Below are 72,089 nucleotides of genomic sequence, written 5' to 3'. Positions count from 1 at the left end.
GTAGTGTCAGTGTCGTCGTAACTGCCGTCTGCTCCACATCTGCTATGCAGCGAGCTACGTTAATTTAACTATTAACTGTATTTTTCTTACTTGTCACTTCTTCCGTGTGTTTTTGCTTTTAGGAAGCTTTAATTTTCGAGTACGAGTAATAGTGTTACATAGATTTCGTGTTTTTCTTTAATACAGTCACCTGTAGTGCCAGTAGTGCTAGCGTTTGTTTTGAATACAGTCCAGAGACAGGTAGTGCTTTTTTTCATTGTTTTTTTTTTAACAAGAAGTGTCTAGTAACCACACTTTAGTCAGCTATCAGCCGCCTTTAGTGAATTAGCAGTCTAGTTAAAAGTTGATTAACTCTCTACAGTAAATTGATTTCTTAGGATGGATAGGATGTGTGACTGCTGTGTACGGACGCAGGAGGAGCTGGCCACTGTTCGCGAACAGCTGAACGTGTTGATGGCCGCGGTCAGTCGTCTTCAGGCTGCTGCCTCGGAGTGTAGCGGCAGTGGGGAGTCTGGTGCATCACATGGTACACACCAGGTGTTACATGCTTCGCTCACGGTCTCTGATGTCGAGACATCTTCGCGGGTACCGGGCGCAGTTGGGTCACCCTCTCCCCAAGGGGAGTGGCGGGTTCAGCGGCGTTCGCGGCGCACGAGGCGGAGTATCAATGTGGAGGCTGGCCGTGTGGCATCACCCGATCTGCCTGTGAGTGGACATGTGGCCGCTCCTTCAGCAAGGTCCGAGCAGGCACACGGGGGGAGGGGTTTATTAGTGATTGGGAGCTCCAACGTTAGGCGGGTGATGGAGCCCCTTAGGGAGATAGCGGAAAGGTCGGGGAAGGAGGCCAGTGTTCACTCTGTCTGCTTGCCGGGCGGCCTCATCTGAGAAGTGGAGGAGGCCCTGCCGGCGGCGATGGAGAGTACTGGGTGCACCCGACTGCAAATTGTTCCTCATATCGGCACCAATGACTCCTGCCGTCTGGGTTCAGAGGTCATCCTCAGTTCATACAAGCGGTTGGCGGAGTTGGTGAAGGCGGAAAGCCTCGCTATTCGTAGTATCGTTCCTAGAACCGATCGCGGTCCTCTGGTTTGGAGCCGAGTGGAAGGTTTAAACCAGAGGCTCAGACGATTCTGCGGAGATCTGGGGTGCAAATTTCTCGACCTCCGCTATCGGGTGGAGAAATGTAGGGTCCCCGTGAATAGGTCAGGCGTGCACTACACGCAGGAAGCGGCTACAAGGGTACCGGAGTACGCGTGGAGTGCACATGTGGGTTTTTTAGGTTAGAGAATTCCCTCCCTAGGCCCGACAAGACGCCTCCTGAGACGCGACAAGGTAGTAGTAGGTAAACGCAACAGGGAATAACAATATTAATGTCCTAATAGTACACTGCAGGAGCGTCAATAGAAAGCTACCAGAACTGCTCTCATTAATAAACGGTGACAACGCCCACATAGTACTAGGGACATAAAGTTGGCTGAAACCAGATGTAAACAGAAATGAAATTCTAAACTCAGATTGTAATGTATACCGCAGAGACAGGCTGGACAGTGAAGGGGGAGGCGTGTTTATAGCGATAAAAAGTACAATAGTATCTAAGGAAATTGACGGAGATCCGAAATGTGAAATATTTGGGTGAAGGTCACGGTTAAAGCAGGCTCAAACATGGTAATTGGATGTCTCTATAGGCCCCCTGGCTCAGCAGCTGTTGTGGCAGAGCACCTGAAGAAAAATTTGGAAAATATTTGGAGTAGATTTCCCGACCATGTTATAGTTCTGGGTGGAGATTTTAATTTGCCAGATATAGACTGGGAGACTCAAACGTTTATAACGGGTCGCAGGGACAAAGAATCCAGTGAAATCTTTTTAAACGCATTATCTGAAAACTACCTTGAGAAGTTAAACAGAGAACCGACTCGTGGTGATAACATATTAGACCTTCTGGTGATAAACAGACCCGAACTATTTGAAACAGTTAACGCAGGACAGGAAATCAGCAATCATAAAGTGGTTACTGCATCGATGATTTCAGCCGTAAATAGAAATATTAAAAAAGGTAGGAAGAGTTTTCTGTTTAGCAAAAGTGACAAAAAGCAGATTTCAGCTCAATACAAAAGTTTTGTCTCAAGTACAGATAGTGTTGAGGATCAGTGGTCAAAGTTCAAAACCATCGTACAATATGCATTAGATGAGTATGTGCCAAGCAAGATCGTAAGAGATGGAAAAGAGCCAGCGTGGTACAACAACCGAGGTAGAAAACTGCTGCGGAAGCAAAGGGAACTTCACAGCAAACATAAACATAGCCAAAGCTTTGCAGAGAAACAAAAATTACGCGAAGCGAAATTTAGTGTGAGGAGGGCTATGCGAGAGGCGTTCAATGAATTCGAAAGTAAAGTTCTATGTACTGTCTTGGCAGAAAATCCTAAGAAATTTTTTTCTTATGTCAAAGCGGTAGGTGGATCAAAACAAAATGTCCAGACACTCAGTGACCAAAATGGTACTGAAACAGAGCATGACAGACTAAAGGCCGAAATACTAAATGTCTTTTTCCAAAGCTGTTTCACAGAGGAAGACTGCACTGTAGTTCCCTCTCTAGATTGTCGCACAGGTGATAAAATGGTAGATATCGAAATAGACGACAGAGGGATAGAGAAACAACTAAAATCGCTCAAAAGAGGAAAGGCCGCTGGACCTGATGGGATAACAGTTCGATTTTACACAGAGTACGCGAAGGAACTTGGCCCCCTTCTTGCAGCGGTGTACCGTAGGTCTCTAGAAGAGCGTAGCGCTCCAAAGGATTGGAAAAGGGCACAGGTCATCCCCGTTTTTAAGAAGGGACGTCGAACAGATGTGCAGAACTATAGACCTATATCTCTAACGTCGATCAGTTGTATAATTTTGGAACACGTATTATGTTCGAGTATAATGACTTTTCTGGAGACTAGAAATCTACTCTGTAGGAATCAGCATGGGTTTCGAAAAAGAAGATCGTGTGAAACCCAGCTCGCGCTATTCGTCCACGAGACTCAGAGGGCCATAGACACGGGTTCCCAGGTAGAAGCCGTGTTTCTTGACTTCCGCAAGGCGTTCGATACAGTTCCCCACAGTCGTTTAATGAACAAAGTAAGAGCATATGGACTATCAGACCAATTGTGTGATTGAATTGAAGAGTTCCTAGAGAACAGAACGCAGCATGTCATTCTCAATGGAGAGAAGTCTTCCGAAGTAAGAGTGATTTCAGGTGTGCCGCAGGGGAGTGTCGTAGGATCGTTGCTATTCACAATATACATAAATGACCTTGTGGATAACATCAGAGGTTCACTGAGGCTTTTTGCGGATGATGCTGTGGTATATCGAGAGGCTGTAACAATGGAAAATTGTACTGAAATGCAGGAGGATCTGCAACGAATTGACGCATGGTACAGGGAATGGCAATTGAATCTCAATGTAAACAAGTGTAATGTGCTGCGAATACATAGAAAGAAAGATCATTTATCATTTAGCTACAATATAGCACGTCAGCAACTGAAAGCAGTTAATTCCATAAATTATCTGGGAGTAGGCATTAGGAGTGATTTAAAATGGAATGATCATATAAAGTTGATCGTCGGTAAAGCAGATGCCAGACTGAGATTCATTGGAAGAATCCTAAGGAAATGCAATCCGAAAACAAATGAAGTAGGTTACAGTACACTTGTTCGCCCACTGCTTGAATATTGCTCTCCAGTGTGGGATCCGTACCAGATAGGGTTGATAGAAGAGATAGAGAAGATCCAACGGAGAGCAGCGCGCTTCGTTACAGGATCATTTAGTAATCGCGAAAGTGTTACGGAGATGATAGATAAACTCCAGTGGAAGACTTTGCAGGAGAGACGCTCAGTAGCTCGATACGGGCTTTTGTTGAAGTTTCGAGAACATACCTTCACCGAGGAGTCAAGCAGTGTATTGCTCCCTCCTACGTATATCTCGCGAAGAGACCATGAGGATAAAATCAAAGAGATTGGAGCGCACACAGAGGCATACCAACAATCTTTCTTTCCACGAACAATACGAGACTGGAATAGAAGGAATAACCGATAGAGGTACTCAGGGTACCCTCCACCACACACTGTCAGGTGGCTTGCGGAGTATGGATGTAGATGTAGACGTGGATACAGGATTTGGTCCTTGGGATGAAGGACACAATTAAAAGTGCCGGCGAAGAAACTGTTGTCATACCATCCTAAGAAAGGAGGTGCAATGTCTGCAGAGTAGAAAATGGCCCGGTCATGACATTTGGTGATGCCCAACAGTGCATAAGCATTAACGAATCAGGTGTCAAGTGCCATGACCACTAATACTTGAGCAGAGGAGAGGTATGTAATGTTGCTGACTTCGATGCCATCATGCACTAAAATCAGCACACCAGTGTCTGCATGATCATTAGGTATCATGTAGGCTGTGAAGCCACGAATGTCCGGCAGTGCATTCGTTTGCACTTCTGGCAGGTCATATTGTTTCTCTCAGGAGTTGGGTCTGGGCAGTAGAGCTAACCATGTTGATATTCATCATGGCTAAGCTGTAAGCCTGATGGCGTGGTGGTTGGACAGGGTTATCCATGGTGATAGTGGAGAGAAGTGGACATGATGAGTTATGTCACCCCTACCATCCATGGCCCTTCCGGCATTGTTCAGACCTCAAAGGGCCCAGAATTGACACCCTCGGCCCATTATGTGGGCACGAAAGTCTTTTCATGCTCCATAAGGTCATAGTGGTTGATAGAATGGGAGCGAGTCGCTTCACAGCCTGCTCTACAACATTTCTACTGATCACTGTTCACCACAGAGGAACAGCCGACACACGCCCCTCGTGCCATCCATTCTGTAGGGGTGGAGTTGGTATCTATGGTTTCAGCATTGTGGTGGGCATCCTGTGGGATCAGTTCTCCTTCCTCTGATGAGTGGGGAGCTGCAATGTTCTGAACCATCCTACAGTGTCGCTTTCGGCATTTTGGTGAACAGTTTCCATGGATGGTCTTATGTGTTGAACGATAGAACTGACTTAAGATGTGATAGTGTGTGTCATCAGAGTCCAATGCACACTTGGCGTACTCTGTTGAGGACTGGATATGTCTTAAATTGGGTCTACTTTAATGTCATGTGTTCTTGTACTGTGCCGCAGGGGTTAAGCACCACCACGAGTTTGAAAGGTAGTTTAAATACACGTATAGTCTGTAGGCCCTGCCCATCAGGGTCCCTCTACATAGCAGAAGCGGAATCCTTGTTTCATCTCTCGAAGAATCATGCCACATGTAGCGTGATTAATAAGTGTCACATAGGCTGTGCTACTTACAGTCAAAAGGTGGATGCCAACAACGTCAGTAGCACGGATCTTGGCCTCCTCCTTTAAAAATAGCTCGACTTCGAGTGCTTTTGGTTTAAAAAGTTGTTTGGAAACACGAATTTCAATGTTGATGCCCTGTATTGAGTCGCCGTGGTCTTGTTGCCCTACGGCGTCACATTATTGTCGGCCGAAGGAAGTAAACAAGGCAATCTTGCTCGCGCTGCAGGCGGAAACAATGCACGTCCACTTTGCTCGGCTGCTAAAGCCACACTGACCACATTGGCTATCCATGCATGCCTCCCCGACCAACCCAAACTTCCTTTGACACAGATGAAGACATCAGACTATGATATGAGGATGAAGATAGCCTGACATGTGGAACTTTGAGTTGGTCCGGGGGGCATGCAGACAGTCAATGTGGTTAAGGCAATTGTTCATGTTAAGCAGGACATACAGGTTCACGGATCTCGTCTGCCACAAATTTGGTTAGCATAGCATACCCTGTACAGCTGATGCTAAAAGAATTCGCAGTTCAAGGAAAATGTTTCAAAAATAAAAATATAAATAAAACTGTATGGTTGCTATAGTAACCATAACGTCACCTGCTCGAGTTTGTCTGCAGAGGGGGCATGCGGTGAGTTGGATGGAAATATAGGGTTTCGTAGGGATCGAATAAAGGATAGAGACACAGGTCGTAACACATCTGAAATGTAACGTCCACTGTTCAAAGTGCCGTCAATGCGGACAAGAGGTGACCGAGACGTGTAACCAGTGGCACCCCATACCATCACGCCGGGTGATACGCCAGTATGGCGATGACGAATACACGCTTCCAATGTGCGTTCACCACGATGTCGCCAAACACGGATGCGACCATCATGATGCTATAAACAGAACCTGGATTCATCCGAAAAAAATGACGTTTTGCCATTCGTGCAGCCAGGTTCGTCGTTGAGTACACCATCACAGGTGCTCCTGTCTGTGATGCAGCGTCAAGGGTAACCGCAGCCATGGTCTCCGAGCTGATAGTCCATGCTGCTGCAAACGTCGTCGAACTGTTCGTGCAGATGGTTGTCGTCTTGCAAACGTCCCCATCTGTTGACTCAGGTATCGAGACGCGGCTGCACGATCCGTTATAGCCATGCGGATAAGATGCCTGTCATCTCGGCTGCTAGTGATACGAGGCCATTGGGATCCAGCACGGCGTTCCGTATTACCCTCCTGAACCCACTAAATCCATATTTTGCTAACAGTCACTGGATCTCGACCAACGCGAGCAGCAATGTCGCGATGCGACAAACAGCAAATCGCGATAGGCTACAATCCGACCTTTGTGAAAGTCGGAAACGTGATGGCACACATTCCTCCTCCTTACACGAGGCATCACAACAACGTGTCACCAGGCAACGCCGGTCAACTGCTGTTTGTGTATGAGAAATGGGTTGGAAACTTTCCTCATGTCAGCAGGTTGTAGGTGTCGCCACCGGCGCCAACCTTGTGTGAATGCTCTGAAAAGCTAATCATTTGCATATGACAGCATCTTCTTCCTGTCGGTTAAATTTCGCGTCTGTAGCACGTCATCTTCTTGGTGTAGCAATTTTAATGGCCAGTAGTGTAGTAAAAGTATCGCATGAGGCACGACGTCATAATTTACTATTAAATGTATTCCTGACATTTTACAGACAGTATCAACATTACCACCGAATGTAAGTGCAAAATTGTATCACTGTACGACACACAGTTCAGGTAATATGGCACGATAAATAATGAGATGAGCGAAAAACTGCGGCATCATGTGTGATGCTTAAATTTATTACTTCCTTGCTTCTAGCTCTATTCGCAAACAGTACCCACGTATGTCACTGTATGTACCTACAAAATTATATCATTGTACGACATATAGTTCAGGAGCTATGACGTTACAAGCATTAAGCACACGGCCAGACGCTGCGTGATATGGACATCGGCGCATAGCTATAAATAAATACCTGACAAGGGAACCTCCCCATCGCACCCCCCTCAGATTTAGTTATAAGTTGACTCAGTGGATAGGCCTTGGAAAACTGAACACAGATCAATCGAGAAAACAGGAAGAAGTTGTGTGGAACTTCGAAAAAAATAAGCAAAATTTACAAACTGAGTAGTCCATGCGCAAGATATGTAACATCAATGTCGATCTGAGGTCAGGAGCGCCGTGGTTCCGTGATTACCGTGAGTAGCTCTGGAACAAGCGGTCCTAGTTTCAAGTCTTCCCTCGAGTGAGAAGTTTAAATTTTTTATTTTCGCTAAGGTATGATCTGTCCGTTCGTTCATTGACGTCTCTGTTCACTGTAATAAGTTTAGTGTCTGTGTTTTGCGACCGCACCGCAAAACCGTGTGATTAGTAAACGAAAGGACGTGCCTTTCCAATGGGAACCGAAAACATATTGCCCACGAAGTACATCTCACGTATTTAATGCACTCTCGTCCAAAGTAGCGAACAGTCAACTGCCAGCCAGGGAGCCTCGTTAGCAGCAATATTCTCTCTTCCGTGCGCTGTAGTCGACTAACGTCGTGTGTTTCGATGTTTGTTTAGGTGTAGCGTCCCCATACTACGGCGCAGTTACCTCGCATCGGACGGACGGACGGACAGATAATAATTTTCTGAAAATAAAAAATTAAAATTTTCAATCGAGGGAAGACTTGAACCTCAGACCTCTCGTGCCGCAGCTGCTCACGCTAACCACGGGACCAAGGCTCTCGTGAGCTCATTTGATCCTTGTTGTTTCTTATCTTTCGCATGGGCTACTCAGTTTGTATATTTTGCTTATTTTTTTCATAGTTCCACACAACTTCTTCCTGTTTTCTCGATTGATCTGTGTTCAGTTTTTCAAGGCCTATCCTCTGTGCCAACTTATAACTAAAGCTGAGGGGGGTGCGATGGGGATGTTCCCTTGTGAGTAACGCCGAAACCCTCCGCCAGTTTAGGATAAAAACTTGTCACACCATCATTGTAACAATATCATCATTTTGTAATACACTTAATCACAACTTCATATGTAACAAGAAGAGAGATTCATAGTTAGAAATTTACAAACGTTATCCTGGCTGTGAACGTGGGGTTCTGGTTTGTCAGTTCTTTAGAATTGTCGAATAAATTATTAATCTGAAAAGAATGTGTAATTTTATTCTGTACATACCTAAGAACCATTCAAAATGACTTTTACCTTTCAAAAGATCAAACTTAAAATAGTCTACATGATAATGGGATGTGTACTCCCAACTATGCATATGGTGTAGGTAACTTTTTACACTTGCAGTAAAAAAAGGAACACCAAGCAAAATTAAGATGAAAAATATTTTCATTTAAATATTGCGTGATTTAATATTGATAATTATGGAGGGGTATTTCAATGTATGCAACCCTCTTTGGCAGTTCTTAATCCAAGCGTTGGTAATAAATTATGCTCAGCACAAAATTCTACCGGATTACTTCGTCTCATTCTTTAACTCAGTCCCTGTTCTATTCGTTGTCCAAAAGTCACATTCCAGTGTCAAACAACAATTAAATTTTCATACCCCTTAGTACCTTATCATACATTCTTTCAACATGTCTGCTATTGCTGTTATGGCCGATTTCCACACACGGTACCGTGTTCCGACTGTGCTCTTGGGATGTCGCATCGCACGTATTTCCACAATGAACATACCGTGTGCGAGCTGTGTTGCTATCGACGGAGCAAATAGATGACGATGTTCTGGCTCTCGGGACTTTTTTAGTTTTGCTGAGAAGAAAGCAAGAGCAGGAAAGAAAGAAGCGTCGTTACTGGGCTAGAGGGAAACAGAAAACTTTGGGAGAAATGGCTATTTGCATTTTCTTTTTCTCGATTCTTTCACATTTTAATTTCTTTTGTATTAACAGTGCTGAATATCTCTCTCTCTCTCTCTCTCTCTCTCTCTCTCATGTTCGCAGTATCAAGATCGGAAAGTATCAGTGTATCGTGGCATCATTGTATTCGCTCTGTCTTCGAAGAATTCCATTTTCTTTTCTTCTCTTACACTTGGTTCGGTTGCCCCGACTCCAATGCCGTTTCCATGCGAGATCGAAGACCATTGGCTTCTATTTATCTGGCCAGCATGGCTTGATGTTGCAGAATTCGCAGAAGACAAAGTACTGCGATCTCCGTTTTCTTCCCCATTTACAAAATGATCTACGGAACTTTGAACATTGGGGAAAGTATCACGGTTTTGAAGAAAGGAATTTAAAAACTGCCTATCTTTTTCCATTCTCCATTACTTTATCTTCATTGCAGCCTGGCCAGATGTGGTTTTGCATATAGAACGAGCTCAGTACGACCTCAGTAATATCCACTTGCTTCTGCATTCATTGCTACAAACAAGCAGAATTATAGCTGCATATGAAAAATACTATCATTGTTACTTTCATAATGTACAACAAAAGGTAACATGAACGGGAAAACAAAACCTTTATTTACTGGATTTGTTAAGCTCCTCACCGGTGTCCGTCCATATATTGTCTTTGACAAGACTACTGTCGTAATCTTTATGTGACACATCGTAGAGTTACGGATGCTGTTGAACAAGTATTACAAACTCCTCGTCCATGTCTACAAAAAACACCGAGAGCCTAGTGTGAGGTGAGAAAGGACATGTGCATTCGAGAGAGAGAGTCGTAGAAGTTCGGATACCAAACGAACGGCAACAGGTGACGCACCATCACCTGACGTACTGTGTTTCCGCTGCACACTTGTCATGGAATTGCTCGCCCGATGGATGCCCTACAGCACGACGGCACAGCGAGGACACAGCAGACTGTGGAAATGAGGTACTTCAGGCCACTGCAAAGTGGATAGGACGAGTTCAATCGTGATCCCAGGCTTCATGACAGAGTCGGAGCACAGTCCGAACAGTCGAACACGGCACACTACATGGAAACTGGCTCTAAGGGTTTGAAGAGACTGAACATCTAAGGTCATCAGTCTCCTTTTAACCCAATTTGTTCTGTCTGGAGTTAATCCTCTGTGCCAGTGTCAGAAAGTGTTCTGAATATTTGCATAATGTGTAATTGAAGCTAGATGTGGGTACCAGCCTGGTATTCGCCTAGAGGGGTGTGGGAAATTGCAAAGAACCACTTCCAGGCTGGCTGGCTCGCAAGCACTAATCATTAATCCGCAAGGCGGATTCAATCTGGGTCAGTCTCGCCTCCACAAGTCCCAGAAGTGGTACATAAACAAGCGTAGCTATCTGGATGGGTAATTTCTTTATCTGTGGAGCTATTTGCCATACAGACGTGTGCTACTGTGGTGGGTATTGGCTTCACATCTATTTCGTTGAAGATAATGCGATGTGTTCACTACGCTGTTCATAGTACCTTACCTACATTCCTATTCACTATTAAACCAACTCCTGCATTACCTGGACAAAAATATGTTTCTTGCCACTGCACTTCAGTAATTTCAAGGATAACTTCGGCCTAACCATTTCCCTTTCTGAAATTCTCTAACGCAACCACCCAAGCAAGGAATCTAAGAATTCCACTCTCTGACCTGCAGAGTGCAAGTTTTGCATTTCCTGATGATGATGATGATGATCTTGCCTGGAGATCTGAACAGGGACTCCTATCTCCACAATATTTTACGCATGGGGATGCCATCATCAATAAGTCATATAGTAGAACTGCACACCCTCAGGAATAATAAAGGCTACAGTTTTCCCTAGCTTTCAGTATACTTCGCTGTCGGGGTTGCACTGACGGTACAGTTGTCTGCTGGCCACATCATCTCAGTAAGGTTTGTGGTTCATGGGGGTAAAGTAACAGAGATACGTTGAAAAGATGCAGGGCATTAAAACACAGGTGTAAAACAAAATATATAATAATTACAATTGCTAATTATAACAAAATATCATAATTGAAAACTGGACATGGGAGTTATTGTAATCAACTGAATTTATTATTACCATCAGAAAATCATTTGGATGTCCCCCATACGCCCTCCGGTTGAAGTGTAATGTGATGTCATGGATAGCCTGTCCATCGCCACCATGGTCACAAAGTTTAGAGCAGGCACTATGTTCCACTTGTCAAGTGCATCAGTACAACTGCCAAAGTTGGTCCTGATCTGATTAATAGCTAATCATGTCTTATGTGGCAGTAGTTACATAAGATATGTTGTGAATTTTCAGTTGGGTTCAAATCTACCTCCACTCATTTATTAATTTGAAATTAATAGTTACTGAGTTTTCAGTGCAACCTATTTCTTACATCACTGATGTTTGCATTTAATACTAGTTTTGGGTTTTGAGCTTGGTTGTTCTCTCATATCCAGCAGATGCCTGCATTGTTGGTTTGATATGGCTTAACATGTTGACTGCCATAAGGCCGTCAGCAGCCAAAGCAAAGGTTCACATCTAATGCTGGGTGCCCACTAGTGGCCACAACAGAGCCTCACTGTGAACCATACATCACTATGCATGTGGCAGTCAATGAGGAGTTTAGGGCTGGTATACATATGATTTTGCTACAGTCTAATTACATTGTGTGGTTCAGTTGAATGTCTACCATTTTTACACTACGACTCTTCAGCCAAATCACAGAACAATATTGCTCCATAGAGTAAATCAGTCTCAATGTAGAATACCGAAGCATAACAGTGTAGCATCCCCATGAGCTGCCCCATAGTTTTTCTATGATTTTTCTCCCTTTGTGGCCATGTTAGTGTTGTCAAAATGACAGATTTCTACCTAGTGTACCCCATAAGTATTTTGGATGTAGGAAGAGATTAGCCTTTAGTGCCCTGCTGACAACGAGGTGATTAGACACTGAGCACAAGTACGGGTTAGGGAAGAATAGGGACAGAAATCAACTGTGGCCTTTCAAAGCAACCATCCTGGCATTTGCCTGAAGCAATTTAGGGCAATAATAGAATACCTAAATCAGGATGGATGGACGCGGTTTTGAAGAGTCATCCTCCCGAATGAGAGTCCAGTGTGATAACTACTGCACCACCTCGCTTTATTTTTTTGGATGTCAATGATGCAGGAGCCCATTTCCCCAGTTCACACATTACATATATCTTATTCAAGATGTGTGTCTCCAGTTCCAGACGTATTTTGCTAGGATGTTCAAGTCATTTGTTAATGTTTCCCCTGTTTTGTCCATCGAACTGCTACTGGTAGCTATTGCCCATTCTTCAGCATAACCACATTTTCTGAATCTTCTTGGTGAGCATATTAGCAATGTACCATGGTGCTTGTAATGACAAAGGACTTAATCTCACTCACTTTTTTAATTAAGAATCCGATACACATGGTCTGAGTTTCATTGCTTGTTAACAGCAGGCTATTTATATTCGGTATACACGTAGATACACACACAATAACTTTGAGAACTGCCCACAATTGGATGTTTTTCTACTCACAAAAACTCTGTTTTGTTTAATATATACTGGGTGATCAAAAAGTCAGAAAATTTTGAAAACTTGATAAACCACGGAATAATGTAGATAGAGAGGTAAATTTGATACACATGCTTGGAATGACACGAGGTTTTATTAGAGAAAAAAAAAAAGTTCACAAAATGTCTGACAGATGGCGCTAGACAGCAAAACGTTAGTGACTGCGCATGTCAATCGTGTATAAAAGGAGCTGTAATGAGAGAGAGAATCAGATACCCAGCAGTCACAGCATGTTGACGTTACCTGAAAAGGCGCTTTTAGTGAAGCTGTATTATCAGAATCTCTTGCGCGCGTTGTTTGGTGATGATTGTGTCCTCAGCCGCCACTTTCGTCATGCTTGGCCTCCGAGGTCCCCAGACCTGTCCATGCGATTATTGGCTTTGGGATTACGTGAAGTCGCAAGTGTATCGTGATCGACTGACATCTCTAGGGATGCTGAAAGACAACATCCGACACCAATGCCTCACCATAACTCCGGACATGCTTTACAGTGCTGTTCACAACATTATTCCTCAACTACAGCTATTGTTGTGGAATGATGGTGGACATATTTAGCATTTCCTGTAAAGATCATCATCTTTGCTTTGTCTTACTTTATTATGCTAATTATTGCTATTCTGGTCAGATGAAGCGCCATCTGTCGGACATTTTTTGAACTTTTGTGTTTTTTTGGTTCTAATAAAACTCCATGTCATTCCAAGCATGTGCGTCAATTTGTACCTCTCTATTTACAGTATCCTGTGATTTATTCAGTTTTCAAATTTATACTGACTTTTTGATCACCCAGTATACACTTATCTTTCTTTGTGAACACAAAAATTGATTTATTTCAAACGTAAATACTATCTGGTAGCCACTGTATTAGAAGGCATACTTTTTTTGGAACAAAATTTATTGCATTATATCAAAAATTGCATTTATTTGAAAGAACTTTTCACTGTATTGTGTAATTCCTAACAAATTTACTGTAAAAATTATAAAGCATAGTTTTGTACAATTATTTATTGGTTATTAAGAAACTTAAATGATTGACACCATCAATAAAATGTAAGTAAAGTTAGTGTAAAAAATTATCTGAAGAAAGAAAAATTATTTGAAATGTAGTTCTACAATGGTTTAACACCACTGTGCACACTGATTACATTTTTTGGAGGCACCTCCAGATTGGATTCTGTTTTGTATGACAGTTTTGTTAACTTGTTTTAACAGCGATGGAATAATGTCAAAATCACAGGAGGAATAAAAGTATAAGAGGACAAATCAAATGACCTGTGACATCATTTAAATATTACACGAGATGAATTTAAATCTGAAAATTCTTTTTGCAGGCAGGAATAATCACTTAGATTACTGTGCCTAGAGCATCACTGGCAAATGAAACGTGGATGTTAAGGAGAAATAATATTCACTTACGTTGTGGGTTTAAAAATTATAGTTTCTAATTGTTCCTCTTATTTCCATCTCAAGGAGTGACAGAATATACTGCTAAAAGAGACAAGAGCCATGAGCAAGGTTTGTGAAGTAATTTTAAATCAGTAAATAGTGCAATTAAGTAAGAGGGAGGTTAGGGCTAAAACTGTCTTGCTAAAGGCCATTATCGAGTCTTTCCGGCTGCTCAGGGAATTACCCACAACATGAAGAAAAGTGATTGAGCAGATTGTTGATTAATTTCTCAATTGTTTCAAACAATATTTTGAGGTGTTTGTAAGCAGTACTGCTATTCAACAGTGTGTACTGCAACCAGATCAATGGATGCAATATGTTTTTTTAGTTACATCTGGTATCTAGCACCTGTATAAGTGACAAGGACTTGATTGACACAGCTACACTTTGGCCGTAATTCCACTTTCTCCAATGGTATACTTTTTATGCCCTTCTGGCTTATTCAAATGTATAAAAGTCTCTCTCTCTCTCTCTCCCACCCTCTTTGATTCAGTACCACATAATTTGTTCTTTTTCTTGTGTCTTTGTGCCATATTGGCACAGGATCATCATGGTTATTAACATATTTGGCATCATTAATTAAAGAGGTCACTGGATGTCCTTTCTGTTGTCACCCTGTTTACACTATGAGAGGGAATGTGTGTACCTCAACTGTCTGAGTAGAGTCATTTACGTGAAAGTGAGCAGAATTTTTCTAAATGTTTGCAAATCGTGTAACTGAGGTGGGATCAGCCTGGTATTCACCTAACAGGATGTGGAAAACAGTCTAAAAACCACATATGGGCCAGCCAGCACACCAACCATCTTTAATCCACCAGGTGGATCTGATCCTGGGCTGCCGCTGCTCCCCAATTCCAGAAATGGCGTTTTAGCATACATGTATCTGGGCTAGTTACCACCTTATTTGTTCCTTGATCTAATCTTCAACATTCTTATATATCTCCAAACTACAAAAGCTATTCTCTTATCGTCTCAACTGCTTATTGTCCATTTTTCACTTCCATACAAGGCTGCGTGCCAAATACCTTCACATAAAGATTTTGCAACACTTACATTTATATTAGATGTAAACAAGTTCCTCATTTCAAAAATGCTTTACTTGGTGTTGCCTGTTTTCATCCTCTCTACTTCAGCCATTATGAGTTATTTAGGTGCCCAAATAGCAAAACTCATCATTTCTTTATCTCTTTTTCATTAATATGAACACTGCTTGAATTCTCAACAAATTGGCATGTGCTAGCATGCCTGATACGAGTTAATGTATGCAATTTCTGATACTGTTCAAGGGGCCACTTATCCTCTGTTTTCAATAGTCTCCAAGTCAAAACTGCATAGTTATCTTCAGGATTGCAGTTTCAGCTCTGCAGACAATGTAATAATTGTTTCAGCTGCCATAAATAAAAAAACTGTCAGTATTAATAATCTTCATTATTTACACAAGCTTACTCCACATCTTTTTCAAAACCATGCAGGTTGCAATAGAAGTTCTAATCAGCATACATAATCAGAATTTACCAAAAGCATGTGTGTTTATCTTCCCTGATTGATGGCACAAAACATAGTCCAAAGTAAACATGAATTTTACATTTTAACCTCTTAATAGATGTTACTAATAATCATTCAAAATGAGATTAAAAATAAAACAGATTTATGGAACTTTAATGCAATATTTCTAATTCTTTGATATGATCAGTAACTACAAAATTATAATTTAGCTTTCTTGCTTGGAATGCACCAACTCCCAGGAGACCACAAGTGGTCACAGCAGTCTCACACCTGACACTGTAGCCTGGCCATGAAACATCCGTCACTATGTACGCAGCAGTCAACATGTTGACAGATCAATGAACTTTATTTTGACAATAGTAGTGAGAATGAGGACATTTTAAATTTCAATAAGACAATTGACATTTTTACTATGTGTAATTTATCTCAACACAACAAGCTTTCCAATGACCTATAAATTATCAAATGGTAATAACTACTTTTTTTATGAAAATTTTGAAGCTAAGTATTTTTTCATATTAAGTATCAATTTATATTTTTAATAGTCTGCTTGGTTTATCAGTTTTTCTTACATAATATTTGGGCATTCTCGAAGGAAATCCAGTATTAGCCACACTTCAAGATATCTTTACATATGAATGTGTCGCAAACATGGCTATAATTAGTTTGTCCGAAATGTTTTACTTTTTTAATCTGTGTGAATATATAACTGACAAAATTATCCAAGTATAAGTGTCTAAGATAGTATTCCAATGTTTATTCATCTACAAGTGTTATTTGTTGATAATACTGCACAGGAAAACTTCTAGTATAGTAGATGACACATTGTAAACAATATTGCACTACCTGATACGTGGCCTAATTCAGTACTTTAGTAGCCTACACTGTATAAAACTTTATACTAAGCATTGCATCACTTGATTCAATGCCATTCCATTACTCTTTTCACTTTTGAGCCATTCTGTTGAACTGTTCTCAACGTCCTTTGCTGTCTGACAGGCTTATAATGCCATCATTAAGTTTTTATTTCTTCTCCCTTAACTTTTTGTTCCCTTTCCATATTTCTCCTTGGTTTGCTTTACTGCTTGCTCAATGTACAGATTGAAGGAAATAGGCTACAACCCTGTCGCTCCCATCTCAACCACAGCTTCCCTTTTGTGTCTTCACTAACTGCCATCTGGTTGTGTAAAAGTGGTGGATAGCCTTTCACTCCCTGTATATTATACCTCTCACCTTGATAGTTTCGAAAAGTATTCCAGTCAACAGTTTCAAAACTTTCTCCGAAACTGGAAATGCTATGAACGTCAGTTTGCCTTTCTTCCACCCATATTATAGGATATGGGTTTCAGGTTCCTTGTGTGTTCCTATTTCTCTCCAGAATTCAAGCTGTTCATCCCCTGAGGTTGGCTTCTACCAGTTTTTTTATCTTCTGGAAATAATTCATATCAATATTTTGCAACCATTATTTGTTAAACTAATAGTTTGCTAGTATTCACTCACCAGCACCTGTCTTTTCTGGAATTTAAATTACGTTCTTCCTATGACGGCCTTTCACCTGCCTCATTCCTTGCACACCAGGCAGAATCATTTCGTCTTCAAATTTTAACAATTCAGAGGGAGTAGTGTGGAAGGGTGCATAGAGGAAGATTCAGCATTAGCTAGGATATATACACGAGTTCTCAAACTTCTCACATTCCTATCTTGTGCCTAAGAGAAGAAAACGGCTTATGACCAAGATGCACTGTTGCTATCATGATTTGTGTGTCAACAGTGCACTTTGTTCATACAGCTATCACCTACACTTATGTTCAATATTGGAGGTCTTGCTGCTGCTGCTTCTTCTTGTTCGTCACTATGCTATTGTAAGTTCTAAAGGTTGCCGAGTGGATGTTTAAGCAAAATGCTGTCAGGCAGATGTATTTGATTTTTGCTGTTAGGAGACTAGTGAGACACAGCAGTAGACGAAAGTTAAAAAAATGAAAGGAATATACTGTTTACTTGAGTCTCTGGGCAGCACTTTTGGTGCTCTGAAGTTTGTTGTTACTACCTGCTGTGCAAATAAATAAAAATAAGACAAAGCCTTCTGTGGATGATTAATAATATTAAAGGAGTTGTCAGTCATTGTTCCTAAAAGACAGTGATACACCTGTCATCTAAATTGAGTCCCCAAATAAACAGATGTCCTGTCATTGGTTATAGGCTGCATAGCTAAGGCATCTGGTGTCATTAAATCACTCGAAGTACACTTTACGTATCAGGGATCTTATTGTTATTCTATCACTAATGAAACTAACATATGCTAAAGCATAAATGGTTTTAGTTCCTTTACTAATCACTGCACTAAAGATTTAACCCTGGTCATTCCTGCATCAGATCTTGCTGCACTGTCAGTTTTCTTCAGCCGGCCAGTCATGGTTGGTTGTCTGGTTGGTTGGAGGAGACCAAACAGCAAGGTCATCGGTCCCATCGGATTAGGGAAGGACAGGAAGGATGAAGGAAGTCTGCTATGCCCTCTCAAAGGAACCATCTTGACGTTTGCCTGAAGTGATTTAGGGAATTCACAGAAAATCTAAATCAGAATGGCTTCACTCGGGTTTGAACCATCATCCTGCCAGTCATGACCAGCACCAATGTACAGTAGCTGCTATACACAACAAGATACAGATTTTTTTTTCTACTTAAAATTTTTAGATGTTTGTCTAATTTTAATTATTTGATATAATGATACACTCAGATTGTTAAGTGCAACTTTTTTATGAATGTAGTTAATTTTTAATTCAATGATTTTTAAAAATGCTTCCTTTTCATTAAACATACTTACAAAATTATGAAGTTCCCAAATCCGCATAGGAAAGGTAGTTCTTCCAGATGCACTGGAACACTTTGGTACAACTCTAGTATCATATCTCTTTAACAGAACCCAGTTTCATCGTTCATATTTGTTTCTTAGATAGTGACCTGATCAAATTAATCTTGTAGACCCAAAGGTCCATTAACATTTGAAAATTCAATACTTCATGGAATAATCTAGGTGGAGAGATAAAAATTGACACATGCTTGGAATGACATGGGGTTCTCTTGAAGGGAAAAAATGCACAAAATGAGTCACAGATGGTGCTTCATATGATACAAAAGCAATAATTAGCATAACTATTTTTAATAATGATAATGTTCTTTGTAACAAATGCTCAACATGTCTGCTATGATTCATCAACAATACCTGTAGCCAAGGAACAAGATTGTCAACAGAACAGTACAGCACATTAGTAGGTACAGTGATAAACTGCCATCTGATGTCTTATAGCATTCCTTATGAAGTCTGATGATTGCGGTAGACTTGCGACTTGGGTAACCCCACAACCAATAGCCACACAGAATGACATCTGGTGACCTGGGAGGCCATACATGACTGAAGTGGTGGCTCAGCATGAGATCCTCGCCAAATATTGTGTGCAACAGATCCTGCAGATGGGTAGCAATATACGGTGGAGTGCCATCCTGCATAGAAGTCATACCTTCCACCTTCCAGCAGGTGTTTATCAGCCAGGCTATGGATGATGTGATTCTGTAACATAACAGCATACCTTGCACCCATCACACTGATAGTTTGGAAAGCAGCAATACCATTTCCACGAAGAAAATAAGTCCAATCACAATTGATGTAAATCTAAATTCTGCAGTTGTGCCCATTGAAGGCCATTGGAGTGTGAAATGGGCTTTGTCAGCCCATAACAGGTTAGACAATGAATCATCATCTTCCCCCATTTTTTTGGGGTACACACACTGCAAATGCTCTGCGCATCACAAAATCAGTGGGTAACAGTTCATGAAGGTGCTGGATTTTGTACAGATGGCTTTGGAGGGTGCACTTCAGTGCTCTCCATATAGTGCATGGAATGCCAGCACACTGTCCGATTTCATGAGCGCTAACTTACCATATGGAGAAGAACTCAATAAAGTCTCCATTTCTCCCTGAACTGTTTGAGCAGCAGTAGCAGATTTGTCTGGTCACCCACTACCCATGGCTTCAAACTTTGTAATCATTTTCTTCACAGCGGCACCTGTCTCGGGACCTTTACCTGTTCAAATGGCCTTCTTACGGCTATAGGATTCTGAAGCAGCAGTAGTAGAATTCTCCAGTGTGATAGTAAAGCTTTACTAATAGTGACGTTTTGGTAAGGTCAGCATGCCATGATTTGTGGTGCATCTGACTCATCTCTCACTATAGCTCATTTATATATAATTCTCATTTGGCACACTGACGTGTTGCTGTCATGTGATAGCTGATGGCCAGTTTTTGAACTTTTTTGGTTGATAACACTCATCATATCAGGCATGTGGGTCAATTTTTCCTACCTACCTACATTGTTCTGTGTATTATCTGCATTTTCAAATGTTAACGGACATTTGGGTCATCCTGTATAATACACTTCAGAGAAAAACTAATATACGAAAAGTGACTGATACAATGAAGCACTGTAACAACAGTAGAGAATTGTTTCTCCACTCTCATCATTAATCTCTGACAGTATTGTACGTGTCAGAGTCAATTACTACATGGGCGTCACTGAACACTACCAAGACTCCAACTTCCCTGCAGTGAGAAAACAACCAGGAAAAAAGGCAGTTTGCACGTGGGGGCCAGTGTGAAGGTGAGGGGGTGAGAGAGAGAGAGAGAGAGAGAGAGAGAGAGAGAGAGAGAGATATGCAGTATTGTTAAAGACAGTATTTAAAAAACTATTTACAATTGTGCCAAATGAAGACCAAGAGGTGGTAACTCCAACTTCTTATTTTTTAATAGTACTGAAATGACATTCCATAACTGGCATTTTGTAAACAGCAAACATTTAGGTAACAGCACAAGTTTCTGCTTTAAGCAAAGGTGTCCATCTGCTGACAGTGGAAGTTATGTAGTTGAGAGTTACACCAATGTGCCTGCTATTATTCTGAGTTTTCCCAATTCCCTGTCTATTCTCAATCTTCTGAAGGTTGCAGTAATACAATTTTATGTGTGCGATTTGTGTACACTGATTCACCAGAACTCTAGTGGAAAGACAGCACTGGGGAACCAATTATTTGGAGTGACCATAGATCCAGCAATGAATATTTTCTATCACATTTAGAATTACCCAGTACTGGCAAGCTTTTTTATTTTCAGATTTCCTTATTACATAACACCCAAAATTAGTAGTATCTTGAATTTGAAGTAAATAAATTCCACATTACTGTCAAATAAAAGTTAGAAATGTATAACCTAAAAATGAAATTACGCCAGTTATCCTCTCTTAAATATTTGTAGCCTACAGCGTGTATCAGGCCTACAGTCATTAATTAAAATTAAAAGCCCCAAAAAGTAACATTAAAGTAGGTATCTGTTTTAAAATTTTGCAAAAATACAGTTTCAAGATAAGAATGTTATAAATCTGAGAAACAACATAGTTATTGAATGCTGAAATTGCATTTTGACTTCCAGTCACCTCAAGACTGAGAAGGTTCATGTAGGTTAGAATATTAAAATAATAGTTCTTTTCACGTGCAACAAACTTTGATGTGATGATAAAAACAGCACTGAATTTGGCCAAAGCAAAATGATTTTTTTTTTCTTGTCCCTAATAATGACATATGGTAAGTGATGATTGTGGGGCAAAAGATTAATTAGAAGACTCTGATGGTAACTATACAGTAGCAGATACAGCAAAACAAACACCAAAAAAATGAAAATAAATTACAGAAGGAAAGCACAGAGAGAGAGAGAGAAAAACCTTATTGTGGAGAAACTTATAAAACAAGAAGAGGGAAAGTGGTTGCAGAAAAATTGTTCAGTAAAATTGCAACAGCAGAAACAAATGTTTTTCTAACATTTCGGAGAAAGCACAAAAATACGCATTCAATCTTTTATGGCAGTAGGGCCTTTCTCTATTCAAAATACATTGTTATGTGACCTATTAAAATGGGCAACACCATATTGTCATCACTCAACATCAACAAACATAAACATTTATACCACTTTTGTTAAACATGTCGAAACAAGAATTCCCTCTGCAAAACACTGTCTTGTACAGTGATACCTATGAGAGGGATTGAAAGATAGCCATGACAACGAAACTAGTTTTAAGTGAAAATAACAGCATTGAACTAATCAGAAGTTTGTGAACAGAGGCCATTTTTATCTTGCCACGATTTAATTTGCCTCAATAGAAAACTGCAGCAAGACAACATACTGTCCTAATGATTGGTACAATATTATTACTAGGTCAAGGAAAACTTCCTGTCACATCACTGTAATAACAAACAATAATTTCTTGTCTGCAAAAGGTTTGTTAAAGTCAGTAACCAAAAGGAAGTCTCACATTGGAAAAATCCTGCATGATGGCTAAAGGGGCAATGGATTCAGTAACATTCAGTGTCTTATTTGACAAAGCCCATTTAACAGACATGGAATTTTTCAAGTTGGACTTCACACCAGGATCTAAAAGGACACCCACTTACTGTGACATACCTCAAGGAATGTTGTACACAGGACCACAGGCTGTTACAGAAGCGAAGGACAAGGAAGAGCTTTTGTCCTTCGTCATACCTGTTGCTCAACATTACTTTCACTGTCTTTCCTCTTCTGACTACGCTGAAGATATTTGGTCACTGATTGGAGATGACAACGCTGATGATGATTACGAAAGATCATGTAAAATTATGTGATAACGGTGTTGTTGACTGTCCTGTATATTTTTTTAGTCAATAAAACCCTTTACCTGTTTATATCAAGTCTATAATTAGATGAAATTTATTAAAATTGTTTATTATTTGAAAGAACTTATTTTTATAGCCATCAGCTGTACACAAACTTTATTCATCACTGGTTTTGGCACCCATCACTGGAAGTTTAAACAACATAAAAGCCACAGTATTTACAAAGCTGTACAGCAAATGGATCAAAAATGCATACTTCTCATACAAGACTCATTTGCATACCAAAAACAATGTCTCACAGTGGTTTGTAGAAACGTACATCATTTAGCATATGTCAAATCAGACAGATAGGTTAATCAGGGGAGGCCATTCCAGCAACAATGCACGCTATTAGCTGGTGGCCCCTGACGTCACAGTGAGGCCGAATAGTGCAGTGCATTAGTATGATTATACAGCAAATGAGCTACACTACAGGTGCTCTGGTGTTTTATTCATTCATTTCACTTTCAGTTTGGTTCCATACACAGGTGGACAAATTAGAACAAGTAGCATGGCAGACGAATTACACATTATGACTGAATAAGTGGTAATTAAGCTGAAAATAACATTCATATGATGACAAAGCATGTATAGTGTGTTCCAGATTCCTATTGCTGTTTACCAGATGAAGATGCAATCCATAGCTGCTTCCTCCTCCTGGCACATTTCTTCATGGTTTACAACTTTGCTTACTGATTCAGATGCCTAATCCTTATAAATGTTCTTGTTCTTACATAAAGTGCAATAACTGTCATGAACCTTGGGAAACTTTTGTTTCAATATAAAGCACAGAGACCATATTACCAATATATGATAAATCGGCAGTTGTTTTAAAGGCCTCTTCCTCTTCTTTGTTCCGTCGTTTACAGGTCTGCAGCGCTCTCCCCTGGTCTGCAGCTCTCTCTCCATTACCATATACTGGTAATATTTCAGCGCAAATAAGCAGAATACTAAGAAAATATAAAGTGAAAGTAATCTTTCGCCCTCCTGCAAAAATTTCGGCATTGTTGGCATCTGTCAAAGACGACCTAGAGCTGCGCAAGGCAGGTGTTTACAGAATTCTGTGTGAATGTGGCAAATCTTACATAGGGCAGATGATGTGTACTGTGAATGATCTCATCGTAGAACATCAGCGGCATACTCGCCTTCTTCAACCTTGTAAGTCTGCCATCGCCGAACACTGTATTTACACTGGTCATGCCATGAATTACAACGAGACAAAAATTGTCGCCCATGTATCTAACTTTTGGAGTTCTGTTATTAATGAAGCCGTGGAAATCGGGCTGTCTGACAATGAGAGTCTTATTAATCATGACGACGGTTTCCAACTGAATTCGGCACGGAATCCAATCGTCGAAAAACTTCGTGTCCTCTGTAGCTGGCGTAGTTCTGTGATGGAACCGCAGGAAGACAATCGAATTGATATTGATGCGGTGAGTTTTCACCAGGGAGGGCACGCGGCACAGCAGAATCAGATGCACTCAAGTAGCGCATGCGCAACACCAAGTGAATCCACCACACATGGGCCGGAGGGCCCTTATATACCTGTGAAAATACCATGATAATCTGAGCAGTAGTTTTGGAGATTAGCACATTCAAACAGACAGACAACAATATTACAGTTTTGTTATTTGTGTAGGTAATAGGAATTTATTTAGTGACATACCAGAGGGTGAAAAATTAAAATTAATTGCAAAAGAAACCACCTCAAGCATTTTATATATTAATATTGGCTTCAATAGCCAAAAGAAAGGAGGTTGAGAGAGAATTACAGAAACTTGCAAGTCAGGGCAACACTGATTAAAGTAGTAGCATTTTAGTAATCCATTGGTTGTGCCAATGCAGATGGTGGCATACTCTTGGTTTTGAATTCTAGACAATTCAATCTATTTCTGTATCAAGAAATTCTTCATTTAGAAAATATTTATGAATATCATCACAAATTTCAATGTGTGAAACCAGGTCAAGACTGGATTTAACTGCTGGCTTTTACCAAGACCTATAGCTCCCAATTCTAGAAAATACAATACTTTTTATATGGGGTTGGTTGGCTGGTTGTTGGAGTTAAAGGGACCAAACTGTGACGTCATCAGTCCCTTCATCCTACGTGTATCGAACCACAAATAATCTCCTGAAGAAGGAGAAAAAAAGGCAAATCTTCGGAAGCCCAATTGTAAGCGAGATACAGTAAAACAGAGAGAAGATCAAGTGAAGTAGGAGGGGGTAGAGAAAGAGTGTAAGGTGAGCGAGCCACGCTGCCTGGAATGCAGTTGGAGGTCCCCAGAGCATGGTATGCTGTGGAAGATGCACCCTCTGCATCCCACCAGCACCACCTAACTGTCCATTACCCCAAGAAAATGGGCATCATAGACAAGACTGTAAAACTTAAGGAAAGATAAAACACTAAAAATGACAAACATAAAATAACAAGGAGAATAAAAGGGTGGGAAGGGTAGGAGCTAGGCCAGACCACTGAGCAAGGGTCACCATGGGACGCCTAGGTCAGAGCAGGTGAGAGGTGCCTTCCAACCCCTCAGGCAGTCAATGAGGCCAAAGGGCCCCACCTCAAACAGACGTGTAGAAACCATCTTTGCAGATGAAATGTAAAACCAGGTCAGCCGCTTTGGTATTGTCTGTTAGCACCAGAGATACTGTATCAAGAAGGTTAAAAAAATCACATCCAAGCAGCCAAACTTGGGCAGTCCAGTAGTACCTGGGCCATAGGCAGTCACAACATCGGCAGTAAGATGGGTCCTCATGTCGGAGACTGAGGCTGTTGGGTCAGCCACATTTGGTCAATGTGCAACTGACAAAGGAAATTAGATTCCTTGCAAAAAGTGCGAAGGGAAGACTGCCATGTGGTTGGGATCTCCTTTATTGCCCTCAGTTTGTTAGGGGCAAACCATTCTGAGCTCCAGAAATACAACAATTGATGGTGTAGAGTCGACCAAATGTCCAGTTCTGGGAACCCCATTTCCAAAATTGGCATCCTGGTAGCTAACTTTGCCAAATGGTCAGCATGTTCATTCCCTGATATCCCCAAATATTTAGTACTCCAAACAGATGACTGGCTGTCCAGCTTGAAGGCGGTCAGAAAGAAGATCCTGGGTAGTTTTAACTAATGAGTGGTCTAGAGCCTGAAGACTACTCAGATGGTTGCTTCAGTTTAGAAGCATCTTGCCAGTACAAGAACCAGCAAGGCTAAGGGCCCTTCTGATGGCCACCAATTCAGCAGTGAAGACACTGCATCCATTTGGCAAGAACAAGAAGTGTAGTTCACTGCACCTTGCATGAAAAAAAAGTTCATCCATCAACTGCTGAGCAATCTATGTATACCACTTCTGAACCTAGAACTCCATCTTACAGAGTGGCCTTCGGACCACATGAGCGGTGTCTACTTTCCCCTGCAGCTGGGTATCCAGGCACCCACAACTACTTTGGTGCTGGCCAATCCACGCAAAACGTATCCCACAGTACAAAGGAAGTGAAATTTTATGTCATCCAATTTGCCTTTAAAAAATTGTTTTACATAAATGAAACATAGCTACAGCCCCTTCTGTAGTTAGTTTTTCGGTGAAACTTTTAGTTTTCACGTAAAAAAAATAAAAACCATTGTTTTGGGATTGCGTATGTTCTCTGCTGTGCAGTCTCTCTCATTCAATTTTGAGGAAACTATTTTGTATTAAAAATATTATTTTTCCACATATTATAGTCACACATTGAAGCTTGATAATGAACTTTTTCCCTTTTCGCTATGGCTGGTAATTATTGTGATACTTCGAAGTAAAGGACAACATCACACATATTTTGACAAGTTTGCATTGAAAAAAGTAGTCACTGGCTAGATTACGTTTGGTGGGTTTTAGGACATAAGTTGCTGGGTATGAAATGTAGCTACCATATTGAAATTGTTTTTAATGGTGCAAGGGGTGTCATGTCTGTTTCCATCCTCAAGAAAATACGTGAGATATAATGGAGATTCTCCACAACAAGGTTGGCAGGTACATACTAAATGCCCGGCCATTGCTGCCTGCTATGGCCTGTTGTGCAGAGTGTGAAGTTGCCTTGTGTTTTTGTGCTTTGTATGCTGCCATGGCAAAACACCATGGCATTAACTGAATCTTTCAGTGATAAATCAAGACAGATCCGTGGTCAGGATACACATACACACTACTGGAGCTTACACAATCGCTCTCTGATAAGAGGCGACAAAGAGCAGAGATACTGTAGTCTAACAGCAATCGAGGCCCCAGGTCTGGGTCTCTGTTGTGGGAGGTGGACCTCCCTACTAAGAAAAAGGACATGACAGTTTGGATGCTTAGGGGAGATGCAAATATGTATAGCATAACACCTGATTTGTAGTGGAGGGACCCCAGCCTCTGCGAGTAGGGCTACCTAAAAGGCCCCTGTTGCAAGCTGGACCCCACAGTGGTGTAACAGGTCCAGTAACCACAATGGTGAGGATGAAGCTGAACAATATGCCAGACTTTCATAATCAAAATGGGACAGGATCAGGGCTTTGTAAAGCTGCTGAAGGGTAGTGCAGTCTTCACCACAGCTTTTGTTACTGAGGCAGCGAAGATGGGGAAGACATGCCAGCCAGACTTTGTACACCATAAAGCGATAAGTCTGCACCACACTGGGTAGTTGGTTGTCAAGGTAAAGTTATGGATGTGGACGAACGGTTCGACAGTGACAGAAGTGCGTGATGCAAGTGTCGGCAGCAGAAAACAGAAAGCCATAGGTGAAGGCGCATGACTGGACTGCTTCCTGCAGTCTGTTCAGCACACCTCACTAGAGGAGCCACAGTAAAAGCAAAAATTGTGGGCATACAAGGAGGGTGATACTGAAGACTCCACAGCTGCTGCTACACCATTTATGGCCACTAAAAAGAGAGGGACACTCAATACAGAACCCTGCAGGACCCCATTCTCTTAGATATGGAGGGTACTGTGGGAAGCACCAAATTAAACACAAAAAGTGCAGTGCAACAAAAAGTTCTGGACAAAAAACTAAAGTGAGCCTTGAGGCTCCACTCACTTATGGCAGTGAGGATGTGTCACCATTTGATGTAATGTGACTTCTGTAGGTTGACGAAGACACAAATAAGGTGCAGATGTTGGCCAAAAGCTGTCTGGATGGCAGACTCCAGGCAAACTAAATTGGTTGGTTGGTTTGTGGGGTTGAAGGGACCAGACTGCAAAGGTCATTGGCCCCTTTTTCCACAAAATGAAAGCAGCTGTCAGAGGGACAAAAGAGATTCTTTTAACGAATCTGAAAGCAATATTTTATCTGTAGATTCTAAAAATAACCCCATAAAATTTTGGTCGTACGTAAAATCTATGAACGATACAAATAATTCAATACCTTCTCTTGCTGACAGTACGGGTAATGTAACTGATGATGATAAAACATAAGGCTGAAATTCTAAACCTAGCTTTCAAAAACTCGTTTACGGTACAGGACTGCAGCACCATTCCCCCTTTCAATTATCGAACAAATGAAAGGATGGCTGACACAGTGTTTAGTGTATCTGGGTGTAAAACAATTAAGATCCTCAAGTGCCAGGAAGGCATCTGGCCCAGACGGTATCCCCGTAAGATTATATGTTGACTATGCTACAAATATAGCACCATTCTTATCCATCATCTATCAGAGATCATTGGAACAGTGGAAAGTTCCACTGGGGTGGAAGGAGGTCCAGGTCATAGCAATCTATAAAAAGGGTAGAAAATCAGATGCAGATAATTACCGGCCAACTTCACTGACATAGATTTGTTGTAGAATCATGGAACATATTTTGTGTTCAGACATAATGACCTTTCTAGACTCTGAGAAGCTCATCTGCAGAAAGCAGCACAGTTTTAGGAAACAGCGGTCATGCGAGACACAGCTGGCCCTCTTTGTGCATGATATACAAAAGGCTCTAGATACTGGCTCCCAGATTGATGCCATATTTCTCAACTTTTGAAAGGCATTAGACTCAGTTCCGCACTGTCACTTGCTCCAAAAAGTGCGCGCTTACTGTCTATCTGATGACATTTGCAGTTAGATAGAAAGTTTTCTAACAGACAGGGAGCAGTATGTCGTCCTGAACAGGGTGACTTCAACAGAAACAAGTGTAACTTCAGGTGTGCCCCACGGCAGCGTAATAGGTCCGCTGCTTTTTACGATTTACATAAACGATCTGGTTGATGATATTGACAGCGGCATTAGGCTGCTTGCCGATGATGCTGTAGTCTACAGGAAAGTAGTATCACACGAAAGTTGTGAACAAATCAATGAGGATTTGCAGAAAATAAATGTGTGGTGTAATGACTGGCAGTTATCTCTGAATATTAGTAAGTGTAACCTACTGCGTATAACAAGGCAAAAATCCCCATTAATGTACGAGTACAAAATAAATGCCCAGTCTTTGGAAGTGGTAACATTCATCAAGTATCTGGGTGTGACTATTCGAAATGATCTCAAATTGAATGATCAGATTAAGGCAAACTCTAGATTGTGGTTTATTGGTAGAATCCGGAAGCGCTGCCGTCCTTAAACAAATGAAATAGCTTACAATAGTTAGTTCGTCCAGTCTTAGAGTATTGTTCGTCTGTATGGGACCCTTCCCAGTTGGGTCTGATTCAAGAGACTGGGAAGGTCCAAAGAAGAGCGGCAAGATTCGTGACTGGTACATTTAGCCATCGTGAGAGCGTTACAAATCTCATAGAAAGTTTGAAGTGGGATACACTTGCACAGTTAAAAGTGGACAGTCCAACGAGATCTGGACCACTGACAATGCTGATCCGCAGCGACAGAGAGGTGCGGTCTCGCGGTGCAATAAATGACCGTGCGTCAGCCAGGTGTGGCCAATGTGTAGACGGCAGAGAACAACTGAGTCCTTGCGAGAGGCTCGCATGGAGGAGCACCACACATCTGTAGTCTCCTTGATGACACAAAGCTTGTTGGGTGGAGGCAGGGTGCGCCATTTATCACCTCAGGTAGCAAGGACTTTCTGCCGCAATACTGACTGGAGATCACATTGCTAAAGGCCTATCTCCAGGGCCAGTTCACTGATAGCCTGTTTGGCCAGCCTGTCAACACGTTCATTACTTGGGATGCCGACATGATCCGGGGTCGACACAAAAACCACGGAGCGCCGCAATGGGCAAGAGTGTGGATGGACTCCTGGACAGCTGTCACCAGACGAGAGTGAGGGAAACACTGGTCGACAGCTCGTAAACTGCTCAGGGAGTCACTACAGATGACGAAGGATTCACCCGAGCAGGAGCGGATATACTCTAGGGTGCAAGAGATGGCTACAAGCTCTGAAGTGGAAATACTGCAGCTATCCAGCAATGAGCATTGTTCACATTGAACCCCAAGACTAGAAGCATAACCATCTCTACCAGCAACCACCAAACTTTCAGTGTAGACTACCGAGAGCCGTGAAACGAGGCAAGGATGGAAAGAGAGCATCGGCGGAGGGCCTCAAGAGGGACTGAGGCTTTCGGGCCTCATGCCACATCCAGCTGAAGGCACGGGCAGGGCGCATACCACAGGGGTATACGTATATGGGCCCGGAAAAGAGGTGGGAGAGGGAAAAACTCAAGCCCAGAGAGAAGAGACCAGATGCGAACCGCAATCATACAACCTCAATGCGGCTGCCATTTCGGAAGATGGACGACCGAGTTTGGGAACAGGAGATGGTAATTTGGATGCCCAGGCAAGCGACAAACATGTGCAGCATAAGCGGCCAGTAGTCGGTGGCACCGGATCCGCAATGGAGCGACACCAGCCTCCTCAAGTAGGCTGTTTACAGGGCTGGTGCAGAAAGCTCCAGTTGCGTGTTGGATCCCGCAGTGAAGTATGGGGTCAAGCAACTGCAACAAGGAAGGCGATGCCGAACCATAACCCAGGCTCCCATAATCGAGACGGGACTGAATCAACGCCTGATAAGTCTTAGAAGGGTAGACTGATCGGCACCCCAGCTGGTGTGACTCAAGCAACGAAGAGCGTTAAGATGCTGCCAGCATTTTTGTTCAAGCTGCCGAATATGAGGGAGCCAAGTCAACCACGTATCAAAAAGCAATCCCTAACACCAATGCGCCTCCACCACAGCAAGAGGTGCACCATCAAGGTAAAGCTGTGGCTCAGGGTGAACAGTGCGATACCAGCAGAAATGCATGGCGCAAGTCTTGGCGGCCGAAAACAGGAAGCCGCGCATTACGGCCCAAGACTGCACCTTGCGGATAGTGCCCTGCAGCTGTCATTCAGCAACTGCAATTCCAGTGGAGCTGTAGTACAGGCAAAAGCTGTCAGCATACAAAGAAGCTGATTCGGGATGGCACGCATGGAATGGAGACTCCGACGTTCCAACCGCTCTTTCAGGGAGCGGAAGGCCAGCGGGTAATTCATAGAAGCGGAACTCTGAGCGTAATGCGCTGCTAAGAGTTCTGCAATCGTGTCAGATGCAGTACACACTGCTCCATTCAGGGAAAGCCCAGGTACGCTGACGGGGGTCTGATAGCCATAGTGTTGCCTAATCTTGGTCCAAACCTGCGATGGAGGGGTATGGATGCCAATGTTGGAGACATACCTTTCCCAGCACTCCTGCTTCCATCGGCTTATAAGGCATTGGGCTCGGGCACGGAGCTGCTTAAAGGCAATGAGGTGTTCCAGTGATGGGTGCTGCTTATGACATTGGAGGGCCTGCCTGTGATCTCTAATCGCCTCAGCGATCTCTGGTGACCACCAAGGCACAGTCCTCCACCGAGGGGACCTGGAAGAACAGGGAATTGCAGATTCCGCTGCAGAAATGATGCCGGTGGTTATCGCGTGAACCACCACATCAATGGCGTCATGAGAAAGAGGCTGAATAGTGGCAATGGAGGTGAACAAGTCCCAGTCAGCCTTATTTAAGGCCCATCTGGGGAGGCGCCCAAAAGAGCGACACTGTGGCAGTGACAAAGATCGGAAAGTGGTCACTACTGCACAAGTCGTGATGCACACTCCATTGGACAGATGGTAGAAGGCCAGGGCTGCAGACCGAAAGGTCGATGGCTGAGTATGTGACAAGCACTCACTAAAATGTGTGGAGGCACCAGTATTTAAGAGGGAATTGTCGAGCTGTGCCAACACTTGCTCAACGACAGTGCCTTGGCCTGTTGCCACCAATCCACCCCACGAAAGGTTATGGGCGTTTAAGTTGTCCAGTAACAGAAAAGGTGGTGGCAGTTGGGTTATCCGCGCCGCCAATACATGCTGTGGGACATCAGCATCCAGTGGAAGGTAGGTACTGCAGACAGTAACAGCCTGAGGTATCCACATCCTAACAGCGACAGCCTCTAAAGGTGTTAGAAAGAGGTACACACATGCTGTAAAGAGAGTTTAGGACGAAGATGCAGATTCCACCAGATATCCTCATACAAGCTGCCTGATTCTCATAACAACCCCGATAGCCATGGAGGGCTGGGGTTTGCATCACCAGACACCAAGTTTCCTGGAGAGCAATGCAGAAGAAAGGGTGAAGGCTGGTAAGTTGTTGGAACTCAGCAAGGTGGTGGAAAAAACCGCAGCAATTCCATTGGAGTATATATGATCGTGAGGCTGGGAAGGCACTGAACATTAAATGAGGTGAGTTATGCCTCAGGGTCACCTGCTGCCACCGACGAGTTGATATCCATTGTGTCTGAGGGTCCGGCGAGATCCAGGTCCTCAGCAGACACAAAGATTATAGGTAGTGGTGGGGTGGATGCCACCCCAAGTTCCTTGCTCTTAGGGGTCTTCTTCTTGGACTTTTCTCGCTGCTCCTTTGGTGTCTCTGGCTGGGAGGGCTTCACTGATTCAGTCTCCTGGACTGAGAAGGATCGTGAAGCCCTACCACCAGCTGCTTTGGGGTACTTCAGCCACTGGTGGACGTCAACTTGACCACTAGTGGAAACTTGGGAAGGGAGGGACCCCCCAGGGATCCCTTCCGAGTGAGAGGAGCCGAAGAAGTTGGGCGCTTATCCGGCTTAGAACTGGGGATGGACATCCCTTATGGTTGGGGGGAGGGGGGGGGGGATTGCTCCCAAAGTAGGTGGTGCAGGAGCAACAGGGAGGGAATTGCCTCCTACCATCAAGGGGGCAGGTGTAGTCTTCCGGCTCTGACAGGTGACTGGGGTAGGTGGAGCAGATGGGGCTATAACAGTTGTAGCAGTGGTGTAAGAGGTGGTCATACAAACAGGATGGAGGCGTTCAAACTTCTGCTTAGCTTCAGTGTAAGTCAGTCGGTCCAGGGTCTTATATTCCATGATTTTCCTCCCTTTCTGTAAAATCCTGCAATCCGGGGAGCAAGGTGAATGATGCTCTCTGCAGTTGACACAGATGGGAGGTGGGGCACAAGAAGTATTGGGATGTGATGGGCATCCACAATCTTAACATGTGAGGCTGGAAGTACAGAAGTAAGACATATGGCCGAACTTCCAGCACTTAAAGCACCGCATCGGGGGAGGGATATAGGGCTTGACATCACAGCGGCAGACCATCACCTCGACCTTCTCAGGCAATGTATCACCCTCAAAAGACAAGATGAAGGCAACCAGAGCATTCCTCGGACCCCGATGAACGCGCTGGACAAAATGAACACCTCACCGCTCTACATTGGCACGCAGCTCGTTATCAGACTGCAAAAGAAGGTCCCTGTGGAATATAATATGCTGGACCATATTTAAGGTCTTATGGGGTGTGATGGTAACAGAAACATCACCCAACTTGTCACAAGCGAGTAATGCCCATGACTGGGCAGAGGATGCTGTTTTTATCAAAACTGACCTAGAGCACATTTTGTACAAGCCCTCCACCTCCCCAAACTTGTCCTCTAAATGCTCCACAAAGAACTGAGGCTTCATCGTCATTAAAGACTCCCCATCAGCTCTCGCACGTACTAGGTAGCGGGGCGAATAAGCTTCGCTGCCATCATTAGCTTTTCGTTCCTCCCATGGTGTGGCCAGGGAGGGGAACAATTTGGGGTCATACTTCAGACCACTGAATTGAGCCCTGGAACGCTTAGAGACTGCTGGTGGTTGGCCAGCAGCAAGAGATGATGTACCATGCTTCATTGCGTGTCAACCACCCTGATGCCATCCACTCTTACCAAGGGCCCTTCCCACGGGCACCACACAGCCTCAGCAAGGGCCACCTGGCAGGATGGCCATTGCCGGGAGTCCCAATGCCGCAGGGTGACACGCATCTACTCCTTGGCATACGTGGGGATTTAAGGGTGCAGGCATCAGCAGAGCAATCACTGTGTTGTCAGTGGGCTACAACCAACAGGGTACATGGTGGCCCCACCACAACGGACTGGCTACCATGCTCGATATCAGGTGAAAAGAAGTCCATGACATTGTTGGCGCAGAAAGCAACATCCAGGAATGTATCCTCGCCAGAGAGATGAAGAATGAGCGGGACTGCACAACAAGAAAGTGGGTTAAAGATCTGAATGCATGATGGACACAATGCACAATTTACGGCACCCTTCCCCAGTTGGCTCGCTCTCTGGAAAAATTTTGAAATATGGAGGTCAAAACCTACAGGGGACCATCACATAAAGGCAGAAACATGTGAGACACCTTTCAGTCGCCTCTTACAACAGGCAAGAATACATCGGGCCTATTCTTTCCCCCAGAGCCGCATGGGGAGCAAACCAAATTATTAGCAGTCGAACAGCCCCACAAAAACTGCCCTTGGCTGGAGCAAGAAGGCCCCGAGACTCAAGGAGCCAAGACAGCCACTGGCTCACCATGTGTTCGAGCAACTTACAGAGAACATTGGTAAGACTAATTGGGCAATAGCTGTCCATCACTAAGGGGTGCATACCTGGATTCAATGCCGGGCCGATTATGCTCCTCTCTCACCACTGAGAGAAAGCTCACCCTTACTAGAGATATGGCTAAAGATGGTAAGGAGATGGCAGTGGCAATCCACTGATAGATTTTGAGCATTTGGTCTAATCACCATAACCTGCAAAGGAGGTATATGTGGTGCAATTGTTGAAATGTACGATTCCCAGCATTCTTGCTGCCGTTGTTTTATTAAGTGGTGGACCACGGTACACAGCCGTTTAAAGACAATGAGATGCTCAAGCGATGACCACTGCTTATGTCACTGGAAAGCATGCCTACGATACCGAATAGCTTCGGCGATTTCAGAGGTCCACCAGGGTACTACAGTCTGACAAGAGGATCCCAAAGCATAAGAGATCACTAAGTCAGCTGCCGATATAATGGCTGCTGCTGCTGCTGTATTCTGGACAGCTTCATCAATGCCTCCATGTAGCAGTGAGCTCAGAATGACAACAGAGGTGAAAGCATTGTGGAGAGCTCATCTAGGTGGGTACCCGGGGTAGTGACACTGAGGAAGACTGGGAAGTGGTCGCTGCCACATAGATAAGTTTTGATGTCTTTACCATGGTCAGTGATCATGGTCCCACACCATAAGGAGTTATGGGCATCGATGTTGCCCAAGATTAGGAAATGTAGGGGGAGCTGAGAAACCAATGCAGACAATGCATTTTAATGCACTCCACCATCGGGAAGGAGAAACATTACAGAAGGTAAAATCCTGAAATGACATTACCTGAATAGTCACAGCCTAGAAAGTTGTGTCAAGAGGCCCAAGTTTGTTATATACCCAGTTCAGACGTATGTGCAAACTCCACCTGACACACTGTCATAACCAGTACAATTCTTAAAATATCCCCGGTGACCACAAAGGGCGATTCAGAAAGCAGGCAAGGAGCGCAAGTCATGTCATAGCTCAGCAAGGTGATGGAAAAAAACCACTACAATTCCATGGGAGAATTGTTCTGTCATTATACTGTGATGGCATGAAGGGACCAAGGAAGCAGGTTATGTCATAGGGTCACCTGCTGCCACTTGTTGAAAGAGTACGGTATCAAGACATGCAGGTTCTGAGATATGTAATGTGGTGCGAATGGGAGCCTCGAGGGCCACTGGGTTGGTTGGTTTTGGGGTTTGCTGGGGGCTAAACATCGAGGCCATCAGTCCCCTGTTCCAAACAGACATACTTGTAAAAGGCCTATACATTAAAAGCGTAACCTCTGCACCCAGAGGGAGGGAACACCAAGGACACTTAAAAGGAGAAGAGCAAACAGTTGACTAGAATAAAACAGACTACAGTGGTTGATGGATCAGGTAGAAGATCAACCACTCAACTGAAAACAAAGAACCTCCAGCTCGAAAGTGTTGATAGAGGTACCAACACAACTTGTTACCATAAAAGACACTATTTTGGTATCCACGTCACAATTAAAAGTCGCTGGAGTGGGTGTAGCCTAAGAAATCTTGTGAGAGCGCCCACACTAGAGTGAGTGATAAAACCCAGCTGCACGGATAAAATGTAAAACTGAGTCAGCTATAGAGACATCATCACCTAGAATTATAGGAAGTGCAGCTGGTAAACTAAAGGACTGCCGAAGGGGGCTAAAATGGGGCAGTCCATCAGAAGATGGACCACTGTCAGCCCTGCATCACAGCGACACTTGGTCGGGTTCTCATAGCGAAGGAGATAGCTGTGGGTCAACTGCTTATGTCCAATTCGGAGATGGCAGAGAACAACTGAGTCCCGATGTGTGCTCCTCAAGGATGAGTTCCATACGGCCGTGGACGACTTTACCAGGCAGAGTTTATTTGGCGTGTTCAAGACAGATCATTCAGAGCTCCAGACATCGCGGACCTTGCGATGTAGGGCTGACCGGAGGTCTCTTTCCATGAGACCAAGCTCCAGGGGTGGCGAATTGATGGCCTGCTTGGCCAACCGATCAACACGTTCATTTCCTGGAATGCCGATGGAGGGCCACCAGGATCCCTGCTGCAGCCACAGAAGCTGAACATGTGGGATCCATAGGCATGGGGGTCACTAGAATTTCCTTTGTCTTTGAATACTTCTTTTCGTCTTTGTTTTCTTTAAGTGGTTTGGATGACTGTGAGGACTTCCTTGAATTAGTTCCAGGTACTGAAGAAAATCATGACGCCCTATGACAAGCAGCCTATGGCTCCTTCAGCCACTGGCTGGTATCCGGTTTCTTTAGTTTTATTTTGCTTTAGGGCACAAAAACAACTGGGGTTCAGACATACCCAAGTCAAAACTATAGAACACAAAAACAGAGGAGTTAAAAAACGACTATATTTCAGTCCCAATTGACAGAAGAGAAGACAGTAAAAAACAGGGATGTGGCAAAAGGGCTACAAAAGACAGCGTACAGAAACGGAGGTTCAAGACTAAAAATTAAATGGCCTTTGCCCTATTGCTTTGGCAGATGAAAAGTAAAACGTGTTGACAGCCTGTGTGTCATTTGCTAAAACGGCCGATAATTCAGATGGCAAACCCAAGTGGGAATGTAAGCGGTTAGAAAAGGGGCATTCTGTCAGGAAGTGGTGGACAGTTAAAACTTGGGTGCAATGTGTACAAAGTGGTGGGGTAGCCCTACTTTTCAAATGACAATGGCTAAAAAGGCAGTACCCAGTACGCAACCTAGTTAAAATGACCTCTTCCCAGCTTGAGGACCAAAAGGAGGTCATCCAAGCCCCTGGAAGAGGCTTAATAAGCCAGAGCTTATGCCCGTGAAGGAAGGACCAGTGGCGATGCCAAAGGGACACCACCACCTGACAGACCCCAGAGATCATCGCGGGGAATATAGGAACGAGTAGGCTGAGGTATGAGGATTGCACCCTTGGCAGCAGCCTTGTTTCCTGGCAAACCGATATGACCAGGAGCCCACAAACATCACAGTGGCTCCACTAAGAGTGAGCAAGTGACAATTTTCCTGGACCCATTGCACTAAGGGATGGGCTGTGTACAGCACACGCAAGACTCTGAAGGGAGCTGATTCAGTCCGAGCAGAGGACACAATCGAAAAGGCTGTTTTGCCGAAGTACTCCGTGGTCTGATACAGGGTAAAGAGCTCGGCTGTAAATACTGAGCAATGTGGCAGAAGCCAATATTGAAAGACACGGGCGCCAATGATGAAGGCACACCCGACACCGTGGTCAGTCCAAGAGCCATCAGTGTACACAAAGGTACTATCGCAAAGTTCCATTCGCAGGTCGTGAAACTGAAGGCAATACAGCGAGGCTGGAGTAGTGTCCTCAGAAAGCGAATGAAGGCCAAGGTTAACACGGGCCACATCACAAAGCCAACGTGGTGAAGGGTTCACACCTACCGGAAAAGTGGCAGGTAGTGTGAAATTAAGCCACTGTAGCATGTGCCGAAAGCGGATTTCAGAGGGTAACAGAATAGAGGGATGCACCCCGTACTGGCGATCAATGTATTCATCCAAGAAGGATGCATAGGATGGTTATACTGTAGGATTTGGAAATGTGTATGGAGGAAGTGCTGTCACTCTTCACAAGCTGTTACAGTGCTATAATTGCTTGTGGTCTAGTGGTAAGCTTCATGCAACACAGAAATAAAGTCTCGCGTTCTAGCCCAATCCATTCCCTTTATTTTTAGATTGCATTACATTTGACTGCGTAAGTTAACAGTTTGATGGAACCCTACAGGTAATTCGGTTCACTTTCTAACTCACCTGTAAGAACAAAAACTTCCAGAAACCACTGCACAAAAACAGCTTGTGGCAGTGTCAACATCAGTTTACGGTTGAGAGTTTCCTTGCTCTATAGTGGCCTCTGGCTACTGGCCGCACACAACTCACTGCTGGACATCAGGCACCTTCCGACAAGCTGACCAACCACTGCGTGACACTGAGTGTACTTATCATCTGCCATTTTCTCATTTGAAGTTATAGTATTCATCTTGTAGTTACATACTGGAGTTTGTATGGTTAAAATTTACAAACATAAGTGATTTAGGATTAACACAAGCTCTAAACTTTTGCACTGAGTGTGGGGAGAGTACGTTTGTGCAAATACATCACAAAGGATTTTCTCGTTTCTTGAAAGATTGTTCTGGCATGAATGGTTTTTCACATTCAAGAAGACACTATACCTAACATATGTGATGAATTTGTGACCATTTAACAGTCATGTGACATTGGCATTCAATAGGCAAGGTTTGAGTTGTGTGACATTTGCATTCAACAGGCAAGGTCCGGAAGTTAGGAGTGGGAGTACTGCATGCTCCAATTCAAGGCCAACAAATATCAAAGAGATGAAGGTTACTACACTTTTGCTTGAATGTCATCAGTTCACTCGTCATGTATTCCTCTGCAATACTGTAACTAGCATTGAGCCATGATGCCTTTATATCAATCTCTTCAGAATGAGTTAATGGACAAGCCCCACCAAAGACATAATCGATCAAAGGGCTGTGAGAACATAATATTTTGCATTTGATGGCCCAAACAGGGTACTGCTTGCTATGAACTCCTCCCCACGAGTATGCCTATTGCAGCTGGTATTTGTTGCCAATAACTTTAAATACTTTGCGGTCATAGGTAAGAAAAAGGACTGACAAAACTACTGCACTACTGCTAAACGATAACACACTCCACTGATTTAACAAACAGAACTAGCAAGAAATTTGTTTCGAGAGTCACCCCCATGCACTTATTCTTCTTATGGTATGTCCTCAAATTTTAATCTTCCTTGCTGCTTAACAAAAAACAATCAAGAAAATTCCTTTCAGGATGAAAATGCACTTCCAAACTGGTTTGATGACGTCTTTAACTTGGCTCCTTTAGGTTTCCACAAACATGCAAGCTGAACTATCTCAGCACGGTCAGCCTGTTTTAGATAATGTGAGAGAATATATTGTTGGTGTTTACAGTTATGTTCAACAAAATAATGGAAAACATTATGAAAATCTGCACTGTACTAATGCCAATGAAATACACCACACCACAATAACCTTATGATGAAAGTCTATTTTCATAAAATATAAGGCATCTGTAACTACAACGTGCCTACATCAGCATGAATTGGTAAGATTTTACTCAGTTTGGACTTTGAAACTGTCTACGTGTACTTGGTGTCCTGGGTCACTCTGAAGTGCGACAAAGATGTAGAATTTCATAAACAAAATAAGTAAGATTCTCTTTCTGATTTTTGATCTGGCTGCCTGTATCTCTGTCACAAAATGGCTAAAAATGTAGCTTTCAGTGAAACTAAAGCCAAAGCAGCCTTCCTGTTACAGGTGACCATGACGCCACAGAGCTAGCAAAGCATTATGGTAGTTCCTTCTCCCTTATTGCTCCAGTTGTGGCTAGGACAGCTAAGATGTAATGTTAAAGACAAGATAGTTGCAATTTTCACTTGCAACGACTTTCCTGCACTCTTAACCACAAATTGCTAACCTTACTTCACACCTTGAGAGTTGGCATGAGCCCCCTCTCATATTTCTATCTTACTCTGAGTAATTCGATTTTCCTCTCTAATTGCATGCGATGAAAAGTTGCTATTCCTTCACACGCGGACTTCCCATGCAGCGTCTCTCGTCACCCGGGTGGTCCGGTGACAGGCGGGTGCTGCTGATCTTGAAAGGGTGTGAGGGAGTCGAGTGGATGCTTTCCAGACACCGATATTGTCATAAGAGCGGGGCCGACACGCCCAGAGGGGCCTGAAGAGCGGCTGGGCTAGAGATTCCGTTACTTCGCAGAAACTTTGTGAAAACACTTTCTGGCGGGCTACCAGCGAGGCGTGGGAATGACTTGTGTTCCCAGGCAGTCTTGGTGGGCAAATTCCGGCGTTTTCTGCAAAATCATAACTGTGATTGACTTGCCCAGGGAATAGCTTCGTGACGCAGCAAAATCGGCGCAGAAATTGGTGCCAAGTATTTCCATTGGCGGAATAGTACTGCGTCGGCAATAGAGGGGAATTTTCCGCCGGTTTTCGAGTTGCTGATTGGAATGTTTGACCATGACCACTGTCATGGGGGCGGGAATGTTCTGTGTTCGGCTTGTACAGGTGCTCTTCAGAGAGTTGGCTCTCGCCTTTTGGTCAGAGTAGGTTACAAGACTGAGCTCTCGGTGCTCTGGACAGCCTGCCTTCCGTTGGCTGTCTAATATACTTTCATTAAATTGTAACTGTTTGACGAAGTTGCTGAAGTTTCGACTTCAACGTAACTTTCCGAGTATTTAGCGTTCTGCGTACAAGCGGCCTATGTTGTCCATCTTGAGCAGTTTTGGTTAAAGTTGACTGTAGCGGAGTTACTGTGTGACTTTTCTTGTTAGAATCACTCACTGTATCGTCAGTGATTGTGTGGCGAGCCTTCTCCATCTCCCTCAGAGGCGTATTTGTGTTGCTTGGAAGTCTTTAGTCTGGAACAACCAGACCAGGAGAATTTGTTTCAGGCTATACTCACAACACTACCATCACCACGATGGGACGTCGAAGCAATCAGCCATCGCCTCTGGTATGCCAGATCGTGTCCTTGCAGTTAAGAAGACAGCATGGTAATGTACGTCCGCAACACCGGCAAATCAGGGAATTTTGCTAGGTGATAATCAGAGCTCAGCAGAGCGCGCCTGTTCATCTTTTCTAACTTTGTTCTGTCTTGGGTGTTCACTGTGAGTTATCACTAATGTAGCAGAAATTAATGCTGGTTTGGCTGGGTGTTTCTCTTAAGATTTGAGTAGCAAGGAATTGGCTCCACATACCACTTGGTCATAAATGTCACAATCTAGTTTATGGACAACTTCAACTTCACAGCATTTATTTGAGTATCCAATTTGATGTGTTGTAAATGTTTCATGTGTTTTATTTATTATTTTGAGTTTAGTCATAATAAATCAAATGGTTATTTTGGACAGAACTTCATTCTGTTAATCAGTAGAGCAACCCTTTCATTTCTCACTACGTTAATGAAACTTTCCTTTATCTAATTAATTTCTATCCAATTAAATTATTGCAGGAGCCAAACTCTTTTCTACTCCACTTGCAGGGTCGATTACAGTCAATTCGCATTTCTTCTTAATCCATGTGCAACAGCAAAAGTCGGAGTTAGAAAAGGGGAGGCTTAGAGCATCATTTCCATATGAAGATTCGAGAAGAATTTAGTGTTAAATACACTGCTAGCTCCGGCACCCCACAACCTTACGTGAAAATCACCCAGATTATTCAATGGAAATGGTACAAATATATCATGTGAATTTAGCAGGATAATTCTGTGCTATCCAACAAGTAACTTATCAGTCACATAGTTGTCAAACATATCCTATGTTGTTGCCAAGATTCAGTTGTGCTACTAGCAGTAAAAATACCAGCTGAAGTGTTCCTGGAATAGACTGGGAATTGACCACAGCCGGTGTCTCAAAGACTAAGCTAACGAGGGCCAGAATATCCATAGGAAATGCCAGTGAGTCTTATTCAAATTTCTGTAACTAGGCTTGGGGAATAGAGCATAGATGTAGTGGCAGACCTAGCTGGTGATTCATTGTTATCGCGTCGAGATCAGGTGTTCCGCCCGTGGCCTGTCTCTTCCCAAACTGATATTTCAGTGCTGTAACTTTAAACCTTCATGAGGTTTTCCCTGTCACAGTAACGAAATATGTATTGGGAAGACGTAGACCCCCTGGCAGATCACTCTTCCTCAACGAGACAGAGTATAGTTACTAATAACACTCAGATGCACTTACTGCAAACTAAACATCATAAATTAGTACCTGTAACAATTATTTGTGTTTCACTGTATTAAGCCTACTGAAAACTAAAAGTGTCATTCACTCGACGCAATTCATATTTTTGCATAATTTCTAGTGGTTATACTGTAAACGTTATGAGTAGGCAAGCAAATCTTTATTATAATTATAGACTCAGGATATGTTTCTTGATATCGCTGTCATTGGCACTATCTCCAACAGATAACCACGCTAATAAAGAGATCGCAATACAGAACCAATTGCAGAATGTGGAAATCTACAGAAAGACTTTGTAAGCTGCGAAAAACATAAAGTTCCAAATCGGGAAAGGCTACTATGCAGGAAATAGTATGCAATGACACAAAACGTGGACTCAAAAATCCATTGAAAATGAAACCTGTGAATGTATGCATCCCATGTCTGATTCCAGCTTCTTTTAACATGTAAAGAGAACCAGTTATCGGAATTCGGAGCAAGAAATGCAAAATGCTGACGTGATGTCTAAATAACTCATCTTCAAGCAAAACAGCCATTCAATCTGTAGACAGTGAAAGAACGACCTGTACCACGAGCACAATATATCTGGTGCTAATGTATTGTCAATGAAAGCGAAATGCGCCTATGCTGAAGAGCTTCTCAATGTGTAGTACACTTAAGACAGAGCTAACCTGAAACAACAACGGATTCTCCAAGATGAGTGTGGTGTGGAGATTCTATGCAGCTTCTGTGCAGTGTTATTAATTCTGCCCCTGATGTTTTCATATGAGCAATACCTCTGGTCTACCACAATATTCATACAAGAACTATCGAGTTATAATGGTACAGCGTAGATGGGCAGGTGGTTGTAGAATTTGCCGAGCCTATGTATGTACCACTGATTTATAACGCGAAACAACCACTATGTTGGATTATAGCCCAGACTTAATTTCTACCCGTGCATGAATTGCTCAACAGTATAGTGGGTGTTCACACCTCTGCACCCCACACACAACACAGGCCCATTATATTCCAATCAATCATAGCAAAATGATCTATAGTTGTACTTTTCTGTCAATGACAATTTCTTTCGCAGCAGACTGTCACCATGGTGCGGAGGAGAGAAACAAGTGTTACGGTCAACCACATAATCGTTCAACCCACTCCCTCCTCCCATTCGCCACACCCACTGTGGACATCTCAAAACTTGTGACAAAATATGGAAAGCAAAGAGTTTACAGTGGAAGACATTCAATGTCAGAGGTACCAGAATGATTTACACTTATAACTTTTGACTCTGTTGTTTCCAGACATGTCCCTTAGTACAAATTCATAAAATTAGTTTTCTCCAACATCCCTGAAAATTTGTACCATCATAGAATTACACTGTAGGTATAAATCTGCATTTATAGTCACAATTTATGTGACATCCGCAGTGGGTATGGTGGATGGTGGGAGGGAGTGGATGTGAATGATGGTGTGGTGGTCAGCAACACTTGGTTCTCACGTCCACAATGGGGTGACATATTGCTGCAAAAGAAATTATGTTATTGGCAGAAAGATGCAAGCACAGAGCATTCTGCTGTGATTAACTGGCATCTAATGGGTCTGTGTTATATGTGGGGTGCAGAGGTGTCGATGGTATTCACCCACTGCTGAACAATTCTTTCACAGGCAGAAATTAAATCTGGGCTACAATCCAGCTTAACGGTGGTTTGGCATTACAAATTTGTAGCATATGGACAGTAGTGTGTCCCAAGACATAAGGAAGATTTTTTTGCACAATAAAATATGCATACCCTTCATTTTTTTATCCGTTTGACCTTAATAAGAATCATAATAAATATTATTGTAATTAAATTTTGATAACACATGCTCGACTCTATGCCAAACATGAGACATGAAAATTTGTACCGATTCAGTCCGAAAGGATTTCAGAACTTAATGTTTATTTGGTAAATAAAACACAAATATGTCCAAATCATGTCTATACACTGTTTAACCCTTTCGCGGCTATGGGCGTACATGTATGCATGGTAGGTAGAAAGGCCAGATTGCTATGGATGCAGATGTACATCCAGCAGGTGAAAGTCCAGATGGCTAACAGCATTTATATATGTCCGAGCTTGGGAGCAGGTAAACGTACACAATATAACCGCTACTCACTGTTGTCTGGGTTTCTGACAAAAGTGTCATCATCTGGTTTTCTTTGTAATTTAGGAAAGTGCTTTAGTTTTTAACTCCTCTGGGCCCTTTCTGCTTACGAGTCTAACATTTGGCCAGTCCTCTTTTCGCTTCTGGTGAGACAACAGCATTCGCGTGTGTAGCCTTTGCCATGTTGGGATACAATTTATCGGACAAGGAAATCATGAATATTCTTATGAATAGTAGCAACGAAGATTGTAGTGATGCTTCGGAGCTTTCTTCCAATGAAGAGTTGGATGCATCTGGACGTATTGCTGAATCCTAGACATCATGAACAGAAGATTCTTCTTCTGAAGACAGAAAAGAAGATGAAGTAAATGAATCTACGTCAGGAAAAAGAAAGTTTAAGTGGACGGGGGCTCATCCAGTGACAAAACGACAGTGTTTTGTGAACACATTTAGGGGGTTAAAAGCAGACTCTGAAGAATCAGGAAGTCATTTAGATTTTTTTTTTTTACTTAATGTCCATGGAATTCGTTTCTGCTATCTGTACACAGATCAATAATAAATATAAATTTATTACTGAAAAAAGATGACAAGTACACAGGAGATTAGCGTGCTGGAAGCATATAGAGCCAGCAGAATTTTATTGCTTCCTATCTTGTTCTCTGCTTATGCCTAGAAGTCAAACATTAGAGGTGAATGAATACTGGCAGACAGATTATTTGCTTCAAACATCAATATTTTCTAACACAATGGCCAGGGGCCAGTACAAGTTGATCCTGCGTTTATTGCACTTCAGTGACAATTCCACCGCATCTCTAAGATATACTTCTAAAAATATGTCTCATTGTAGAGCACACAAAAAATAAATTCCTCAAGGCAGTAGTACCCTTTGAAAACCTAGTGATTGATGAAAGTCTGCTACTTTTCAAAGGAAGGCTCCAATTTAAGCAGTACATACCCAACAAAAATAGCCATTTTGGCATTAAAATTTTCGTCCTTTGTGATGTACAAACCAACTATATTTTGGATTATATTGTCTACATTGATGCCGCCACAGAAATAGAATCTAGAAATGCTGAATGGGGAAAATCAGACGATGATGATTTGAGTTTGTTATTGCCATACCTCAATGTAGGTCATACCATTTATTCTGACAATTGGTATTTGAGCCCCAATTATTCCTGTGGCTCCATGATAAATGTACAAACGCCTTTGGAACAGTATGCAAAAACAGGACACACCTACCACCATTGTCAGAGTTTGTGGCGACAAAGAAAAAAGAACATAAAATGGGCCAAAACAAATTGAAACCTACCTGTTTTGTCAGCTATAATAAGTCAATGGGTGCAGTTGATAAGACAGATGTGCTGTTATCTTCTTTACAATGCATCCAAAAGACAATGAAGTGGTACCAGAAAGTATTCTTTCATTTTACTGACTTGTATGTGCTTAATGCTAAAACTATTTCTGAAATACAAAAGCAACAGAAGATACCACTAGCGAAATACCACTTCGAAATAATTCGTTGGTTGCTTGATAAATTTCATAGTCCAACGTGTAAAAGTGCGATCCCACGAACAATCAAAGAAGAAAGCCCTTTCCGACTGCAGAATAAAGAGGGACATTATCCAGGGTTCTTCGTAGCAACAGAGAGAAAGGAGATTTCCTAGAGACGCTGGGTAGTATGTACTACTCATTCACAATGAAAAATGACACACATAAGATGCAAAAAATGTGATGTGGCTCTCTGCATGGCACCATGTTTCGAAAAATATTACACACTAAAGAAATATTAGTTCCAAGTAAAGAAATGTAAAAAATAAAAAAGTAAATAAAGTGGTTTCAGCGGCAGTCCAAAGCCTGCTTCAAAAATGAGGATGGGAAACCACTAAAATAAACCATATCAAACATGACAAGCGGAAAAAGAAAACAGTGAGCAAGAAGGAGGCAGACATTTACTATCCGATTTCTTACTGTGGAGAACTAACTTTAGGCTTTAATTACAAACGAAGCTATGGGCCTATCGCAAAATGAGTTATCCAGATATATTCTTTGTTTATCTCCGAGACAATTTGGTTTTAAATTTCTGTAATTATTTTTTAATTAAGATAGTAAGAAGAATTGTGTGAGATTTGGGCATTTCCGCTACACACTACTCACTTTAAAACTATATATCTTGAAACACATTCGTTCGACGTTAATGAAATTTTAATATGTTATAGACATACATATCAATGCTGCAAGCCTCAAGTTACAGGAATTACTGTTAAAAAAGCTCCTATCATTTTTCTAAACCAACTGTTTTTCGGTCCAAAATGAACAATGAACATATAACTGAAAGTGTTGGTTAGTCTCGAAGCTCTCTTTCGTGGTTATCAGAAACTATAACCACTGTGACCATACAGGGTATACTGTTTTTAGGAAGAACATAACTGAACAATGGTTCTGTGCACGCTGGAACGCTCAGGAAGCCTGCAGTGGCCGTAGCCTACAGCAAGCACAGGGCTGAGTCCACCGCCCCCATCGCTCGTGTGCCGACTATAACACCATATTCTAACTCACTCACATCTTGATAACCTGCCATTGTAGCAGCAGTAACCGATGTAACAAATGCTGCAGAGACACTTGTTTTGTATAGGCATTGCCGATCGTAGCACCATATTCTTCCTGTTGACGTATCTCTGTATTTGAATACGCAACAGATTTCTGGAAACAAAAAAATCACGATACACGATTTTTGAAAGGATTGGGTTTTCAGACTCAAATTTTGTGAAAACTGACAATTTTGAATAAAGATTATGTCTGAAATGGATATCAGAAGAAAAAAAATGGTATTTAGACCTATACAATAACCATTACATGATGGATGAAATTTGGAACTGCACATGATTATAGGGAATCAGATTTTAATTATTTAAATAAAATGTTACTATATGAACTAATTACATAGTTCTTATAAGCAAGTTGTAAACTATACATTGAATAATGAATTTCAGAAAAATATAGAAGGAATAAGAAATTTATATATGCATATTATAAAGTATAATATTACAACTGTATTATCTATGAAGTTGTAAGTGCACGAATATGATGAGTCAGATGGGGGCGAAAATTACACTTTAGGAATGATATGAGATTCAAATATACCTGAAGTTCAGAAGACTGCCTGGAAATTGTCAAATAACACGTCATATTGGGCGACATCTTGGAGTGAAAAGTAGTGGAGCTCCGACATATCAGGGTAGCATTCCTGATCAAAAATTATTATCTAGTTGGTGTACAGAGTGTTTAGTACTGGCATCCTAAACAATGTGTCTAGATCCATCATTAACAAACATAACGGTCTATCTTCAATCTGAAATGAAAGAAAAGTAACTTTCATTAAAGCAGACAACTGAAATTATACTATAGTTTTTCACTGTGGAACAGTACATATACATAATACATCTGGTTCACAATGCTTTAAATAAAAGCCATACATTGTAGATAGTTACTAAATGTATGAAATTCAGTGACATAAAATGGGCAGTCCAGGATGGTAAAGTGAATGAAATGCAATGAGTTGGAATGATAGCAGTGATGGACACTAAAAAATGCTGAACTTTAAAATGCATGTCTCTGTTAGAAACAACTTAAATATAGGATACCAAGGGTGCCAAGTACACAATCCTAGCATACATCACCATTTAAAGTTTGTTCAGGCATTTCATATTTTTATACATAGTGGAATAACAGTGCTGAATATGAATAAAAGGTTTTTACTTTATTGTGAAATAATTTTTTTGTAAATGTGAAAGTTAAATAATACAATGTAAAAATACAGAGGTCCTCCTCACAGGACACTGGAAATGGGTATGTCTGTGTTCACACAGAAGTTATGAAGAACCCTGCTGAAGAGAAACTGAGGCAAGGAATGGGAGTTGTCACACTCCAGGATATCAGGTTCACGGAAGCTGTGAGGTACATGAGCTGAAATTCTTCCTGTGCTACTCAGAAAAAGAGAAAACTAATAAAGATATGGAGTTGCTTTCACTTCTCATGACGGAAGAATATGTACTGTCCATATCAAAGGGAAATTTCACATTGTGACCTTCATGAATGCATATGCGCCAACAGAAGAATAATATGAAGATGTGGTATGTGGTTTCCATCAGTAACTACATTAAGCATGTCATAAAATGCCTAGATATAACTCCACATTAGACCTTGGTAACCATAATGCCCAACTGGGCAAGGAAGATCATTTAAGAAGTGTGTTTTGTTGGAAAATTTTGTACGATCAAACTAGTATAATATGAGGATCACCCAGTTTGCTGCTGCAAACTAGTTAAATGCTGTAAATGACTGTCTCCTGAGAATAATATCAGCAAAGGGACCTGAAAAAGTAATACCTATTGGTACTAAAGAGGTAAATATCTTGATACAGAAAAAATGTGCATGCTTTCTGAGGAGCTAATTATAATTCTTACAATTACCTACTAGAAGCAAAAAAATGAGGCAGAAGCTTGCTACGGCTTCCAAAGAACAACAGAAGAGTTCATAAATGTAATATAGTACAGCAGAGAGAGGTCTACTGTTCAAGTGTTTAAAAAAAAAAATGCTGCTTCAACAACAGCACATGGGCTGTCTACATCAGGGTCTGCGGCAGTCACTGCAGTGCTTATCTACTGCTCATAGGTTGGCAACGCATGTTTCGTGTGGCCAATGGAATGATTCTTTGAAATAACCAATGAGATGCGAGAATGGAGGCAATGAATAAAATGCCTAGATATAACTCCACATTAGACCTTGGTAACCATAATGCCCAACTGGGCAAGGAAGATCATTTAAGAAGTGTGTTTTGTTGGAAAATTTTGTACGATCAAACTAGTATAATATGAGGATCACCCAGTTTGCTGCTGCAAACTAGTTAAATGCTGTAAATGACTGTCTCCTGAGAATAATATCAGCAAAGGGACCTGAAAAAGTAATACCTATTGGTACTAAAGAGGTAAATATCTTGATACAGAAAAAATGTGCATGCTTTCTGAGGAGCTAATTATAATTCTTACAATTACCTACTAGAAGCAAAAAAATGAGGCAGAAGCTTGCTACGGCTTCCAAAGAACAACAGAAGAGTTCATAAATGTAATATAGTACAGCAGAGAGAGGTCTACTGTTCAAGTGTTTAAAAAAAAAAATGCTGCTTCAACAACAGCACATGGGCTGTCTACATCAGGGTCTGCGGCAGTCACTGCAGTGCTTATCTACTGCTCATAGGTTGGCAACGCATGTTTCGTGTGGCCAATGGAATGATTCTTTGAAATAACCAATGAGATGCGAGAATGGAGGCAATGAATTTCTAGTGCCAAAATTGAAACCATTGTCTTGTTTGCTGTTTTTCAGTGTATTAGCAAGTTTTTGGAGAAATATTTTGTGATTTGGGGCCTATGTCAATGAGTATTGTAAAGTGGACTGATTTAAGTGTTTTAGTTCTGCACAGCGATGATTTCCATTGGTGCACGTCTATTGGATTAATTGCAGAAACATGAAAATGTATCAAATGTGATGGTCAAATGACTCTTAAGGTTGGTTGGTTATTTGGGGGAAGAGACCAAACAGCGAGGTTATCGGTCTCATAGGATTAGGGAAGGATGGGGAAGGAAGTCAACCGTGCCCTTTCAAAGGAACCATCCCGGCATTTGCCTGGAGCGATTTAGGGAACTCACGGAAAACCTAAATCAGAATGGCCGGACGCGGGATTGAACCGTCGTCCTTCCGAATGCGAGTCCAGTGTGCTGACTCTTAAGGAGTCAAAGGTTTGTAAGGATGGAATCATCTGAAAGTGCATCAAATGCCACCACTTTGAGTAAGTGGACCAGTGTTGTTCAATTATGTCATGGGAGGAGGTAGGTGGATCGATGTTTATTACTAATAGTCACGTATTCGATATATTACTAAACAATGATTTACCTACCTTTCTCTATGATTTAATTAAAAAACACTGATCTGTGCTCATGCGAATCATTGTGTAGGAACAAACAGCAGATAAATATTTCATTGCTTTTTTGAATATATCATGGGCTGTGACGCTGTTGTTGGTTTTAGAGCAGTTTAAATACCAGTTGCTCAAACAAGGAGCAATTAAATTTATAATCCTCATTTACAAACATGCTTCACCATTTCTCCTAAATGTTTTATTTCCAAACATCATTTGGCTGCTGCTCTCTCATTGGCTGTGTAACACAAACAGCTGACACACTTTTTGCTCCCATGATACCTCACAGCAAGCACTGACAACATTCCTGTATGACGCATGTAAGTACACCACTGACCCTATTGCAGACTTTTACCCATCACATGAAATACTAGGGGAAACAACGAGAAAGAGAAATGGAGAGTGATTAATATAGCCAGGCAGTGAAACAGAAGAACGAAGCAAGACAAATGCTTACAATGCAATACTAGATCAAATAAAGCATTATACAATAAAAATAGGATCAAGGGAGCAAAGGTATATTGGTGGGGTAAAAAAAAAAAAAAAAAAAAAAAAAAAAACCATAAGGAGAAAAAGATGGAAGAGTACTACCAAAGGAATGAAAGAAAATTTTGTAAGAAAATTACAGAAGGAACTGAAGAATGTGAGTAAAAGTAAGTGCATGTAAGTGTGAAGAAGTAAATTTACTGGCATATAAACAATACCTCTTTCACAAATGGAGAGAGAGTAGTTTTTTAGGGCAATGCTACCAGTAGTGAGCAGCCACTCTGTTACACTGCAGATGGAAAGATAGAAGAGCCCATATTATAGCAAGTATGGAAGGTAGTGCACAATCTAAAAAATTAGAAAGCACCAAGAACTGTTGATAAACTGGCAGAACTGGTCTCCATAAGTGAATCCACAAACTATTAAGTTTACAGTAATCAGGGAAGGATGATCTGGAACAGTGGATCTTAGGTGTAATTATACAGTTACGTAAGGAGAGAGACAAGACTTGTTAAGATTATCAAGGGATTACTCTGCTGGGTATAACCTACAAAATTATCACTAGCATTATGAACAAAAAGCTAATACCTTATGCTGAGATTCTGGGGGAATCAGTGCAAATTTCAGCCTACCAGATCAGATAATTGAGCTATGGCAAATATGTGAAAAGGCATTGGCATATAATATTGAGCTTCATAATGTCTATGTAGACTTATAGCAGGCCTTTGATAGTCTTCACAGGGCAGAAATGATAAATTATTTGTTACTACTTGGTACACACTCTTAATACATTTCACTCATTCTAACAACATTTCCTGGTTCCAAGGCTTCAGTTTGAGTGGTGGTGGTGGTGGTTAGTGTTTAACGTCCCGTCGACAACGAGGTCATTAGAGACGGAGCGCAAGCTCGGTTTTAGGGAAGGATTGGGAAGGAAATCGGCCGTGCCCTTTCAAAGGAACCATCCCGGCATTTGCCTGAAACGATTTAGGGAAATCACGGAAAACCTAAATCAGGATGGCTGGAGACGGGATTGAACCGTCGTCCTCCCGAATACGAGTCCAGTGTGCTAACCACTGCGCCACCTCGCTCGGTTTCAGTTTGAGTGGATAGAGAACTAATTAATTGGTTTAGCATTATTGAAGGAACCAGACTTGTGGTTACCCTCTTTACAAAGCTTTTCAATCTGACTAAGTAGCCATTCAAAAGCTTCAAGTATCAGGTTACATACACACGAAGTCAACTCTTACATGCATATGCTCTGATGCAATAAGCAGTAGAATTTCATGACAGAATATGTGAACTGAAATAAGTCATAATTTGAGAACTTGCAATAGGCTAAATGAAATCAAGGCTAAGGGCACGAATCTCAGCAGCAAGGAAAACAACTATTTCGATAAACTATCAGCAGCAGAGCTTACTTTCCAAGGTGTGCAGAACTTTGGTTACCTGCATTTTCATATTAACAGAAAAAAATATGCTGTAAGACTAACATGGGATGCTCACCCACAATCATCTTGTAGACATCTGTTTAAGAAGTTCAGCATTCTGAATACTGCTTCACAGTATATTATCCATTCATGAAGTCCTTTGAAAATAATCCACTGCAGTTCAAAACAAACAATAATTTATGTAATTACAATATTACAGTTGCCTCTAGTAAAAAAAGGGGTGCATAATCCTGCAACTATAACTTTTGAATACTTCCCCTCTGATATGAAATGTCAGATAAACTGCATAGAAATTTAAAAAACTGAAATAGTTTCTCCTTGACAACTCTTATCCCACAGAAGAATTTCTGTTGTAAAGTGTAAAAGGTGGTGGGTGGAAATTACTGACTCATCAGTATATTTAGCAACAACACAAAAAACTTATAAAATGTTCAGCTTGTAGCCATATTTACTAATTAATGTGCAATATGACTGCAAAATAACTTGTTTCACACCATCTTAATTATCATGCAAATGATCTATGGAACATCAAACTAACATGGTATATTCCATGTCAACTGAAATAAAATATTTGAGACTAAGCAAAATAGATGCTTCAACACATGCACACTGTTTTACCTATCGTGGAGTAATACCCGCTGCACTCCATTTGATTTCAGCGTGTTTTTGCTTTATTGCTGAAAGTGAAAGTAGAGGTCGGCAGATACACTTTCGCAGCTTCTGGAACTCCAAGAACAACAATCTATCTTTAATTTTCTGTAGCAGCGTGTGTTTGAGTGTGTGCACGCGCATACAATATTTGCAAATTCATTCTTTAGATCTGTCCCAGAATCTTGAAAGATTTTTGGATCGATCAGTAAATATACGTAACATACAGGGTGTACATAAAGTCTGGGAACACTTTCAATTATTTATTGCACAAGAACCAAACTTTGTACAGATATCATACGTATATATAAATTATTAGTCTCCAAGTTATCAGACAGACAGCTAAAATTGCAAATATGTATGGTTACAATCAGGCCAGTTGTACCCTACAGATATGCAGAATGGACATTAATCCTTTAATTATGTTTTATCCCATGTAACACTGAAATACAAACAGTATGTGTTCTTTGGTAATAGTTATCAATGTAACTGCGCCCTATGTACTCTATTACATACTAGTAAGTTCACCACAAGATGTGTGGTGGTAAATATTCATGCCAATGAACCAGCACAAAATTTTAGCTATTTTTTTTTAAACAAATCTGCAGGAAATTAGCACCATCAACTTCAGACCATGTATATAAATCCACATTTGCAGCCATTTCAGTATCAACTTGTTTCAAAATTGTCATGAAATGCTTCAAGCACAAGCAAACAGTATATCCTACATGCTGAATCTGTACTAGATGTTTCATCAACTAGCCTACTTGCCACTGTGTTATACACACACTACCATTAGTTATTGCAGGAGTGTTGGAAAGTGTGGAAATAGTGGCTACATCATCTGCACCAGAGTCTCTTTCAAATTCCAAACCTTCTGTGTCATCTTCTGTAACCTCTTCCCAGCAGTTCATTACATGAACACCCACAACTTAATCTGCCACAGTTCTATATCACCTATATGAAGTCACTCGTGCAGGTCTAAAGAAGGTAAAGATGCGCACAAATGTCAATATGATCCCTTTATCTATAAAAATTCACCATAAATGAAAACATAATACGCCTATTACATTCAGATGTGTCAAACTACTCTAGTTACGTTGTGTATTTTCAGTAATCATCCTAGATCTGCACTTTCAGCAGAAATGATTCGTATTATCTCACCTGTGAACATTTTCGTGATCACTTGTGACACAATATTAACCGAAATGTTCATTCTTCATTAGAAGTAGCATTTCACAGCATATAATTATTAAAACTGTTTTCTAACTAGTAACTGAATTTCCGACAATTTATTTATTTATACATACAGTGAGGAAGAAATCTAGTTGCACATACACACAAACGAGTACCCTACTGATTTGACACTTCATAATGTGGGAATTGCTTCTGTGAATTGAGCTATATCATTTATATTAGAAGAATAAATCTACGGATGGCAAACGCTACCTGAATGCAAATCCAACTCTAAGGACAAGTGCCTCAAAGGTTATTTTGAATAACTAACTTTTAAGGTGCATCCACACCATGCCTATTTTGTGTTTAACTCTGCACATGTGCATAAATTTCGAGCAGCGTAACTAAGCACGCGCATTGTAATTCCCTGGATATGAAGGCCGTGCATAAATCACAGTCAATCTTCGCGCTAATTCGTTGAGTTACTAGCGATAGCAAACGACAGGCAGTTACAGCCCATGTTTGTTCGGTTATCTTTACTCACTTGTTCATGGCTATCTCAAATCTACCAACTTGCAAACATAAAAATGGTAACTAGATAAACTATTGAAAATATAACCAATACAATCCATTATTTGAAATAAATAAAGCAATAAACAGCATTTATGACCAGTGGTACACATATTTCGCAGTGTAAGGGTTAACGAGCGCTGACGAGCAGCAGTTCTGGGTGTTGGAAACGCAATGTTCTGACGACCTGTGTGGCAGACTGGCAGTTTAAGAAGACTCGCATTCCGGCGGGCGACTGGACGACTGTTTCAACACGCATCCGGCCATCCTGATTTAGGTTTTCCGTGATTTCCCTAAATCGCTCCAGGCAAATGTCGGGATGGTTTCTTTGGAAGGGCATGGCAGATTTCCTTCCCCATTTTTGACTAATCCGATTGGACCGATGACCTCGCTGTTTGGTCCCCTCCCCCAAATCAATCAACCAACCAACAGTTCAGAATAACAATTGTTTCATCTAGAACAAACGCTTAATTGGTCACCTCATACAAGGAGCTGCCATTGTAAGATTAATAAAAAGCAGAAGGATAGCCTGGCTTGGATATGCCCTTAATAGAGGCCAACTGGAGAAGACAGATAGGAATGCCACGAAAGCGTTGAAATATCAAACGATGTGGAAGAAGATACAAAATCTCTCAGAGCCTGAAAAATGGTGAATAACCGCACTGGAGAGGTGAGAATGGAGGAAACTTACTGAAATGGGTAAAGCTGGATTCACAGACGCAACAAAAGTATAGCCACAGGTAGTGGCATACAGTAGCTGCAACGATATTGCATGTGTGAACTCTCATTTCTCAATGGCGCAGCTTAAGAGACGCAACTCTTGTCATGCCACAAAACTTTCACCTTGGTTGTACTTTGTTAGTCCACATTCCTCCCACCACTGCTCCCTGTTAGCTGTAATTCGAAACACATGCACACTGTTTTACCTATCGTGGAGTAATACCCGCTGCACTCCATTTGATTTCAGCGTGTTTTCGCTTTATTGCTGAAAGTGAAAGTACAGGTCGGCAGATACACTTTCGCAGCTTCTGGAACTCCAAGAACAACAATCTATCTTTAATTTTCTGTAGCAGCGTGTGTTTGAGTGTGTGCACGCGCATACAATATTTGCAAATTCATTCTTTAGATCTGTCCCAGAATCTTGAAAGATTTTTGGATCGATCAGTAAATATACGTAACATACAGGGTGTACATAAAGTCCGGGAACACTTTCAATTATTTATTGCACAAGAACCAAACTTTGTACAGATATCATACGTATATCGTTTTGAAGAGAAACCCTGAAAGTTTTTTTTCTTTTTTTTTCATGTATACTGACACTGCGTAGTTTGGTAATTTGCCGACAGTCAGCGATAGTCGCAAACATGCCGAGTTCCGGTGCGGAGCAAGCTTTCTGTGTGTTCGACAAAAACAAGTGTGCTACAGCTGTTCAACGGATGTTTAGAACCAAGTACGGTAAGAAGCCACCAACAAGGAAGGCCATTTCCCACTGGCACAACAAATTCGTCACGACGGGTTGCTTGTTCCCGGCAAAGAGAAGCGAACGTCCCAGTGTGAGTGAAGTGAATTTGGAGCGCGTACGAGAGCCATCCATAAGGAGTCCAAAGAAATCGGTGCGTCGTGCATCCAGTGAACTCGAAATGGCTCCAATGACAGTGTGGAAAGTCCTGCGAGAGAAGCTGTCTATGAAACCATTCAAATTGGAGCTAGTGCAGAAGCTCAATGACGACGACGACAAGGACAAGCGTTTTGAGTTTTGTTTGCAGTTGCAACAATTGAATGAGGATAGGGATGGCATTGTTGATCGCTTAATTTTTAGCGACGAAGCCACTTTTCACACTAATGGGAAAGTGAACAGGCATAATTGTCGAATCTGTGGTGCAAAGCATCCACACGAATGCATTGAATTTGAGCGTGATTCCCCAAAGGTAAATGTTTTTTTGTGCCTTGTCATGTCGAAAACTGTACGAGCCATTTTTCTTCGCCGAGAGCACTGTCACTGGATATTCGTACTTGGACATGTTGTGGCTGATGCCTCAAATGCAATCGGACTCTCCGTTCATCTTCCAGCAGGGGTTCGTGGGTACCTGAACACGGAGCTGCCGCATCGATGGATTGGCCTTGCTACAGAAGGGGACAGGTGTTTCATGAAATGGTCTCCCCGATCACCAGATTTCAGTCCGTGTGCCTCTTTTCTGTGGGGACACATTAAATTTCTGGTTTATGTTCCGCCTCTACTACGTGATGTAGCAGAGCCCCGGGAGAGAATGCGGGAAGCGACTGCCACAGTCGACGATGCCATACTGGGACGGGTATGGCAAGAATTCGATTACCGTGTTGACGTCTGCCGGACCACGCATATCGAATGTTTGCAAAAAAAAAAAAAAAAAAAAAAAAAAAAAAAAAATAAATAAATAAATAAATAAAAAAAATAAAATAAAAATAAAAAAAACTTTCAGCGTTTCTCTTCAAAATGCAATATGTATGATATCTGTACAATGCTTAGTTCTTGTGCAATAGATACAAGGTGTACAATTTTGCTTCCGCCGTTTGCCGATACGTGGCGACAACGGTAAGTAGCGGTCAAAAGAAACAGATCGCAGACGTCAGGCAGTTAGCTTGGACCTCGGTCAACATAAACTCATTCAAACATTATTCGATTTGTGTTTGCATCATAAAGTTGTTCTTGATTGAAAATGTCAGTTTACGAGCCTAATTCTCGTCATTTGCGGCAGGTGTTACTGTTTTGTTTCAATATGAAGAGAACAGCGGCTGAGTCTCATAGAATGCTCTCAAGTACGTATGGTAAGGACGCCATTAGCGAAAGAACGTGCCGTGAGTGGTGTCAACGCTTCAAGAACGGTGATGTTAACGTCATAGACCGGCATGTTGGTGGAAGAGAGAATGTTTTCGAAGATGCAGAATTGGAGATATTGCTGAGTGAAGACTCGCGTCAAACTCAAGAGGAATTGGCACGATTAGTGGGAGTGAACAGCAAGCCAATTCAAAACTTCTCAGGGCTATGGGCATGATTCAGAAAGAAGGAACTTGTGAGCTGAAACCAAGAGACGTTGAACGGCGTTTGTGTGTTTGTGAACAGTTGCTTCAGAGGCAAAAACGGAAGGGATTTCTGCTTCTCATTGTGACCGGAGACGAAAAATGGGTTCATTACGATAACCCTAAACGCAAAAAATCATGGGGATATCCCGGCCATGCTTCCACGTCGACGGCCAAACCGAATATTCACGGCTCCAAGATAATGCTCTGCATTTGATGGGACCAGCTCGGCGTCGTATACTATGAGGTGTTAAAAACAAGTGAAACAATCACAAGTGCTCGTTATCGAACGTAATTAATGCGTCTGAGCAGATCATTAAAAGACAAACGGCCGCAATACAGCGAGAGGCCCGATAAAGTGATTTTGCAGCACGACAACGCTCGACCCCACGTTGCAAAAGAGGTCAAAACGTAATTGGAAACGTTAAAACGGGAAGTCCTACCCCACCTGCCGTATTCTCCCGACATTGCTCCCTCTGACTATCACCTGTTTAGATCAATGGCGCATGGCCTGGCTGATCAACACTTCCGATCTCATGAAGAAGTCACAAAATGGATCGATTCGTGGATCGCTTCAAAAGATGAACAATTTTTTCGACGAGGGATTCGTACACTGCCAGAAAGAGGGGAGGAAGTAGTGGCCAGCGATGGAAAATACTTTGAATGATCCATGTGTAGCCAATTTGTTTCATTAAAGCCTCAAATGTTGGGGAAAAAACGGCAGAAGCAAAGTTGTACACCTTTTAATTGAAAGTGTTCCCGGACTTTATGTACACCCTGTATAACCAAAAAAGCGAGTCGTTTAACATGTGATTTGCGAGACCAAACACTGCAAAAAATGTGTATTATACAGCGCGGTCGGAAATTCCCGTTAAAAACTTCAAGGACATGTAGAGGGTAGTGAGTACAGAACATTTTGAATAGGAACCCATGTTCGGAATCGTATTGTTTCCGTTCTACGACAGTTTCAGTTCAGATGTGTACCTCGTCAACGTCTGCTTAGGGCAAGAGAAACGTCTCAGAGTTCCCTGTCCTGGTATGCAACAGGGTAGACACGATGACGTGTACTACGTCAAACGATCCCCAGATGTCACTTATTGTCCGCTTTGCTGTGAGACCGAGTCAATACCTGTGCAGCACCGATAGAGGAAACATGGTGCGGTACACGTTTGCGGAATACACAGACATGCTCCTTGTGTATGGCGAAGCTGGAGGTAGCGGAAGAGCTGCTAGTCGGCTGTATCACGAACGTTTTCCACACCGTCACACTCCATCGCACAAACTACTTGCCCAAGTTACACAACGGCTACGAGAAACGGGTACCTTCACCGTGAGGAGGCAGGGCTGTGGTGCTCCACGGCGACGACGCACTCCCAAATTTGAAGAAGGTGTACTGAGTCGCATTGAATGTACCCCGTCAACGAGTTCGCGAACAATTGCGCATGCAATGGCTGTTAGTCACAGTACCGTCTTGGACGTCCTGCATGAGCAACAATTAGATCCGTACCACTTACAAAGGGTACACGCTATGGGTCCAGCAGACTTTCCGCAACGCGTCGCCTTCTGCACATGGTTCCTGCACCGTTTCATCGACGCGCCCCTGTTTCCACGTCGAGGTCTCTTCACAGATGAATGTAGGTTCACTAGGGATTGTGTTCTGAATGCTCGAAATAGCCATGTCTGAGCGGTCGAAAACCCTCATGCCATGCATGTTCAGGTATTTCAAGACAGGTTTGGAATTAACGTGTGGGCAGGTATTCTGGAAGGTCATGTGATTGGACCATACCTCCTTCCATCCAAGCTCACGGGTCCCGCATACTTAGTCTTCCTACGACATGTGATGGACCCGTTCTTGGAAGCTGTGCCATTGAATGTCCGTCAGGAAATGTGGTTCCAGCATGATGGAGCAACACCTCACTTTTCACTGGCTGTCCGGAGACATCTCAACAGACGGTATGGTGAAAGATGGACAGGCCGTGGTGGTCCATCCGTGTGGCCACCACGATCGCCGGATTTAAACCCTATGTGGGGTCGTATGAAGAGCCTAATTTATGAGACACCTGTAGAGACAGAGGAAGATCTGCTGGCATGAGTTCTGGCCGCTGCACAAGACAATGAAGAGACACCAGGTGGGATGGAGAGAGGGTACCAGAACATGCTTCGGAGGTACAGTGTGTGTAACAAAGTTGGTGGTCACCACATCGAGCCGCTGTTGTAGTGCATCGGTACGTTGCGGCTGGTGCCGTAGATGCTGGGTTCTTGTTGTTGTCGACTAATGTAAACCATAAGGTGTCAGTTGTAATGCAAACGTGTAAGCAATAACAGAACGAGTGAGTATTCTTTTCGAATGTTTTGCAACAATTGTACTGGGTCACGCCTAAGTGCATTCCTCACGTGGGTGTGGATGACATAATCATCTGCATTGAAACTGTCGTAGAGCGGAAACGATACGTTTCCGGACCTGGGTTCCTATTCAAAATGTTATGTACTCACTACCCTCTGCATGTCCTAGAAGTTTTTAACGGGAATTTCCGGCCACCCTGTATGTGGGAGATAGCCGCCGAGTGCGATTGGCAGCTGTTAAATTAAAAAAAAATAGTTATTCAAAATACCTAGATCAACGAATCAATAAGATTCTAAAATCTTGGGAGAGTGGAGTCTCTGCATATGATATTCATACATGCCAGCTCTTGATTAGTTTGCCACAGCAGAAAGCGATTTCGCCTTTTGCAATATGAGTTTACAAGGCTTACGTGCATATGTAGTACATTCACAATAAAACTAAATATTGTGAGCCCTGTAGCAACAATGTCAAAATCCATGTTACAAGTTCAACAACAGGCACAGTAATATCATGCAAACACGGACCAAATGGAAGAGTTCCAATATAACATTATTATTAACGGGCATAGTCACTACAAACAGTGCAACAACAGACATAATAAAATGTGGTACAAATTTACAGAGTGAATGAGCGACAAAAGAAGACATTATAAGCACTTTTACTTATTTTCTTTAACGTGAATGTTAAGGATGAAAACAGAGTATACTGTTCGCACGTGCAAGACAACACACTATAATTTGTCTAAAAATACGAATTACGAGATCCACTCGTTATCGCCAAAATCACGCATAGCACAAGAACAAAGAATTAAACACATAAAAATAACAAACACTGAAACAGGTCACTGCAGTCTGTGTCACTCCAATCGATATCACTTGTCACTAAGCCAATCCCCTTTCTTGAAGTCCTGTGCCCTAGGGATACCCGGCTAATGGTTGCGAATAGCTCTACTGGCCCCGAATGTTGGAGTGCTGTCTGATACACTGATGAGATCCGTATCATGAGGTCTAGGTACAACTCGAGTTTTGTTATTCATGGTTGCCAAACTCGAAGGTACGACGTCATCTGTATCGAGGTGTGCAGGGTGCAGCCACATTCCAGTCTATCACGAAGTTGGTTGGCTCTGAGCACTATGGGACTCAACATCTTAGGTCATAAGTCCCCTAGAACTGAGAACTACTTAAACCTAACTAACCTAAGGACATCACACACACCCATGCCCGAGGCAGGATTCGAACCTGCGACCGTAGCAGTCCCGCGGTTCCGGACTGCAGCGCCAGAACCGCACGGCCACCGCGGCCGGCCACGAAGTTGTTGGATAATCTTGATAGTTCTACGAAAGGCCCCGTATGTGATTGGCGAAGAGTAGGGTGGACAATATCATCGCGTTGTCACACATTCGTCGATGTAGCCAGATCCCTGTGTTCAAATACTGTTTCGTTACCATGATGTTGTGGGGAGTTCACGTTGGTCAGTGACATTTTTCCTGTGAAACGCCGACAGATATCTGACGCTTGCTGATCAGATGGAAGGCCTGCCTGTTTGTTTGTAAGCAGATATGCAGGAAGGCACACTTCTTCACCAAAAACCAACTAAACCAATGAAAAGCCTACATCCTGTTTCACGCCTGAACAAAGGCCTAACAACACCAGAGGTAAAGCCTAAATCCGTTTCGAACCATGCAGAAAGTGTCATCACTTCTGTCTCTAAGCTGGTCGTAGGTTGTGTACCATAAATGAACAACATAGAGACAGAAGTGATGACACTTTCTGCAGGAACTGATCATCATTTTGCAGGACAATGCTCAAGCACGTACAGTGCAAGTTGTTACTGATTTGTTTGACTGATGGGGCTGCTAAGTGCCATACCACCTACTGCACCCCCCTGACTTAAGCCCTCGTAAGTTCAACTCGGTTTCTAAACTGAAGGAAACACTTCACGGCATTCGCTTCAGAACTGCTACAAATTCGTCGGGTAAAAGACCACGCCGCTCGAACTGTCAACACTACTGGCACTGCTAAGAGTATCATCCTACGACTTCCACATCGCTGACAACGGGTTATACACAATGCTGGTGACTACTTTGAAGGTCAGTAAAACTTTGAAACACGTATCTATTTTGTACGAGCTGTAAATAAATAGTTGCCACTATTAAAGTTCCAACCCTCGTATGTTACAATGTCTGTTATAATGTGTAAATTATATTATGTCTAGTATTTGGAAAAAATAGATAGAAATAGTACAAAGTTACCCCAATTGACTGTATCCATTTTCCTTTGTTAAATTCTCCAACCTATCTCCCTACTTAAGAAATCTAACATTCCACATTCTGGCCTGTAGTGAACCAGTCTTCTTTTTCCTGTCGATACATCATCGTTAGTAGTCTTTGTCCGGAGATCCAAAGGGGGGGGGGGGGGTGGATATTTTACCTCCGAAGTATTTTACCCAAGAGGATGCCATCATCATTGAGCCATGCAGTAGAGCTGCACAGCCTCAAGAAAAATTACAGCAGTAAGAGCTTTCAGCTGTTGCTAGTACAAACAAAACACGGGTCTCTGACATAATTACCTAAGGGCTTTACTTTTGTTACGATTTGTGTGTTTTCTTTGCAAAGAGTGTACAGTTACAAGCGATATTGCTTGGACTGACAAAGACTTCAGTGTCCTGTGTCAGTGCTTGATATCTTCTTGTACGTAATTCTTTGTTCTTGAGCTATGCATGATCCTGTAATTTGTTTCCTAGACATATTAAGGTAATTATGCAAGTGTGATCAGTGTACTCTCTTACTTTCTTTTCATCCCTAGCATTCACTTTAAAAACTCAAGTGGTGACCCCAATGTGATAAGCAAGGTATCATGGGTAACAATACCGGCGACACTATGATCAAAAGCCGCGCGGGATTAGCCGAGAGGTCGGTGACGCTGCAGTCATGGACTGTGCGGCTGGTCCCGGCGGAGGTTCGAGTCCTCCCACGGGCATGGGCGTGTGTGTTTGTCCTTAGGATAATTTAGGTTAAGTAGTGTGTAAGCTTAGGGACTGATGACCTTAGCAGTTAAGTCCCATAAGATTTCACACACATTTGAACATTTGAACTATGATCAAATTGGAGCCACAGCAGTCACCTCCACACTCGGCATCACGGAATGTTAACCCAGAGGCAAGCTCTTCTCCTGGACCTACAGTCTCTACAGTTCAAGGTAGGAACTTTGGAAATGTAAAACTCCCCACCTTTCGGAATAAACGACCGCGTCTATGGTTCCAGCACTTAGAGAATTGTTTTGGGACATGATGTACTGACTGCGCTACACAGAGTTCATTGTATCGTGGCACACTTGGATGAGGCTCAAATTATGCATGAAGAAGATTTGTTAGCTTCGCAAAATTGTGAGGTCCTTAAAGCAGGCTTAATTGACCAATATTCCTTAACTCTAGAGAACAGATTACATAAACTGTTACGAGAAACACCGACTCGTGGCATATCGCCAAAACAAATTTTGGCGGAGTTAAAAAATCACTAGCAAGAAGCGATTTGTTTCCACAAGCTGCCCTGCGTTTATAATGGTTTAGACAACTTCCGGAAACAATTAGCACTCTCTAGGTGGCACACATTGCTTTATCTTTGGCAGCCTCGGTGGATAGAGTGAAGGTAATGGCTGTGTATTTGGAACATAAAGGTTGTAACATTGTGCAGCAGACCAGCATAGCGGTGGACCTCGAACTTAGCATCAACAGTGAAAGTAAGCAGTGCCGCCCTGACTCAGGTATATCACTAGAGTAGCCATCACGAGATTAGACAGGTCAAGGTCACACCACCAAGTGAGGTGGCGCAGTGGTTAGCACACTGGACTCGCATTCGGCAGGACAACGGATCAAACCTGTCTCTGGCCATCCTGATATAGATTTTCCATGATAATCCTAAAATCGCTTCAGGCAAATGCTGGGATGGTTCCTTTGATAGGGCACAACCGACTTCCTTCGCCATCCTTCCGTAATCTGATGGGACCGATGACCTCGCTGTTTGGTCCCCTCCCCGAATCAACCAACCAACCAACCAACCAATCAAAGTCACATCCGCCCTCTGCAGTCCATAGACGCTAAGCGCTGTGATTCGCTTGCCTCATTACTTTGCTGCCTCATGTAAACCGTTAACAGGGCGTAAGTTAGCGCCAACTGAATTTTTAGTGTTTCCGCATGATACTGTGTGTTCACATACGGTTTCAGTCTTCCGTGGAACGGTGCATTGACATGTGCTTGGTACTGAGTGAAAAACAGGTGCAATGGCCTATGTGAAGTGCTACTCCAGTCGGTGTGTGTGAGGACGAAAATGCATTCGAAAACAATCTGGAATTGTCTTATCGAATGTACTGAAGTTTTTTTTCTTTTTTTATATATATATACTGATGATCTGGCCCTCGGCGAAAAGCCCACGTATAATATTAAATTTGTGCAAGTCCACAAAAATACAACAAAACTTTACAGTATTTCCGAATTGACTGTATTTTGTATTAACAGTGCAGTAACACCGGAAGAATCTGTAGACTTGAGAACATGTTTTGACTCTCCGACGAGGGGATACAAATGAAAACAGAAATTACGGAATTTGACGATTCCGACGAAAAGTTAGTGAATAGAAATGTACTTCAATACTATGGCAGAGGAGAGTATCTGACGAGTATAAAAATACAGAACGATCTCCATGAAAAAATTGATTATTCTTTCCCGCAATTCTCCGTTCTTTGTCTTCTCTGTTCACTTGGTTTTTTAATCGGAGAGTATAACAATGGACAAAAATTTTTAACGGTTTGCAGAGCCATCACAGCAGCAAGAACAAAGTTTCGTGTAAAATGCACGTACAGTGTGCTGAAGACATTGAACTCAGATTTCACAAAACCACATGCAGAAATATGTTTCGCACGACTTCAATGGAAATATTGGCCTGAAAATACCTACAGTTGCTTTTGTATAGCGTGCATCGGCGACTTAGGTAACTGGTGCAGTGACGAAGGATGAGGAAGAGCAGCAAATAAAAAAAAAAAACACCGGTAGGTAGGGAATATTCTCGGCCGTATTAACGCGAGCCGCCGCAACTAAAATCCTGGCAGTAGCATACAAGTAACGAATCCTATCCTACCTACTCGTGTAAAAGTAGAACGAAGCCTCCTCTCATCAACCCAGAGCTCACTGTCCCCGTCCGTCCAGCAGATGATCCATTCACACCCACAACTCCCTCCGCCCTCCTACTTCAGAGGACATTATCCGCTTAGTCACCATAGTCCTACAAAACATCCACCCTTTCCAACGCCCCCACACCCTTTCCCAAATCGCCCTCCCTAACCATTCCGTATTTCACCTCACCACGTTTGCCACATACTCCCACAACCAGGCCTGCTTTACCTTCACCCCTCTCACCATCCTGATCTAAATCTCCCCTACCATGGTGCAACAGTATCACAGTATCCTTTACCATAATATCCGCTCCCTGTCCACCCACAAACACCTCTTTCTGCACATCCTAAATAACACCGCGTGGATGCCTTCATACTCAATGAAACCTTCCTCCAACCTCATTTCTCCATCTCCTCAGCGCCTTACACCCTCGACCACACCGATAACCCGTACCCCCTAATCCATGGCGGGGTTGCTATCAGCCACCTTAAACACCTCCCTGTTCCGCTCCAACCTCTCCTCAACAATCCCGCCAAGCATCTCACCCTCAGCCTCTGCTTCCCCGCCCTTACCGCCACATGTGCCACCATCTACATTCGCCCTCGCACCGCCATCCAGTACAATTTCCTCGCCCACATTGACAGCACCTTCTCCACCTATGTGATTGCCTATCCCACACTCTCACCTTGGACTTACCATTGACCATCGCCGTAACTGGACCCCTCATCTCCGCTCTATCCAAACTGAAGCCCCGCAACTCCCCACGTCTCCTAAACTCCTCTCTGGCTGAACATGGGGGTTGAACCCGTCTACCATCCTCCACACCTACAAATCCTCATCCACCCCATCCTCTGCTATGCCAGTCCTGCCTGGATCTACACTTCCCCCCCCCCCCCCCCCCCAACCCCGCAAATTCTAAAAGTCCCTTCAGAGCCTCGAGCGCCATGCACTCTGCCTCGCCTTCCGTATATGCCTTCTGTCCGTGATGTGGATCCTCTATGACCTGATTTCTTTCCCCCCTCCTTTTCCTCAAACATATCTGCATCCTCTACACCTCCCACAGACTTGATTCCCCCATCCCCTGGTTGCTCCTCTACAACCTGCACTCGCTGCCCAGCCTTCACTGTTGTTCCCCACCTACCCTCCACCTCTAAACGTTCATCTCCTTTCCCAAGGTGGCTTCCGTCTACTCCCCCTCCCAGGTGATGCCGTTCCTCCCTCCATTTATCCCTCCTATCAACTCTGATCCTCACCCCCTCCTCCCTACATCTGTTCTTTCCCCATGCTCCCTCTCCCCCACCCTCACATGCTGTTTTTCCCTTTTCCCCTGCCTACCCTCTCTTTGCCTCCCTTCTCTCCCTGGAGTCCTTTTGGATTCCCCTCCTCTGCCTTCCCCACTCCCTCTCGCATCTGCCCTGCCCCCCCCCCCCCCCGCCCTTATGCATCTTCTTCCTCCATCGACTCCTCCCCCACCCCCTATTTTCCCCTCATCTGTCCGGTTCCACCCCCCACCCCCTTTTGCCTTAGGCTGTAGTGTGTCATCTCTGTGTCAACTTTTAAGTGCAGTGTTTAAGTAAGTGTTAAGTGTTGTGTGTCTTTTCCGGAGTGTTGTGAACAGAAACCATACTGTCAATGGGTGTGATTTTTTTGTCTCTTGCGAATAGGAACCAGCCTGTCGCCGTGTTTTTTAATTGTCTGTCTACTATTGTGCCTGTCTGCTCGCTGTGTATTTAATTAGCATCGCCAACCCTTTGTTTTATATTTTAACTTCCACAAATTTCCGCCACTTTACAATTTAAAAGTCCCCATTTTTATCGCCTGCTTTTATTATTGATTATCTTCTGATTATGTTTTAAAAATTCTGTAGGCTGAAGAGCGGCGTACTAAGCTGCTGCCAGCCCGCTACCTTTGGGGGTAATCGAAACTCAATAAAGGGGAAAAAAGCATGTAAGTACTCGCGCGCTGTCGCACAAGGAGTCTCCCGTAAGTAAAATGCGTCTTTGTGTAACACGATACAGTAATGATGTCTCAGATACTACGAAAATTAATTTAATAGTTTTCTTAAGAACTTTCTCGCTGGAAGTTTCTACAGGGTCCAGCAGAACATAAATTTTTAGGTACACAGACGGAAATCAGGTGTGGATTCCCGGCAGACTGAGGACGGAGCATTACGAACCCCAAAAAACTTCTGGGTTCGAACGTTTATATTTTCACATATACCAGTTGCCAAATTTCTCTGCAAACTTTTAGAGTATGAATTACGTAGATGGGCCTGCGGTCTTACCACACGCAGAGAACATTCCAGTCAGGCAAAAGTGCCCTTCACAGGCTGACCACACCTGCTGCTAACATCAAAACCAACCGATCTGTGAGTCCCCGGGTATAACTAGCAAACCACAGGAAGTCGAGTATAGTAAAACTGAAAAGGAAGATCCTTCAACGAGAAAAAAGTATCAGAAAGACTGACTTCTTGAAGGTAGGTGAAAAGGACTGGAAAAAAAGTATTCCCCTCATTTAAATGCTCACAAAGAAACAGTCAACTGACCTGTGTTCAGAATCATAGTGCTGCGTGAAATACTGATAATGATAACCGTACATTACAATCTTATACTGTATAAAGTACCACGTTGTCGAAGTTGGGAGAGTTTGTTGCAAGTTCTTAAATCAATAGCATTTCATGTACTTATCAAACGTCTGAACAAATTGTGTTCAAATGATGTAATTTCCTTAGCTTCGAAAACGATCTACGAAGAGCCTATGCAAATTTTTATTGTTAGTAAAACGTTATCCATCCGTGGCATTAAAATTGTGGGTGACAAGTTATATTTGGTGGGGAGACAGAATTGTGACTCCATCCCAGAACTGAAATCTGGATCCTGATCCGAGTCTTCATATAACATTAAACACTTAGTCTTACTTTTCCACGTTATCAAATGAGAAGAGTGACTCCAGTTCCTTAAATGTGCCTATCGACTGAAAAGACTTGGCGCTGACTTCAGCGCACTCCACCAAACTCGGCTCTCGCAGTTCGGGACACCCCTTGGAAATGGTGGGCACCGCCTCAAGCCCCATCTGCCCAGCACACTCCTGTCCCCACTTTTGTAGATTTGAGAACTCACCGTTCCTGAAACGATAGAAATTAATCCTTGTAAGGGTACACATTGCTTGGTTATTACAAGCAAGCATTGGAGTCCGATGGAAATGCTGAACACATGTTGTTGTTGTTGTTGTGGTCTTCAGTCCTGAGACTGGTTTGATGCAGCTCTCCATGCTACTCTATCCTGTGCAATCTACTTCATCTCCCAGTACCTACTGCAGCCTACATCCTTCTGAATCTGCTTAGTGTATTCATCTCTTGGTCTCCCTCTACGATTTTTACCCTCCACGCTGCCCTCCAATGCTAAATTTGTGATCCCTTGATGCCTCAAAATATGTCCTACCAACCGATCCCTTCTTCTAGTCAAGTTGTGCCACAAACTTCTCTTCTCCCCAATCCTATTCAATACCTCCTCATTAGTTACGTGATCTACCCACCTTATCTTCAGCATTCTTCTGTAGCACCACATTTCGAAAGCTTCTATTGCTGAACACATAGTAACATGTAAAAGACAATATTTGTGCAGCACCAACGGATTAATATGTGTTTACTATCTGACAAACCGACGCTGCCTGGGTATTCATTATGCCAATTTTCTGTTAGAAACGAAAGAAAAAATGAGCTGCGTTGTAGAGTAATATCGCAATAATCTCATTTCCATGTATTCGTGAAAACGCCTTTGAAATTATGAAACAGTTGTACGAAGAAATATACATAATGTGCAAATGTATAAGTACAGTATCCAAATTACGAAATATAGATTTCTGTACGCTGGGCGCAGCTGATTTTCTTGTCTACAACGCGATTTTGTAAACGTCTCTATGGCAACGCCTCTTCATAGTTCTATAGACGGCTGTTTTCGCCTACAGCGGATTGCGCTGCGCAGTTAAAAGCTGTCAAAAGCGCTGCCACGTTTCAGGGATTTCCTTAAGCTGACTCGACTGCAGGAAAGCCTTAGTAAAGAATAAATGTATTAAAATTCATCATCATTGTTTAAGACGTCACATCTCTTGAACAATGCGCCGTACGAAGCTACATTTGTGTACGTACATTCAACGTCATACACTCCTGGAAATGGAAAAAAGAACACATTGACACCGGTGTGTCAGACCCACCATACTTGCTCCGGACACTGCGAGAGGGCTGTACAAGCAATGATCACACGCACGGCGCAGCGGACACACCAGGAACTGCGGTGTTGGCCGTCGAATGGCGCTAGCTGCGCAGCATTTGTGCACCGCCGCCGTCAGTGTCAGCCAGTTTGCCGTGGCATACGGAGCTCCATCGCAGTCTTTTAACACTGGTAGCATGCCGCGACAGCGTGGACGTGAACCGTATGTGCAGTTGACGGACTTTGAGCGAGGGCGTATAGTGGGCATGCGGGAGGCCGGGTGGACGTACCGCCGAATTGCTCAACACGTGGGGCGTGAGGTCTCCACAGTACATCGATGTTGTCGCCAGTGGTCGGCGGAAGGTGCACGTGCCCGTCGACCTGGGACCGGACCGCAGCGACGCACGGATGCACGCCAAGACCGTAGGATCCTACGCAGTGCCGTAGGGGACCGCACCGCCACTTCCCAGCAAATTAGGGACACTGTTGCTCCTGGGGTATCGGCGAGGACCATTCGCAACCGTCTCCATGAAGCTGGGCTACGGTCCTGCACACCGTTAGGCCGTCTTCCGCTCACGCCCCAACATCGTGCAGCCCGCCTCCAGTGGTGTCGCGACAGGCGTGAATGGAGGGACGAATGGAGACGTGTCGTCTTCAGCGATGAGAGTCGCTTCTGCCTTGGTGCCAATGATGGTCGTATGCGTGTTTGGCGCCGTGCAGGTGAGAGCCACAATCAGGACTGCATACGACCGAGGCACACAGGGCCAACACCCGGCATCATGGTGTAGGGAGCGATCTCCTACACTGGCCGTACACCACTGGTGATCGTCGAGGGGACACTGAATAGTGCACGGTACATCCAAACCGTCATCGAACCCATCGTTCTACCATTCCTAGACCGGCAAGGGAACTTGCTGTTCCAACAGGACAATGCACGTCCGCATGTATCCCGTGCCACCCAACGTGCTCTAGAAGGTGTAAGTCAAATACCCTGGCCAGCAAGATCTCCGGATCTGTCCCCCATTGAGCATGTTTGGGACTGGATGAAGCGTCGTCTCACGCGGTCTGCACGTCCAGCACGAACGCTGGTCCAACTGAGGCGCCAGGTGGAAATGGCATGGCAAGCCGTTCCACAGGACTACATCCAGCATCTCTACGATCGTCTCCATGGGAGAATAGCAGCCTGCATTGCTGCGAAAGGTGGATATACAATGTACTAGTGCCGACATTGTGCATGCTCTGTTGCCTGTGTCTATGTGCCTGTGGTTCTGTCAGTGTGATCATGTGATGTATCTGACCCCAGGAATGTGTCAATAAAGTTTCCCCTTCCTGGGACAATGAATTCACGGTGTTCTTATTTCAATTTCCAGGAGTGTATGTGGGTACTGCAAGCGCAATTTATTGCGAGTACAGTTAGTGGCACAGAACTAATACAGTTAAATGTCATTCATGATGCGCAGTTTTTCACGCATCTCATTGCTTATGACGTCATATCTCCTGAACTATGAAAGGTAAGTGGTTCTTACCCCAACAGCGATTTTTGCCTGACAGTAAGGGGTCTTTGTAACAAGTTTGGTTAAAATCGATCTACTATGTTGGGGGGTGATGCGGAACATACACACCCATTCACTTTATAATAGGTATCGATTTCATACTTGCGAATTTTTCCAGTGTCATATGTTAATAAATATTGCTGTGTGTTACAAGGGTTTGTAATGTTCCAGTAAAATACTGAGGTGTCGGGAGATAACAATGCTGGCAATTGCCTGTTGCTGAAGCTGCGCATTACTGCAGGGAATAATGGAGAATGCTTGCAAATACTCCAGTCAGCCTTCGGGAAAATTCTCAGCAGGATTTTTATTCTTATAAATGTGACGTAGCAAGAAGTATTTCTCGTTTGTCTCAGTTCCCAGTCCGACACACTGACATTCAGGCCCGTTATTATTTTAATTTCTCGGAGGTCGAAAGTGTGTCGTTTCCTTTAAATAATTTCTTGTCAGAAATACCACAATCTACTTGTCAACTACCAGAGAATTACCAAAGTTTTGCTGAGCTAGACGTTTATTAATGATTGCGTATTAGTCAGAATTTAGTTTATTTAGTGCCAATGCCACAAGTGGGTATTATTTTCCTTTTTTGAAATAAATATTAATTAAGCGCAGAGTTTAAACGGCCGACGAGAAGTTTATTTTATTTTCGTTTACAAGTATTTAGTCACTTTAAGTGAGTAAGAGAAATGGTCAGTTGAAAATCCTGAAGCCTCATTTAATTAAAGGAAATAAATATTCATCTCATAAAGAGAAACAATGCTTTAAGTAGCCCACAGTTTAATCAAACATTAAACCTGAGTAATCAAAGTCACTCAGTATTTATACTTCTTGCTTAAATTCTCTGCTTCCATCAGATTTTCGTATCATATGTGAATTTTAAAGTCCCAGGTAAGATGAAAGAAATAATTCGCTGAGCTGTTTTTTGCAGCCCTTTCAACTTCAATAGCTCACTGCAGTCCGATTTCCTGTTATCTAACTAAATACTCTTTATAAAGACGAGTCAAAAAAATAATTACTTGATTTAATGGGAAACCACATAATTCTCCTAAAGGCTATAACTCTGAAATTTAATTTTTACGATTCTCAAATAATTACATTATTAGGATAAGCGTGATTAATAATTAATAGTAGTTTAGGCTGTTCTGGATATTGCACATAGCTATAAACTGGAACAATTCAAACTATTTTAAAGTTAATATTTATATACTGGCCTTGCACGTGCTTCAGCTCACCTGTGAAACAGAAATATTAAATTTATACAGATGAAATCTTACGTAGATTATGACAAGCGTATCTTTGCTA

General features: G+C 42.6%; 1 long non-coding RNA gene across 4 annotated transcripts; it reads right to left on the bottom strand.

Annotated features, from left to right (window-relative positions):
- Positions 1-22,873: 22,873 nt before the first annotated feature.
- LOC126248127 (uncharacterized) lies at positions 22,874-54,460 on the bottom strand. 4 transcript variants are annotated; one of them, XR_007545421.1, is made up of 5 exons: positions 52,687-54,459; positions 52,124-52,221; positions 47,305-47,512; positions 46,724-46,863; positions 22,874-23,993 (listed from the first exon to the last, which is right to left on the bottom strand). It is a non-coding gene; the product is annotated as an uncharacterized LOC126248127 (long non-coding RNA). The 4 variants fall into 4 exon arrangements; XR_007545422.1 differs by lacking the exon at positions 22,874-23,993 and having other exon boundaries at positions 46,356-46,863; positions 52,687-52,788; positions 53,881-54,460; XR_007545420.1 differs by lacking the exon at positions 22,874-23,993 and having other exon boundaries at positions 46,356-46,863.
- Between the last annotated feature and the right edge of the window lie 17,629 nt (positions 54,461-72,089).

Source organism: Schistocerca nitens, chromosome 3 (genome assembly GCF_023898315.1).
Source record: "Schistocerca nitens isolate TAMUIC-IGC-003100 chromosome 3, iqSchNite1.1, whole genome shotgun sequence".
NCBI classification, from domain to species: Eukaryota; Metazoa; Arthropoda; class Insecta; order Orthoptera; family Acrididae; genus Schistocerca; species Schistocerca nitens.
This window is presented reverse-complemented; position numbering and strand designations above follow the sequence as displayed.